At 38.6% G+C, this 64,559-nt stretch overlaps 1 protein-coding gene and 1 long non-coding RNA gene across 2 annotated transcripts; one reads left to right on the forward strand and one right to left on the reverse strand.

The window, feature by feature from the left end:
• The first annotated feature begins 24,160 nt into the window (after positions 1-24,160).
• ARL14EP (ADP ribosylation factor like GTPase 14 effector protein) lies at positions 24,161-41,088 on the forward strand. The gene is made up of 4 exons (XM_058688524.1): positions 24,161-24,310; positions 33,955-34,454; positions 36,071-36,198; positions 37,261-41,088. Exons 2-4 carry the CDS (start codon positions 34,032-34,034, stop codon positions 37,487-37,489), a joined length of 780 nt encoding a protein of 259 aa, XP_058544507.1. The 5' UTR covers positions 24,161-24,310; positions 33,955-34,031; the 3' UTR covers positions 37,490-41,088.
• Positions 41,089-50,500: 9,412 nt separating this feature from the next.
• Positions 50,501-56,190, reverse strand: LOC131487642 (uncharacterized). Its single transcript, XR_009249862.1, has 3 exons — positions 55,279-56,190; positions 52,474-52,728; positions 50,501-51,321 (listed from the first exon to the last, which is right to left on the reverse strand). It is a non-coding gene; the product is annotated as an uncharacterized LOC131487642 (long non-coding RNA).
• Positions 56,191-64,559: the final 8,369 nt, after the last annotated feature.

A 64,559-nucleotide genomic window follows, 5' to 3' on the forward strand; every position in this document is an offset into this window, starting at 1 on the left:
CCCTCTCTGTAACTTCCCCCCCTTCTCTTCCCCCATGGTCTTCTGTTAAGTTTCTCAGTTCCACATATGAGTGAAAACATATAGGGCGCCTGGGTGGCGCAGTCGGTTAAGCGTCCGACTTCAGCCAGGTCACGATCTCGCGGTCCGTGAGTTCGAGCCCCGCGTCAGGCTCTGGGCTGATGGCTCGGAGCCTGGAGCCTGTTTCCGATTCTGTGTCTCCCTCTCTCTCTGCCCCTCCCCCGTTCATGCTCTGTCTCTCTCTGTCCCAAAAATAAATAAAAAATAAATAAATAAATAAATAAAAATAAAAACAAAAAAACAAAAAAAAAAACGTTGAAAACATATAATATTCTGTCTCTGACTTATTTCATTTAGCATAATACCTTCCAGTTCCATCCACGTTGCTGCCAATGGCATGATTTCATTCTTTCTCATTGCCAAGTAGTATCCCATTGTATATATAAACCACATCTTCTTTATCCATTCATCAGTTGATGGGCATTTAGGTTCTTTCCATAATTGGGCTATCATTGAAAGCACTGCTATAAACATTGGGGTACATGCACCCCCTATGACTCACCACTTCTGTATCCTTTGGATAAATTCCTAGGAGTGCTATTGCTGGGTCGTAGGGTAGTTCTATTTTTAATTTTTTGAGGAAATTCCACACTGTTTTCCAGAGCGGCTGCACCAGTTTGCATTCCTACCAGCAATGCAAGAGGGTTCCCGTTTCTCCACATCCTCGTCAGCATCTGTTGTTTCCTGAGTTGTTAATTTTAGCCACACTGACCAGTGTGAGGTGGTAACTCAGTGTGGTTTTGATTTGTATTTCCCTGATGATGAGTGACATTGAGCATCTTTTTTCTTTTTAATTTTATTTTTCTTTAATTTACATCAAAATTAGTTAGCATATAGTGCAACAGTGATTTCAGTAGATTCCTTAGTGCCCCTTACCCATTTAGCCCATCCCCCCTCCCACAACCCCTCCACTAACCCTAAATTTGTTCTCCATATTTATGAGTCTCTTCTGTTTTGTCCCCCTCCCTGTTTTTATATTATTTTTTTCCCTTCCCTTATGTTCATCTGTTTTGTCTCTTAAAGTCCTCATATGAGTGAAGTCATATGTTTTTTGTCTTTCTCTGACTAATTTCACTTAGCATAATACCCTCCAGTTCCATCCACGTAGTTGCAAATGGCAAGATTTCATTCTTTTTGATTGCTAAGTAATATATACATTATATATATATATATATATATATATATATATATATATATACATACATACATACACACACACACACACACCATATGTTCTTTATCCATTCATCCATCGATGGACATTTGGGCTCTTTCCATACTTTGGCTATTGATGACAGTGCTGCTATAAACATGGGGTGCGTGTGTCCCTTCGAAACAGCACACCTGTATCCCTTGGATAAATGCCTAGTAGTGCAATTGCTGGGTCAAAGGATAGTTCTATTTTTAGTTTTTTGAGGAACCTCCATACTGTTTTCCAGAGTGGCTGCACCAGTGGCTTGCATTCCCACCAACAATGCAAAAGAGATTCTCTTTCTCCGCATCTTCGCCAACATCTGTTGTTGCCTGAGTTGTTAATGTTAGCCTTTCTGAAAGGTTTGAGGTGGTATCTCATTGTGGTTTTGACTTGTATTTTCCTGATGATAAGTGATGTTGAGCATTTTTTTATGTGTCGGTTGGCCATCTGGATGTCTTCTTCGGAGAAGTGTCTATTCATGTCTTTTGCCCATTTCTTCACTGGATTATTTGTTTATTGGGTGTTGAGTTGGTTAAGTTCTTTATAGATTTTGAATACTAAGCCTTTATCTGATATGTTATTTGCAAATATCTTCTCCCATTCTGTCAGTTGCCTTTTAGTTTTGCTGATTGTTTCCTTTGCTGTGCAGGAGCTTTTTATTTTGATGAGGTCCCAATAGTTCATTTTTGCTTTTGTTTCCCTTGCCTCCGGAGATGTGTTGAGTAAGAAGTTGCTGTGGCCAAGATCAAAGAGGTTTTCGCCTGCTTTCTCATCGAGGATTTTGATGGCTTCCTGTCTTACTTTTAGGTCTTTGATCCATTTTGAATTTATTTTTGTGTATGGTGTAAGAAAGTGGTCCAGGTGCATTCTTCTGCATGTTGCTGTCCAGTTTTCCCAGCACCACCTTTTTCCAGCACCTACTGAAGAGACTGTCTTTATTCCGTTGGATATTCTTTCCTGCTTTGTCAAAGATTAGTTGGCCATATGTTTGTGGGTCCATTCCTGGGTTCTCTATTCTGTTCCATTGATCTGAGTGTCTGTTCTTGTGCCAATACTATACTGTATTGATAATTACAGCTTTGTAATACATCTTGAAGTCCAGAAATCTGATGCCTCCTGCTTTGGTTTTCTTTTTCAAGATTGCTTTGGCTATTTGGGGTCTTTTCTGGTTCCATACAAATTTTAGGATTATTTGTTCTAGCTCTGTGAAGAATGCTGGTGTTATTTTGATAGGGATTGCGTTGAATATGTAGATTTCTTTGGGTAGTATCAACATTTTAACAATATTTGTTCTTCCTATCCAGGAGCAAGGAATCTTTTTCCATTTTTTTGTGTCTTCTTCAATTTATTTCATAAGCTTTCTATAGTTTTCAGTGTATAGATTTTTCACCTCCTTGGTTAGATTTATTCCTAGGTATTGTATGGTTTTTGGTGCAATGAGCATCTTTTTAGTTGTCTGTTGGCCATCTGGATGTCTTCTTTGGAAAAGTGTCTATTCATGTCTTCTACTCATTTCTTCACTGGATTATTTGTTTTTTTAGGTGTTCAGTTTGGTAAGTTCTTTATAGATTCTGGATACTAACCCTTTATCCAGTATGAAATTTGCAAATATCTTTGAGGACTTTGAAATTAAGAAACAAACTTCTCAAATGCAATGAAATGTTTGTGAATAGCTAACTCAATAATGGAGTCAACATTTAATTATTTATTAATTTGGATTTTCTTTCTTTTTTAATTTTGGATTTTTTATTAATTTGAATTTATAAATTTAGATTTTTCAGTTTTATTTTCCCATTTTTGAATTTGGTAGACACAAGAATAGTATTCACCAATATCTGGCTCTCCTCTCTTCTGGATAAATAGAAAGCTATACTTCTCCTTCCCTACAGTTGAGCAAAACCACGTAATTAGTCCTGCCCAATGGAAGGTGAGTGACGAGGCAGAGAAAAGCCTGTGCTGAGCTCTTCAGGCGCTCTCTTATTCTACCTTGACAATCATGAAGGCTGTGTTTTCTACATAATGCAATTTAAGAGATGGTGGAAGTTCTATCAGCCTCAGTTCTTCAGGGACTTTGGGAAGCCCAGAATGCCCTTTTTCTCTCTCTCTTGTTTTTAATGTTTATTTATTTGAGACAGAGCGAAAGACCTCGAGCAGGGGAGGGGCAGAGAGAAAGGGAGAGAAAGAAAGAATCCCAAAGGCTCTGCACTGCCAGCACCGAGCCTAATACAGGGCTCAAACTCATAAATCTATGAGATCATGACCTGAGCTGAAATCAAGAGTCAGATGCTTACCTGACTGAGTCACCCAGGTGCCCCCAAAATGCCCTTTCTCTTGTCATTAACATGTAACTAACATGTAACATAAACTAGAAATAAGGTCCTCTGCATTAATACACTAAGACCTGGGAAATAATTGTTAACGCAGTGCAATCTAACCAATGCTGACTAGTACAAAGCCCCATTTTGTTTTTTGCAGGTCTTTTACATTTTCAGAGGCCCAGCTTTCAGGCTTTAGACATTATGCCATCACCACCTAGTAAAGGAAACAAGTCTAGTACAGGAAATAAGTCTAGTATTCCTTTTACTAAGTCTAGTAAAGGAAATAGATCAAATGAGAAGTTAAAACTGAATAAATGCAATTCATTCAACAAAGAGTTATTGAGCTCAAACTATATGGAAAGAAGATCAGGTCAACCTCCCCTAAATTTCCTAGGTAGCATGAGAGTATAGTGAATACTGGGGCCGATTCATAGTCTACAATTCAGACTTGGAGAAAGAAGAATGGATGCTCTATAGACAAACAGTGTCTGCTACAGGTCCAAAGCTATAATGGCTTCTTTTACCAATGGCCCCAAATAAAAAAAGGATAAGACATTTCTGATTCTAAGGAAATGATTATTTCTCTAGGAAGATGAACTAAGACACTGCACTATGTTGTTTTAGTCTGCAGGCTATTAACAGAGGCTAAAGAGGATGGTCTCCTATAAGGAAAATGGCCATTCCATTAAAGAGATGAAAGCACGTTCTCTTCAAGTGGGGTTTGAGAGAGAAAGAACCTGGCTACCTAAGAGATGACACTAACCAGGAAAAAGAAAAAGAAAAAGAAAAAGAAAAAGAAAAAGAAAAAGAAAGAGAAAGAGAAAAAGAAAAAGAAAAAGAAAAAGAAAAAGAAAAAGAAAAAGAAAAAGAAAAAGAAAAAGAAAAAGAAAAAGAAAAAGAAAAAGAAAAAGAAAAAGAAAAAGAAAAAGAAAAAGAAAGAAAGAAAGAAAACAAGAGAAAAGTTCTTAAGGCTTCTGGCCTAGGAAGTACTCCAATCTCTTTTTGGCTTGCTAGTGATTCTATAGTTAAAACATCACCTTGCATAATGCTCCCTAGGAAGCCAAAGCAGGGAGGCATAAGCCATGCAAAGAAAGCTAGCCTACAAAACTGGGAGACAAAAAGCAGAATTTGTGAGGCAGAGAACCAGAGAGAAGAGAATAGAACTAAACAGAAAAAAATGCCAGAAATCTGCATTAGGATCTCAAGTCTTGACTGATTCTAAGATGCCATACAGCTGGTCAAAGAGCAACTACAATGAAAAGAGGAAGTATCAGGTTGCTATAAACTGACTTGTCTAGTGGTAACACCGAGTTATGACCAAACACAGTAGAAACTTCATGAACACCTGAGACATTCGATAGAGACACCAGAAAGGCAACACCTTAGTCTATTTTTCTTAGGTTCCCTAAAGAGCCTTCCAACTTTATTATAGCAGGACATGTCTTACTTTTTCCTCCCAGAGAAATAGGCAACTTTCTTCAGCATCAAAATTGTTTCATCTACCCTTAGATAACATGAATAAATTATCTGAATGACAACAAATTCCAAAACCAACAGAGAAAGGAAAAGAAATCTTAAATAGACTGATATCAATTAACAAAATTTCAATTGTAATTAGAAGCCTTCCTAGACAGAAAATGGAAGTCCATTTCTGCTTCACTCAGATGGAGAATTCCATTAAACATTTAAAAAAGATGCAACACCAATCTTACAAAGTCTCCTAGAAAATAGGAAAAGACAGAACACTTCCCAAGTCATCTCATGAGACCAATACAACCTAAAACCAAAACCTGCCAAAGACATTACAAGAGAAGAAAAGTACAGAATAATAACCCTCAAAAACATAGATGCAAAAGTCATTAACAAAATATTAACAAATTGAATACCTCAACATAGGAAAAGTTAAGTTACAGATAAGGTTTACCCCAGGAATGGAAAGTTGGTTTAACATTTTTAAATCAATCAATATAATTCACCATATTAACATAATTAGAATATTTCATATGATCATCTCAATAAATGCATATAATAATTAAATGAACTCAATAATTAGATGAACTGAATAAAAATTAATATCCATTCATAATAAAAACTCCCAGAAGACTAGAAATAGAAAGAAACCCATCCTGATAAAGCATATTTACTCCCCTGCCAAAAAAAAGCCCTACTGCTACATAATTCTTAATAGAGAATAAATAAACATGATGCCACTAAAATCAGGAAAAAATGAGGTCAACATTGTAACAACCAATGTTCTAGCAAGGACAATTAATCAAGAAAACAATTGCAATGAAAGAAATATATAGTTTTTAGTTACAGATGACAATATTATGTAAAGAGAAAATTGCACACTTTTACTTCTTCATTCCCCTAGTGGTGACCACTTCGGTTGCCTCTGAATGACAACAGTGATAAATTTCCTTACATGCACATGTAGAAAAATTTCCGTGTGATATAGGGGCGCCTAGGTGGCTCAGTTGGCTAAGGCTCCAACTCTTGGTTTCAGCTCAAGTCATGATCTCCCAGTTTGTGAGATTGCGCCTCCTGTTGCTTTCTGTGCTGACAGCGTGGATCCTGCTTGGTATTCTCCCTCTCCCTCACTCTCTCTCTGCCCCTCCTCCCTCCCTCTCTCACAATAAATAAACATTAAAAAAAAGAAAAAAGAAAAAAGAAAAAGAAAAATTTCTGTGTGACACATACCCAGAAATGGGATTGCTGATTCTTCTTAGGGTACAACCACACTATTAATTTAATTTCCAGAAATACTAAACCAGTGCCCATTCCAACCAGCAGTGAATCATGTATTTTGAACTTAAACTTATTTAAAATGTATTCTGCCATTTAAAGTGGCAGAATAATCTATTGAAATAATTTTGTTTTGTTGCTGGCTACTCTACAGCTACACTCATTAGGAAGAAAGGAAGGATGTCATCTCCACATCCAGTCAGGGGGTCAGGCCTTGATTTCTCAGGACTGGGCCAGATCTAAAGAAGAATAAACAATCACATTGTGTGTCAGAGCTCTAACGAGGAGTTACCATACAGGAATCCACTACCAAGAAGATAGCCCCTAAAAAGGACTTTATGCTACAAAGGTCTGGGTCCATTCAGAGAATGAAAGAAGCTTTGGAAAGTAGAACAGAATAGAGGTTTTATGGAGTGTTATTTGGCAGGCTGATAGTTGTTGATTCTCTAGGATTGCAAATTTGCCATGGATGGGCATTAGGACTTATCTGCCTAAAATGCCTGTACAGTAAAAGAACAATAGAAGGCTCTGATTAGGTAAGAATTGTTACACTCCTGGGAGTCTAAGTGAGAGTCTCTCTGGTTAAACTTGGTGCCGTGGAAAAGAAGCACCCACTGGAGCATTAACCTTCAGTAGAATGTTATGCTGGCCTTTAAGGACCTTGTGAGTCCCCAGCGTTCTTGCAAAAGTCAAGCAAGGGAAAGAAATCTGTGAAATAAAATGCCTGATAATGAGCTTTCAAGCAATCTTCACAGATGGAACCAGAGTTAGCCTCATTTTGAACCCCATCTCCCAAAAAAGTAAGTCCACCAAGGTATAGTCTAAGAGTCATTTTTCTTATCCCTGTACCTCCTTTCCCTTATTTATCTCTTAGATTTCTACAGCTTTAAATGCCATCTATATGCTGATGACTTCTATTTCTATATCCAATTAGGAAATGCACACACTTACACTGAACATATTCCCTATAACCATATCCCCTACTTTTTCTTCTTTGAACTTCCCATTGTTTGTTTGTTCTAACATGTTTGCTCTCTATCTTCTCAACTAGGTTGTATGCTAAGCAAGGCAGGAACCACATATTTTTTATTTACCAAATACATACCATTTTGTCTCTAGTCCCTCATACAGAATACATGATTAATAAACACAATAAATGGATGTGTTGTTTCCCTAGAGTTATACAGCAATCCATCTTTGTTACATTTAAAAAAAAGAACACTCCTTAAAATCTTCTCCCATTTGTCATACCACATGTACTTTCTTTAATAATTCTGGAGCATAGGGGCCTCTGTGAACTTTACCCCATCACTTTCCACTCTCATCCCTCATGCACAGAGGAGGACTCCCTCCCATAAAAATGAACGTTAATGCTCTATGACTAACTTATTATTCAAAAAAAATTTTTGTTTGCTTTATAGGTGGTCCATTTAAGGAAATAAAAGTTCACCACTGATATTCAAATATGGAGTCTGAAATAGGTTTCCTGGGGAAGCAAAATACACCAGAGCCCAGCAGATAATAAAGGAGAAGGGAGAGAACAGACATAATAAAAGGACAGAGGTCAAGACACTGAAAAAGAAGATATTTCTTCGTGCTTATCTGACGATTATTCTGTTTAGACTGAAAGGTAACCCAATGGCAACAGGAAAGAAATGTTTTACATCATTCTCTGAACTATGAATATGTTTGCAATAACCATTTGTAAGATTAGATTCCTTTTTGTAATATCTAGACTCATCCATTTCCAATACAGAGTTACAGTCTAAAAGAAGCCCTCTGGTTCTCAATGAATTAGAATCATTCCTCAACTATCACATTGCTAATATCTGAGTTAGGAACTATAGACCATAAATTAATTTCCCATCATTCTATTTCAGAGTAGAATAAAACATCACAAAGAATAGGATTAATAAGAGTACTGTAGAAGGAGGCTAGGGAATAAGAAGACAAGTGATGAGTAGTTTGGAATCTGCACTTCAGCAAGGATCTGGGGAGAAGAGTTTTCAGGTTCTGTTTTTCAGGGTCATGGAACTTTTCTCCAAGCCAGCAAGTAAAACAAAAGTTAATCCCCAGCATCCTCTGCTTGGCTCTCCATGGTACTCCCAGTTTAAAATAGCTACAATAGATAATAAATGCCATGGCATTGCTAATTTATTTAGATAAAAAGAGTCCTCATCCGTGACTTTCCCATCTATGTCCAGCCAACTAAACTTTGCCTGAAGCAGAGAACATGCTGGTGGTTACTAAACTATTACTAATCTTTGTAGGTTTAGCTCATTAAAAATGATTTTGGAGCCTCTCAGTACAATAAGTATGACCTGTTGTCACTAATTCTATTTTTATTTCTTTGGGATATCACCTAGAAAGGCTGAATTAAATAACAGCAAGTGACTGTAGCAAAGTGTGAGGAAATGTGAAGAACAGAGTCTTCCTAGGTTTTTGCTACATTCTCAAGAATAGGTGGGAAATGACACTGGGGACTTTAAAGTCAGACCTGGATTTGCCAAGGGGAAGTTATTTAACCATTCTAAGCCCTGGTTCTCATATCAGTAAAGGTATAACAATAATATATATGTTGCAGAATTGTTGTTAATAATTAGAAGAAACAGGGGCGCCTGGGTTGCTCAGTTGGTTAAGCATCTGACTTAAGCTCAGGTCATGATCTCACCATTCATGATTTCAAGCCCCACATCAGACCCTATGCTGTCAGCACAGAGCCCATTTCTGACCCTGTCTGCCTCTCTTTCTGCCCCTCCCCTCTCGCACACTCTATCTCTCAAAACTAAATAAACATTAAAAAAATAAGTAGAAGAAACATGTATCTAACACACAAGGCATTTGATAGGGGGTTGATAAATGGCACTTGTGATAGCTCTCACAAGCTTGCCAAAAAAATTAAATCCTCATTAAATCATATGAGTTTTTCCAATACATCCCCAAATTTTCATTAGCAGCTTAAAGATACAAGCACAGTAGCAGTCATTTTGATACCATAGAAAGAGACATAACTATATGGAAAAATTGTAATAATAAAGTAACTCTCCTGTCAATATCAGTAAAGCTTATACCAGAATCAGTCATGACTGCAAGCAAAGTGAGAGGGATTCTATTTCCAGCTATAGTAGCGCAGCTTGTAGCAAAGCAATGTATTCCCACATCAAGAAAAACTAAGAAAAAATAAATCTCTGTTTGAAAGCACTGAGGACTGCTGAGGCAACCGGGAGTTAAAAGGCCAAGATCCTAAAGAAAGGTGAAGCAGAGAGAGGTTAATGGGTAAGTTTCTCTTGGGGAATTTCCTAATTCTTAGTGCTGGATGCAAGGCTAAGAATATGGTCAGGGAGCGGTTGCTAAGAGGCAGAGTAGCTGAAGAAATTTTTGGTAGTGTCACAGGACAGAAAAGACAAAAAAATAGGGCCAGAGTCACCGACATAGCAAAAATAGGGGGAAGCACACAGCAAGCATGACCCACAGTCAATTTTTTAAAGATAAACACAGCAAAAGGTCTAGAACCTAAGTAGAATGCCACTTAAAAGTATGGTATTTTCAATAGTCTGACAGTGCCATGGAGACAAAAGACCACATGACTCAGCAAAAAGAAGGAGTCCTATTGAACACCCCAACCTCTCAGTTAAAATCCTTCGAGGGCTATATCCCTAAGAGGGGTAACAAGCCAAGTGTATATTAGTCTTAATAAAAATTGCAATATAGACGATTTATAGCAACTCAGTTGTTGATCAAATTAAGATGACCTGACCCCCACCCTAGCTTCCTAACAGACAAGAGAGTGAAACCTTTCTAAGAGAAGATAAAAACATCTGGAACATCTGCAATTTTTCATATACAATGGAAACCATTTAATGGAAGATGATAAGACATACCAAGAAATAAACAGAAAACCCAGATGATATAAACAGACCTTTGGATTATCTAGATCAGTGCTATCCAACACAGCTTTCTGCAATGATGGACACATATAACTACTGGGTGCCTTACCTGAAGAACTGAAATTTTAAAATTTTATTTTCCCTATTTATATTCATATTCATTCTTTTTTTTTTTAAAGAGAGAGAGTGTGAGCAGGGGGGAGAGGGGCAGAGGGAGTGAAAGAGAGAATCGCAAGCAGGCTCCATGCTCAGCATGGAGCCAAATATGGGGCTTGATCCCATGACCCTGGGATCACGTCCTGAGCCGAAATCAAGAGTCAGATGCTCAACCGACTGAGCCACCCAGGCTCCCCTACATTCCCATTCAAATTTAAACAGATATATGTATCTAATGATTACTCTATTGGGCAGCACAACTCTAACCACTAATATAATCAATAATCCTAATGTTGATAAAGAGAAAGGATAATAAAAATATTTGATTAATCCAACAAAGGAGGAAAAAAATCAACATAGAACAAATGAGACAGAGAGTATAGCAGTCAGCATATACTCAAATATATCAATAACTATTACAAAAAGTGTCTGTACATTAATAGAAAAATAAAGACTGTCACACAGAAAAAAAGATTACTATATGCTTTTACAACCATCACATTCAATTATGGGAAGTTCTTTAAATGCCACCTCTCTCCACTCCTTCTTTTCCTCTAGAACTCTCATTTTGTTAAACATATGCTCACCCCATCAGTTTATCCTCTATGTCTTAATCCTCTATCCTCTGTGTCTTTTCCCTAGTTTTCATTTTATTTATCTTTGCTGCATTTTGGTTTTCTCAACTCTTTCTTCCAGGTCAGTAATTCTCATTTTTACTATGACCTATCGTTTAACCCTTCCATAAAATTCTTAATTTAAATGATTTCATGTCTAAGAGTTCTTTTCAATTATTTTTCCGATTCACACATTCTCATATCACAATATCCTATTCTTTCCTTTTGATTTTTACTCCTCCTTTTGTCAACTTAATAGTGTTAAGCATAGTTACTGTACAGGATCTTTCAGATTTTTGTATTTTTTCTCAAGTTCTTAAAGATCTAATCTTCTTCACCATGTCTAACTATTCTCACATGTGAATTGTTTTCTTCTATGATTTATAAGTTTTAGTCACTAACTCTTCTTGAGAGTCTCTTATTGCCCTGGACTGTTGGAAGTATTGCTACAGAGAGCTTTACTGCTGCTGGGCATCCTAGGGTTTAGTGGTGTGAAAGATGAGTGTTCACATTAAAATCCTAGGAAGAATGTCAAATGAGACTTCACATCTGTATATGGAAAAATCTTGGAGCTTTGATTTATCAGGGGAACTTTTGTTAGTTTTTAGTTTTAGTGTTTAGTTGTTCTAATTTCCTTTTCACTGAGAAAGAGTGGTCGAAGGTCCTTTCATGAAGGGACCTCAGTTCTAAATTTCTGCCTCAGACAAGCCAAAGCTTTGTTTTCTGTGCCCAGGAAATCTTTGATACTATAGCCTTTAGCTCCTGCGTGTTATATTCAGTCAACAGCCTCCCTCCCCTAAGACACCATAGCATCATTTGGTTAGTTTATTGCTCTAGCTTTAACTTTCCTTTTCTTGAACCCAGTGACATCAGATTACAAAAAGTTTGGTTTTTTGTTTTTTTTTTTTTTTTTTAATCCACAATTTCTTCTTGGTTAATGGAAGTAAGTAACTCTGCTTTGACTCAGCCCAGAACTACCTGCGTGATTTCTACACTATGCTTTCTCTTCTCTCTGCTTCTACTCCTAAATTTGTTCAGGTTAGCTTGTTCCTGTGCCCCCTCAGATCTAGAAGCTTCATTAGCTTACACAAAATTTCTATTCATACCAATCATATCTACATTTTTATAAATTGCCTAAGGAAGAAAGAGAACCTCATTATAGTATGCACTCCTATCTAGTTTTTTGTTTTTGGTTTTGTTTGTTTTGGTTCCCAGTAATTCTTTCCTAGTGTATAGAAATGCAATTAATTTTCTATATTGACCCTGAGCCTTTGTTCAACTTACTAATTCTTGTAGTGATTTTACAGTATCTATAGGATTTTCTACATATACAAACATATGGCCTGAAAATAAAGTTTAACTTCTTCCTTTCCAATCTGTATGTCTTTTTATTTTTTTCCATTATTGCAGTGGTTAAAACCTCCAATACAGTGATGAATAGAAGAGGTAAGTATTCTGCCACCAAAGTAGCTTATCAGCTTGACTCATGCCTTCTTATGCCTTCTAGATTTTCAAAGAAGAAGTCAAGCATTAGTTCACTATTTACTCTGTTAAGCTCTCTAAATAATCTTTTGAGAGCACACTCACCCACATAGGTTTCCAGTGCAGAGCAAAGAATCACCTACCTCTCCACCTTGTAAATATAAGAGAGCAGAGAAGCAGCTTTCTCCAAAAAAATTCCTTCACTAATTCTCACAAGTTTATTTTGATCCTCTTATATCTGTAAGTGAGGGTTTCTTCTTTTCTTATTAATAGCCATGAAACTAATTTTTGGTTTTTCTTTTGAGAATCTGAATATGGTTATCAGACAGCTATATCTGATAGCTATATCTAATAGCTATATCTTTACACTTTAATCCAAACTTGTGAAGTAATATCCTTTAAAGTGTTGTTACATCAGCATTCTTCTTTCTTTTGTACAACTGTCCCTGAACTGCAATTGACCCAGTAAAATTTAAACTGGATCAATGTGATGGTCTGTCTTCATTCCTTAGTCAACTAGAAAGTTGAACACTGAGAAGAATACCTCAAAACCATACTAATTGTTACCCTGATCAAATGTGATCTCTCACCTTGGCTGAACTCTCATTTAGAGTTTCAGTCCTTTACTCATTCTCAGTCACTCCACAATCCCATATCCAATAATGACTACTCTACACTTTCTTCTAAAGTTCCTACTCAAAGCTTCCTGTTAAATCAAGAGAATCAAGCTCATCAAGCATGATGTCTCTCAATATTCTGCTTCCATACACACATTCACATACATCTCTTACTTTCTTTTAAGCTCAGAATTTCAGTGTCCCAACTCCTGAAGGTGAACTCCTCAATCTGTAAGCTTCATCTTATTCCCTCCCTCCTTTGTGAGTTCTTTTCTCTAATATCCTCTCCTGGATACCTTCAATCTTTCCACTGTCTTCTTTCCCATAGCTGGTAAACATATTCAATTATCTTTCTCTTCCTAAAAATAAAAAAAATCTCTTTTCTGCCAGAATCTTCATCTAACTAATGTTGGACCTCTTTCTTCTCCTCACTGAAAACATCTGAAGGTATCATTTATTCTTCTTGGTTGTACTTTCCAATTCAATTGTACTTTCATTTTTCAACCACCTGCAGTCTGGCTTCTACCCAACCATTTTACTAATACTTTTTTCATTTAGATTAAGAAAAAAAAAACAGACAGTTTTCAGGATATATTTTAAGGAATTCTCTGCTGCAAATCACATTGTAGATCATTCCTTCCTTACTATTTCCTTCTTCTTAAATACCCTATTTCCTTTTTCTCCCATGGCACTGTACTCTCTACTTCTCCTATGTAATATTTCCCAAGGTGCTGGCACCCAGCCAGTACTCATCTCAAACAGCACACTTTCCTTGTTAGACCTCAGTTACTACCTTTATTTAATTGAAACTTAATGACCCATGAATCCAATTATTCAACAATAGTTTTAAAACTCATATTAAGTTGCAGCCAGACATTGTCCTGTGGTCATCCCACAGGCCTCATTCTCTATATATCCCAAATCAAATTCATCATCTCCACTGGAAGAAGTACCCTGCTCTGTATTCTCTGCTTCAGTTGGAGGCACCATCATTCACCTATGATAGAAAGCTGGGAATCATTCTTGACTCCCCCCTCTCCTCCACCATGTACAGTATAACTTGGTGATTTAGGAACTAGCACCAAACAGGTCTCTGCACATAATGCCTTACCTATATTGCAAGTTTTTAGATGGCAATGTTATATGGTTCAATCTAGTCCTCAGTCTCTTTAAGCTTTTTTTCCCTCCATCTGTAAAATGGGGGAAGTATCATACATATTACACAGAGAATTGTTGTGAAGATTAAAGAAGGTAATGCATGCAAAACATTCATTCTGCTTAATATGTAAGTGCTCAATATATATAGTTTTATCAAACTCATTAAGCCCTATTTCCAAAATATATCATGAATTTATTCCCTCTATCTCATCACTATTTATTTACTCACTCATTTATTGATATAGCAAATTTTTATTGTATAACCATGTGTTCCAGGTACGAAGGCATGGGAATTACCTCATTTAACTACCTTGGAAATTCACGATGAACAAAGTAGACATGGCCCTGCTCTAGTGGCACTTTCAGAATGAAGGGAAAGATAGGCTGTTAGTAATCAAATGAAGTCATAAAAAGTCAAGACCCTAGGATTTGTTTTGGTTAGGGACAGAACACATTTTCCATATCCCATTCCCTTACCCCAGGGTCCTAAGTGATGGAACAACATATTATAAACCCAGAGATGCAAGAAATGTTGAAGAAACTCCTGCCAGAGTAAGCCATCTAAACCACAAATCTATGTCAGTGTGCAAACTCTTCTATGGCTCTTCATTGCCTTCAGAGTAAAGTTAAACTCCATAGAATGATAAATTTCTCACCTCATTTGTTAGCACTCTTTCTCTCTCTTATTTTATGTTTTAACAAAATTAAACTATTTCTATTTCTCCTACAGGCCATGCTTTTTAATGTTTCTAAGTCTTTGCTCCTGTAGTCCCCAAAATGCCCTTCACCCTCTCTCTCTGCCTCAGTAACTCTTTATACCAGCTGGGATTCTTGTGGCTGCAAAGGAAAGAAAGCCTACTCATACCAGTTTGAGAAAAAAAGAGACTTATAAGGATACTGGGCTGTCTCATGAAACCAAAGAACAGGGAAGTGGCTGCACATATATTATGGGCGACAAAAGAACCAGAGGCTTGAATGCTGGGAGGATGCATTCTCCACAGTTTGTGCTTCAATTTGTGTGTGTCAATGTAACTCAGGTTATTACTAGTGTTTTCCTCTGACAAAAGGCAGAAAACAAAGCAGTTAACAGTTCTCCAGTTTCACTGGGTCCCATACTGAAAAATCCTAGGAAGGAACACTGATTAATCCAGCATGTTTCTTTTTTCATATTATTTAAAAATGTTTATTTATTTGGGGGGGGGGGGGTAGGGGTAGAGAGAGAGGGAGACAGAATCCCAAGAAGGCTCCATGCTGTCAACACACAGCCCCATGCTGGGCTTGAACTCACGAGCCCCGTGAGATCATGACCTGAGCCAAAACCAAGAGTCAGACACTTAACCAACTGAGCCACACAGGTGCCCTACCCAGCATATTTCAGATGTCCACTTGTGGATCAAAAATTTATAGCTTAGGAATGCAGTATAATAGTGTACTGAATGGCCACTCTCAACATAACCATGTGAATAGGGGAGGGAAGATTAAAGAATACATTGAATAGAATACATTCCTACTCCTTTATGACTTAGTTCTGATGGCCCTCCTCCAGAAATCACTCCAGATCCCCTTATTGGGTTGAATGCTTGTGTTCCATGCACTCTTACTGCCCCAACCCATATGCCTAATTGTCTAATACTGCCATTAGATTTTTCAGCGATCTGTTTCTGTGTCAATCTCTCATGAACTCTTTGAGGATAAGTGTGTATCACATTATACCCCAAACTCTGAAGATACAAAAACAAAGCAATAATGAATGTGTAAATACCAAAGATTTCTGGAAAAATGAGATGATTACTTCAACTGATATGTGGATTTTATTTCTAAAACTCTTTGTATCAAAAGTCATCATTTTAAACTTTCTCTGGATTCAGTATATATTCATCCTCTTACGTAGCAAAATCAAGTGACTAATGAGATAATTCCAAATCTTACTACATTGTTAGTTTCTCTTTGAAGTAGTTATTAAAAGATAATATATATATTTGATTACATATATTTAAAATCACTTAAGTTGCCCAATATTATGGGGAAAAGCATGTGAAAGCCACACAAATTCCTAATATGCTTAAAGACTTTCCAAACCCAGTTCATTTGACAGTCTATTGACCAATAAGTTAAGTAGAATTCCAATTCATTGGTAGAAGCATTCTCTATCCTGCCCCAAAAAAGCAGGAAAAGGTAATATTTTTCTCACCACTGTCAAGGAATAGATCAAATATGTGTAAAAAAAATTAATAAGAGGTAAAACAGTAAGGAGAAACTTGGTGAAAATTGGCAAAACAATGTTCTGCTCTCCCTCTGCTGGCTCCTAGGCAGTATTGCTGTACAAAGATCCACCCGAAGGCCTAAGGAGGGTTCTCTCATGCAATCCCTGAAAATATTTAGAACTGTTCATATTGTTCACCTAAATAAGCCCTATGGCACACCAAAACATCCCCATCAAAACCAACAGTACCTACTCCCATCACTAATAATGATTAATATAGAAAAGCCAAAACATGTAGACTCTAATAACTTGGCTCCTAATTTTCCAAGAGAGTAATTCAAAGGAGAGTTATATGTAATATTATATTTTCTGGTTTTCTAAGAATATGATCCTTACTCATAGATTGTGTTGTAGGCCGGTAAAGTACGAAAAACAGTGAATTTTGAGTTAGATGATATGGGTATGAGTCTTTTTTCCCCCTATTACTTACTGGTTGTGTAACCTTTACTAATTGTCACTTATATATTGGTTGTATAATATTACTATTTCTGGAGCTGAGTTTTATCAATCTCTAAATGAAGAAGCTGTGCAACAGAATTGTTGGATCCTTTTCCAGTTGTAATATTTTATGATTCTAAGTGCTGTTGAATTACAAAATTTTAATGATTTATTTCTGCTTTTTCTTTATACCAGTTGGGTCATTTTCAGACATAAGCAAAATGGTCTAAACCAATTCTGTGATCATCAGCTTCCCTCCTTGATGTAGTGCCAAATACTGTGGACATGCAAACGAATCTTAATTGATACAATAATGATTATGATGGCAATGAAGAGCCCAGGGATTTTAATTTGAGCCAAATTCTCTACTGGTTATATGGCTAGTATTCTGAGTAGCAGCTGTGAACAGATCTGCATTTCCTTCCCCACGCCACCCCCACAACAGTCTGAAATCTTTGCTTCAAATGAGAAAAATCAGAAGACGCTAAAAATGCAACTTCAATCTGTCCTACTGGACAGTAATTAAATTCCCTATATCACATTTCTTTACATCAATCAGCTCTTAAATATTGTTGTAAGGAAGGAGGGTACAAATTGGTGAGAGGGAAGTCAAGAGATACAGGTTCAAATACTTCTCAGGTTAATATCCATCTTTCAAGATTAGAACATAGCATGCCATGAATGACAGAACATATGTGAGCTGATCATTCCAGTGTTTCCAGATACATTTGGAGGTTCATAAATAGTAACAAGAATAATTATAGCTACCAGTTATTGAGAGCTTACTGTGTGCTAGGCACTTTCTATATATATATGAATGAGATATTACATATGTATGTGAAGGGTATTGTGATATTGTAATCCATAACAAGAAATTTATATTTGGTCTTGGTCTCCTTTCCTGGCAGGAATTTAAAACTCTTGTAATTTCCTAAGTGGTAAGTGTGATTAAAGTGTCTTTTGTGATTCATAACAAGCCCCTTATAACCACACCATAGTTTATGTTAACAAAGAGACTACTGAAAAGCCACAAAGGTTGGGGAGGGGGGGGGTGGTTACTCTCCCTACCTCTGGGAGGGAAATGGAACTGGAGATTAAGTTTAATCATCACTGGCCAATGATTTAATCAATCATGCCTACTTAATGATGCCTCCATAAAAACCCGAAAGCATGAGGTTCAGAAAATCTCCCGGGCTGGTAAACACTTGTAAGGTTCCAGGAAAGTGGTGTGCCCCAGAGAGGGCATAGAAGTTCTCTGTGTCTCTTCCCACCTTTGTCCTATGCATCTCTTAGACTAGTGGTTCCTGTTACACCATTTTCTTTAAAAAAAATTTTTTTTAATACTTATTTTTGAGAGAGAGAGAGAGAGAGAGACTGAGCATGAGCAGAGGAAGGGCAGAGGGACAGGGAGACACAGAATCTGAAGGAGGCTCCAGGCTCTAAACTGTCAGCACAGAGCCCAACACAGGGCTCAAACTCATGAACCGCTAGATCATGACCTTAGCCAAAGTTGGACACCTAACCAACTGAGCCCCCCAGGCACCCCTACACCATTTTCTAATAAACTGATAAACCGATAATCTATTAAGTAAAATGTTTTCCTGAGTTGTGAGCTATTCTAGCAAATTAATTGACCTAAGAAGAGAATGATGGGAACCTCTGATTTATAGCCAGTGGGTTAGAAGCACAGCTAACAAGCTGGATTTATAATTAGCATCTGAAGTAGGCAAGGGGCAGTCTTTTAGGACTGAACCCTTAACCTGTGGGACCCCACACAATCTCCCAGCTGGTGTCACAGAATTTGTGTATCTGTTAGTACTGCTGCAGCATTAATTGTGTCTCCATTACCTAAAACTTAGTCACCAAAGAAATCACAGATTTTTTGTATCAAATTAAAGTTGTTACAGATATCTCAAAATATCATTTATATTCATCACTACTTTGAAATTATGGTAGTTATTAGATTTGGTCCTAGACTATGCCATCTTTTGCATTTTTTTAAACATGTCTGCAACTTTTTTTTATATTCCTCCCATCAAGAGGTGTAAGCCATGCTCCCACCTCTTGAATCTGGACCAAGTTCAATGACTTGCACATAACCAACAGAATGAGGTAGAAGTGACAATATGTGACCCCAGGGGATAAGTCATAAAAGGCAAAGCAATTTTCACCTTGCTTGCTGGAACACAAGCACCAGGAGCTCTGAACCACCATGTAATAAATCCAGCCACCCTATGGCTACTATGCTGTGAAGAAAACCAAACCAGCCTAAGCAGAGACCACATGGAGAGACCTGAAAGACAGAGAAAGTGAGCAAGCTGGCCAGGCTCCACCTGGTCTTATTTCAATTGGTAGAAACAACTGGTATTACAATTGGTGTTACAAGGTTTCTGTACTATGGTTGATGGAACACAAACTATTCCCAGCCCCGTGTAAACATTAGAAATTGTTGGGCCTGTGGCTTTTGGTGGTCCTTTCCCAAGTCTCATGAAGTTTCAGTCTTCCATTGTGCAGATCAATACTCAGCCAAAGAACAAGGGGAAATCACACCTGACCAGACAGACCTCCGAGACTCTCTCTGTGTGTCTCTCACTCTTCTATCTTCCCATTGGCTTCCTTCAATTTCCATCTCTGTCTCTTTCACTCATGAAACCACTGGTTTCTATTTAGGTTCCTCCCTGCTCTGTGTCCTGAACACTGCCTCCAGGCAGCAAGCTGGAGTCATTGTAGGACTTCCCTTATTTCTCTTCTCTCAGGGATCACAATTCTGTATTGCCTGTTGTCCAATGTCTGACAACAGTGACTTCATATATTATGCCCAATTTTCTAATTGTTTTGCAGGGAGGACAATTCTGCAAATGCAGAAATTCAAATATAACTGTTAAAATTTACATAAAAAGCTGAATTATGCTGTCTGATCTTAAATTCATACTCAAAAGTACAAAGCCCCTCATACTATATTATTAATTGCAAAAATTTTTGAAAATGTTCTCAGTGGTAGCTGTTATCTCTAACTTTCCACTGTTTATCTAGGCATATTTTGGCTTCTTCACTGAAAGAGCTCTCATTACATGATCTATGACCACCCTTGTTACTATAGCTAAAGCTTATACTTTAGTTCTTTTCTTACTTGACCTTCTACAGCTGTGAGATACAATATGGTAGCCACTAGCTACATGTAGCTCCTGAGTACTGGAATTGTGGCTAGTTCAAATTAAAGGTGCTGGAGGTATAAAATGAATACCAGATTTCTAGGACTTTGCATGAAAAAAAAAAGGATGCAACATGGCTCATTAATTTTATATTAATTACATGTTAAAATGTTTTAGATATAATGGATTAAGCAAAATATACTTCTAAAATTAATTTCACCTATTTCTTTTTACCTGTTCACTACTGCAACAAAAAAATTTATTATCTACATGACTTGCATTATACTTCTAATGGCCAGTACTGCTTTATAGCAACCTCTTGTACTAATAACACCCCTGCTTGCAATTCTCTCCTTCCATGGTTTTTGGGACTCTGCTCTTCCCTACTTTTCCTGAGACCAAAAACTATCATTCTCAAATTCTGGCATGCTGCAAGATCACCTAATTGCTTGCCAGAAATGCAGATTCTTAGAGTTTACCTGCAGACTCTAATTTAATCTGGTACAAACATTTCTTACTAAGATAAGAAAATTCTGGGGCACCCAGATGGCTCAGTTGGTTAAGTGTCTGACTTTGGCTCAGGTCATGATCTCATGAGTTTGAGCCCTGTATCAGGCTCCCTGCTGTCAGCACAGTACCCACTTCAGATCCTCTGTTCCCCTCGCTCTCTGCACCTCCCCACTCATTCATTTTCTCTCTCTCTCTCTCTCTCTCTCTCTCTCCCTCTCTCTCTGTCAAAAATAAACATTTAAAAAATTAGGAAATTCTTATCTTCCAGCTCAAATTCTTCTCATCTCCTCTCCTTTTTCCACCTGCTTACTGTACATTTTGGGGATGTCTCAAACTTAACATATCCAATGTTTAATTCTTTATCTCCATTTTCCCTAACCTATTTTTCCCTTTGTCCTCCTCAGTAACCCAAGCTCAGTTACTCCTAGTTACCAAGTTACTCATTCTCTTTCTTCCTCACATCTATAATCAGTTATAAAATCCAACTAAATTGAATTGCTTAACCTCTATCCTCTCTATGCTTCCTTAAATCCCTTACTTGAGGGGGATCCCTTACTTCTCAGTCTTGGGACTACTGATATTTTAAGCCAGAGAGTTCTCTGTTGTGAACGACGCTTGGTTTGGGGCACCCAAGCGACAGTGGCCTTCATCTGAAGTCGAAGAGCTGCACCCAAAGTACTGAAGTATAAATCGATGTGACTGACGGAGACGGTGTCTGAGATTTGCTGCGAAGTGGAAAGAGTGCGGTGCGCCTGAGGACATTTTCCAAAGGCAGCCGCAGCCCCTGCTCTGCCTCCCGTTCTCCCGTGTGACCTTGATGCCCCTCCCACCTGGGCGGGGCCTGTAGCCTCTCCTTAAATCTCTGCCAGCTTGACATTTTCTTGTAACCAATAGAAGGTGTAGAAAAGTGGTTTGTGAGGCTGGGCCGGGAAAGGCGATGCCGTCCCGCCTTGCTCTCGGGAACGCAGACCGTCTTCTGCATTGTAGGATGCACAGATTGTCTTGTGCATTGTAGGATGTTTAGAAGTTTCCCTGTCCTGGGGCACCCGGGTGGCTCAGTTGGTTAGGCTTCCAACTTCAGCTCAGGTCATGATCTCCTGGTGCATGAGTTTGAGCCCCGCATTGGGCTCTGTGCTGACAGCTCAAAGACTGGATCCTGCTTCGGATTCTGTGTCTCCCTCTCTCTGCCCCTCCCCTGCTTGTGCTCTCGCTTGCTCTAAGAATAAATATTTTTTAAAATTAAAAAAAAAAAAAAAGAAGTTTCCCTGTCCTCACCCCAGTATTTATCAGTAGAAACCCCTAGTTTGAACAATGAAAAATGTGTCCAAATATTACCAAATGTATTTGGGGGCAGGGGGATCACCTCTAACTCCATAGAACCACTGCCTTGGTTGATTGAGGCCCTCATTATTGATCAGCTGCATTAGGGCAAGAGATTCCACCTGGCCCTCCTGCCCAGGCCTGTACCTCTTCCCTATTTTCCACTCTCCTTATAGTTTTACACTTTTCTTCAGTATAAAATGTAGTATCTTTAATATGTCATAAAAAGGGCACTATCTGTCCTCTACTTACCTCTCCAGCTTCTCACTCCAACTATACTGAATTCCTTGCAGTTTCCTTAAGGATGGAAGAAAGTCATAAGAAGTGTTAGTCACAAGAAGTGCTAAGTACACTAGTAGCTTATGAGACAAATGCAAACCTCCTAGGATGTTTTATATATAGAATATGAGTAACTATGTACTTTCTGAAACACAGGCAGAATTGTGTTAAATATACATAGTAAGTTAGTAAACTATAAGGCATGCCAAAGCTAAATAAAAAATATGATGGAAGAGGGTCATTTATAGTCAAACAGGGATGGAAAAACTAAGGTATGAATAACTCTGCCATCTCTGGGACGAAAGCTTCGTCAGCCCTAAATTAGCTACCCACAAGTGACACCTAGTATAGTCTCATATGTGCTCTATCCAAGAAACGCAAATAAAATCAGCGCCTGTTCATCAAGCTAATTAGTAGGCTCTGGCTGTGGCCAGGCCTGTTTCCTTATATCGATCCAACAGAGTAGATGTGTGTCATTGGCCCAAAGCACTTTCTGCCTGTAGGCCTTCTTGCTATAACCCCATCTCTAGTCCTCATAAACATATTATCAGTGGAAAAGGCGGATGTGGCAGATAGAACATACGAACATCGCATAACTCATGATTCAGGTGATGTCGTCCTTCTACATGTTTACACCCCATCCTAAGTGTGTCAACTCCAACTCTTTCCCCTGCCTGGGTATTTAAGTTGATTTAATAAACCATGTTTTTCAAGTATCTTAATGTGGTCTGTGAGCCTTCTGTTTCATTACCATTAGGATGGCTTAATTAGTAGTGTACTTGGATGTCACGAGTGTATCAAGTTAGTTTTCTACACAACAGCTCAATTCAAGCATTAATCTCCGTACTGAATACCCCTGCTTTCATATATCTCATTATATCCTGTTCATATCCTTGTGTTTCTATCATGGTATTTATCACACCACACTGTGATTAACTGTTTACTCCTCTGTCACTAGGCTGTGAGTTCTTTCAAAGTAGAGATAAATTTTATTCTTTTTGTCTCATTATTCCTTAGCAAAGCACCAAACACAAAGTAACAAAAGAACTATCGAATGCGACCTCTTGCAGACACAGCTGAGGGGATTATCTCTTGCTTTTTGCCTTTCTCCCATTCCCTAGTTCTAAGATTGACCCAGCCTGGTTGCAGAGCAGGAAAAAAAAAAAAAAAAAAAAAGTGGTAGTAAGGGCCATAGGCTCACTGCAGAAAACAATTTACAGTAGGTGTGTTTTGTATCACAAACAAGCTGGGGCCTTGGTGGACCTTATCTTTTTTCCCCGGTCTCACATTTTTCACTTGGGTGGTCAAAAAAACAATAGTTTGGGTGCTTTCCTCCCTCCTATCCCCACCTGAAAAAGGTTGAAGGCTGAGTCTTCAGTCTAAGGGATCACAATCTCTCAAAGATTCTAGATGAATAATACCCACTCCAAAAACTGAGCGCCTAAACTGTGGCAGACAATAGGGATACAAGAAATAAACTGTTTTCTTCCCTCAGAAAATTTACAAGCATCTTCCTGGAGCCTACATTTTACTCCAAGTAATAAACATAGCTATTTCTATTGTTTGTAATTTAAAAAGATGCATTTTGCAATATATTTCGTTTTAACAAAAATCACACAAAACGTGAGACTATAAATAAAGGGTCTGTTCGTGACGTTCTTGTAACTCATTCACTTCTCCAGGGATTAGGAGGAATGGGGTGCAAAAATTTGGCCTCACGCACAGGCATAGGAATTTGCGAATACAATCCAAGTCAGCCGAACCTGTATCTCCCAAGAAATAGCCCCAGGGAGCTCCCAATTCCCTAACCTCACAAAACAAACGCAAAACCGAGAGGACTCCTGAAGCAACCATTGCCTCACCTTGCATATTCCGCCAATTAACACCGCCCAGCCCATTCCGCGCAGGAGGCGGGCCAGGCTCGGATCCGCTCTAGGCTTCTATCGGGCGTCGCTTTATGATAGCGCTGAGCCTCTCTAGCCCTTGCCAGCCGTCCTCTCAGTGGTAGGACGGGGAAGAGAGGAAGAGCTGGCCGCCAAGTCGGCTCTACGTGAAAGCGGGTGCAGCCCAACCTCGGCCGGGGAGAGCTCGAGCTAAGGTGGAAGGGGCCCGGGGGAGGCTCTGGGAAGGGCGGGAGTGAGGAGACGGGTCCTTGGGTGGGAGGGGGGCCCGGGCCGGTTCACGGAAGTCCCTAAGGAGAGGTGGGAGAGGAGGCCCCGACACATGAAAGGGATTTCAGCTTCCGGCTTGGGCCTCCTGCAGCCGGCTATGCTGCTGTGGCTCCGACTCCCCCAGTTCTTCTGCGGCCCCTTGTGTCAGGGCCCAGCATAGTTTCCGGCGCTTCTGTCTCCTCCGCGGGTTGTCGCCCCTTTTCGGGAGACCTGGAGCCCTCAAAGCTATGATTTAGGCTTATACTATGTACATGAGGGATATTATGGCCCTGAATCTCGTCCACATCCTGTATCGCTGCCTGTTCGTTTTCATTTTTTAATGAGCATCCTCCCAGCCCTAGCTGATTGAGGCTGGAGGCCGATCAGTATTCATTTTTCCATCCCAGTAGCATGAACATAGGAAGTGTTCATTGGATGTATTTGGTAGCTTGACACATGATATGGCTGTCACCTAGAGGCGTTATGCATGTGACCATCATGCTGTTGGAGTGGGAATAATTGCAGCATCCTGGGGACCTAGTCACCCTGATTTGGAGAGATCCATCCTTCTTGATGTGACATGTGACAGTTTCTGAACATGGAACATGTATTCAAAAGACGTTAAGTGATTACTTAGTGCCAGTATTATGCTAAAGAAGCTACAACTGTAAACAGGAACTGGTTCATTCCTTGTCCTCACAGAGCTTAATATATTATTGAAAAACTAACAACAACATCAAAAAAAAAAAAAAAAAAAACCCTGTGATGAGCGCTATGAAAAGGGAAGTCCCTGATGTTCCTCTTTTGCCCTTGGGTGATGCAGAAAATAAAACCATAATGCTCCTGCCTTCCAACAGCTGAGAATAGAGAAAAAGTTTTCTTGCACCATGAGATTGCTCTGCAGACACAGAGGAAGAAGGACCTATAATAATAGTACTTGGGTAAGGCACACCAGATAGGTTTAGACACTGGTACTGCCCTGAAGGATAAGTTAGCATTGCCTGGCACAGAAAGGGCCATTGGCTTTCCAAGCAAGAGTCATAAAGTGTAAAAGAACTTTGCAGGCAGTGTCGTTTGGCCTGGAGTATGTGGCATTTGAACAAGTAATGCCATGCTAGAGAGTCCAGACTCTTATCTTCTAGGAAGAGATGAAAGTATTTTCAACAGAATGATTCAGAGTTCAGTTTCACAATCACCTACTCAACAACTGGAGTGTTAAGTATTTTTTGACAATTTGGGCCACATCCAGAATCAGGTAGAACCAAGAGCTTTATTTACTCTTCTTGGTCTAGAAGCAGTCTCTCCATTGCTGAAATCCCACTTCAGTTTTCTTTGGCCTTTAAGGGCTAGAAGACTAGAGACAAATTGCGAATGGGGTTTAGAAGCCTGAAGGTTTGCTAAATTGTTCCAAAAATGATCTGAAACTATACTAGACAAAGCAATAAGAAAATCTGAGGGGAATATGTTAGATAAACCTAGAATAAATCATTAGGACCTAATTAAGAGAGATTCTTCATATAAAAGTAAAATTAATTTTTGTGGGGGTTTTTTGGTTTTATTCATTCAGCAAGAACTTGAATGTTATAACAGGCTCTGTGCTAGGCTTGGTAACTGGAGCTCTAAGCCTCAGTTTCTTCACCTGTAAATGGGGATGATAGTATTTATCTCACTGTTGTAAAGATTAACAAGATGATGTTTGTGCTTGGTGCTATACCTCACACTTAGTAACTACAGGCACCAAATATTTTAAGTGATACTTTGACTCTATTTTGGTTTTAACTTCTCTTTATCTTTTTTTTTATTGGGCCTGAGTCTTAAGACTCAGGAACGCTTGCTGGAGTCATTTCCTTGTATGAGCTCACTCAGCTGTGTTTAACCTGCCTATTGTAGAGTTTTGTAATGGATAGCAAGTGATAATGCTTGAAAGCTTATTCCATAGAATCTAAATATATATATATATATATATATATATATATATATATATATATATATATATATGTATGTATAAATTTTAAATAAATCTTTTTTAAAAATCAACTCATAGATAAACAGAATAGATTGGTGGTTGCCAGAGGTAGGGGGTCAGCAAAATGGGAGAAGGGGGTCAAAAGGTACAAACTTCCAGGTATAAAATAAATAAATAAGTAATGGGGATGTGATGTACGGCATGGTGACTATAGTTAACAACACTGTATTGCATATTGGAAAGTTGCTTAGGAAGTAAATCTTAAAAGTTCTTACAAGAAAAAAAGTGTAACTGTGTGGTGATGTTAACTAGACTTACTGTGGTGATCTTTCACAATATGTGCAAAATATCAGATCTTTACCTTGTACACCTGAAACCAATAATGTTATATGTAAATTATACCTCAATTTAAGAAAAAAAAACTTGTTTCTTGAGCTTGCAGTGTTCAAATCATATGATAATACAAGGAGAAAATAATTTTGTTTACTACCTAAGGTAGTAGAAGGGGTCTAATCTGTTCTACACTTATTTCATTGTTTCTTGACTCTTCTAGTATTGCTGTAAGAATATTAAATGTTAATTTTAGAATCACAAAACATACTATATTTAGGCACTCAATAAAGTGTTGGCAACCCTAAAGCAACAGAAAGTCCAAAATGCAAAAAGGTTTTGGGGATTTTTCAAATAAAAAAAAATCCAGAGTTAGTAAGGAGAGACTTTATTTGAAAGGTATGACAATAGGGGAAAAGGAACTATTGCAGTAGAGAGAATTCTTCGACCAAAAAGATCTACCAGCATCTCCAGGGAGGAGTAAACTGATGCTACAACAGATCTCATTGATCCAAAGTTCAGGGACCTGGGGGAAGAAGAGAAACTTAAAATATGACTAACAGACATTTTTGTTCTGAATGGTCAGTTTTAACATGCAGTTAAGATTCACAAATTTGTAAATGAGGCAAAGATTGGGAGTTTGGACGACCTTTGTCCTAGTCTCAGGTAGACAAGGGGGTATCCTCAGAGTCTTATAGAAGCCATAAAGAGAGTAGTGGGAGGATTTCCTTAACCATGACTCTTGAAGAACCAGAAACACAGGCCTCAGGTAAAATTCAACTTCTCAAAAGGCTATTTGAAATGGAAAATGAGTGTACAAATAAAATTCATCCAAACCTCTACAGGAAGGCCTTAGGAGACCCATTGATCCTTCAGGAATTAACTGTTAGTATTTGTAAATCCTACATCACAAAGTACATTTTAAAAGTATTTGAAGACCTGTATCTCATTTGTATCAGAGTGAAATCTTACCAAAAGGTAGGGGAAAAGAACTGAATTAATCAGGCCTAAATGAACACATTTAAGGTTTTTTGTTTGTTTTTGGTTTTCATCTTATCCGATTAAAAACAGGACTTTATGGGGCACCTAGGTGGCTCAGTCAGTTAAGCATCGGACTCTTGATTTCGGCTCAGGTCATGATTTCACCGTTCATGGGTTTGAGCCCCGCACTGGGCTCTGCGCTAATGGTGAGGAGCCTACTTGGAATTCTGTCTCTCCCTCTCTCTGCCCCTCCCCCAGTTGTGTTCTCTCTCTCTCAAAATAAAGAAAGTTTAAAAAAATTAAAGTGAAAAATAAAAGCAAGACTTTTTTTTTTTCCTTTCAAGAGGCATAGTAGATATACTGTTTAAAATGATTGACTGGAGGTAATTAATCTCTCACTATGTTTAAAAGAATTTTCCACCAAAAAAGGGGGTGGAAGTAAAATCATGACTGTTACACAGATATAAAATTATAAACACATGATTTTTGTTTACCTTATTAATGAGGGAACTATATTGTAACCAATTCAAATGACAAAAGAACAGACATATTTATTCATCAGGACTATTGAAATGAGCAAATGGAGGCAAACGGTCTTCCACAGTGGGCCAAGCAGTCCATTGAGCCACCATTAGACAGAATTTACAAGACTATAGACAAGAATTGGATTTACATTGCTATCCATTATCCATTATCTACAGTTGTCAGTTGAAAAATAGCTGAAAGGCAGTGGAAGACACAGAATGTGAAAACCCTGATCTCTGTGCTTTCAATAATGCACATATTTCTCATATATATATCAGTTTTATCAAATTTATGACTCCACTCCCCTCATAGTCTTCCCTAAATGTTAGACTTCCTGAAAGATAAGTTCATGTTTGGGTGTGTATCTTCCTTTTTTTTTTTTTTAATATGCTTTATAAATATGGAAGATGCTTGGTTAATATTCTCTTAATTGAATTACCTGAAGCAGTGAATCTGGATCTCAAAGTAGTATGCTTACATGTCACCTGGGGGTCTTTTGTTGTTTTGTTTGTTTGTTTGTTTGTTTGTTTGTTTTAGTATAGATTCTGATTCAGTAGGTCTAGGGTCCTTACTGAGATTCCTCTTTTCTAATACGTTCCCAGCTGATGCCAGTACCGGTTCGTAGACAGTAAATAGTAGTGCATTCCTGACTATGTTAATTAAGGAAGGTGTTCGGTTAATCGTTACTGGAGAACATTACATCATGCTGTAGGTAAAGGGAGCAACATGGAGCTACTGGACTGTCACTGGAAGAAAAGAATAAATATGATTTGTGGGCCACATTGCCAGAACATAGACCAAAACGAGCAAAAGAAACAGTTGCTGGGAAATAGATGCAAAGAGCTGTACAGCAGAACTTTAGCTTAGGGAGGAAAGACAGAAATAAAGACATCAGATACTACAACAGGGGAGGAGCAGCTAGAGGCTGTAATTTTTAGAAGACAGGCAATAACCACTTAAGGTCACAGCCGAAATTTTGTGCTCCTTGAGTTAGCCTGACTTTTCTTTAGCAATACATGAAAAAACTGCCTAATTGTAGATCAGGAAGGTAACTTATGTAAGACTTAAAGCAGTAAAACTTTACTGACACAGGTGTATACACTTTTACCTTGACAGTTTTAATTTTTTTTTTAATGTTTATTTTTTTGAGAGAGAGAGAGACAGCATGAGCAGGGGAGGGGCAGAGAGAGAGGGAGACACAGAATCCAAAGCAGCCTCCAGACTCTGAGCTGTCAGCACAGAGCCCAACGTGGGGCTCAAACTCATGAACCATGAGATCATGACCTGAGCCAAAGTTGGACACCTAACCAACTGAGTCACCCAGGTGCCCCTACCATGACAGTTTTAAATGAGTGTACAGTTGTGCCATTGAGTTTTAATCAGTGTGTAAAATTTATTTTTTTACCGTGACTTGCAGTTTATCTTCTATCTGATAGGATGTTTTAATTTTAAACTGAGCATGTCCTATAATTTGTTCATGGGAAGTTCAGCTTTCTTTTAGCAACAAGTGAGAAGTGGTGCATAATGTGAAGCGGGTACCAAAGAAACATTTCTACTTTCAGGAAGATACAAAAAATGAGGTTGCCAAATTTAACAAATAAAAATACAGCATGCCCAGTTAAATTTGAATTTCAGACAAACAACAAATTACTTTTTAGCAATATTTGGGATATACTTAAAATATATGTACATTATCTAGAATTCATGTTTAATTGGCCAGTCTAATAGTAAATCTACCCTAACAGTGACACCAGAGGGATAGCTGCTTAGAAAATGGTATTGCACAGCAGTGTAATTCCTGCAAGTGTTCCTCCAAAAATTATAGTACTCAAAAGTGTGCCAAAAGCTCAAAATAGTTGGAAGCACCTGTTTACCAGTAGAGGATGTTTTCAAGGACTGAGAGGGTCATGGCTACATTGAATTAAAAACACATTTAAGTCTATGCTTTCCAACTAAGAGTTCAGGTTCATATTAGTTTAAGATTAATAAAAGAATTTATGGTATTGTGGAATTTCCAAGCAAATACTTAGAAAAAGGTGGGGCTGCCTGGGTCACTCTGTGGGTTAAGCATCCTACTTTGTTTGGCTCAGGTCATGGTCTCATGGTTGGTGAGTTTGAGCCCCATGTCAGGCTCTGCGCTGGCAGCATGGAGCCTGCTTCAGATTTCCTCTCTCTCTCTCTCTCTCTCTCTCTCTCTCTCTCTCTCTCTCCCTCTCCCTCTCCTCCTGCCCTGCTTGTGCATGCTCTCTCTCTCTCTCTCAAAATGAATAATAAACATTAAAAAGTGGTTTAATATGAGTTAATCATATTTCCAAGTTTCCAAGAGAGATCATTTAGAAATAAGTACGCTGGCACAACTGGCAGTCTTGCTAATAAACTCTAGTGAACCATGTCGTAATTCAGACAAGATAAAAGGAAAGTAAAGGAACAGATGCCCCAGTAACCAAGGAAAAGAATTCCCTAGTGGGTAAAAATGTATTACTTCTGTAGACAGAATTTCCAAAATGAATTTTCTAAGTCACAGGATGCTTTTCCTGTCAAATACGGTTAGGGTGATGCGAGTGTTTGAATGCTAAGAAATAATTTTATGTTCGAAAAATCACAGATTAGTGGCTACAGATTGGGTCTAGTACCTACAAATATAAAGAATCGAGCATTAATAAAACATTAAACAATAGCAGTTTCCATAATGTACGGGTCAAGTTTTTTTCTTTGTGTTGACTGTTAAGAAAGTTCAGAGCTAGATTTGTGTCCCATATCTCTTAAAGTACAGTACAGCATAGTTTGTAGTTTTATAATCATATCTCTGGCTTCCTCTTTTCCACTCCTTAATTTATTTTAATCCACATTTCTGTTAAAAGAAATCTGCTTGTATAATACAAGCCATTTTGTCTGATATAATAGGTACAATTACTTGGAAGTTAAATTTTAAAAGTTGGTTAAAATAGAATAAAAAATATATAAACATGGTCCACCTTAACTAGCTTTTAAAAACATCATAAATTAAAATGTTCAGTGACATTTTGAACTTTAAATTGTATTCTATTTTTTAACTTTTTAAATTTAGTATTTTAACTGAAAACAGATGCATAGTCACCATTTTTTGCTAACATGAGACCAGAGTCATCTTTGTATATGGTGTTTTCTTTGCATATGGTTTCTTTGTATATGGTTTTTCTCTACAGAAAACATGGCAAACAAAGTAAGCTTTCTAACGATTTTTTTTTTTTTTGAGCAAAATTTATAAAAGCACTTGCAAAACTGCAGGATCCTAGATTTTTCAGCACTCTGCCACCATCCAGATTTCAGTGATTCACATATATATTTTTTAATGTTTTTACTTTTTTAAATATTATTTATTTTTGAGAGAGAAAAAGAGTGCACAAGCTGGAGAGGGGCAGAGAGAGAGAGGGAGAGAGAGGATCCGAAGCAGTCTCCACCGTCAGCACAGACCCCAGTGCAGGACTCCAACTCACCAACTTTGAGATCATGACCCAGGCTGAAGTCAGATGCCCCATTGACTAAGCCACCCAGGCGCCCCTCACATATATTTTTCCTAGTGACTTGTATTTGTTGAATTTTTTCTTAAGAATTCAACTAAGGTTTTGTATTTGCTTTGAAAAATATTTATGAAATTTTCAAATAGTACAGAAAATGAAGCATGTGTGTACATGCCACCAAGTTTTATATTCCATAAATATCTTTAAAAAGGTTCCTTCCTCCTTAGAAGTATGTATACCACAAATTTGTATTTCTTTTTTTTTTTTTTTTTTTTTTTATTCTTTATACTTAGAGAAAGCCCGCACATTTGGACGTGTGCCCAGGGGAAGGGCAGAGAGAGAGAGAGAGAGGAGGAGGGAGAATCCCAAGCAGGCTCTGCCCTATCAGCACAGAGCCCAATGTGGGGCTCCATCTCATGAACTTTGGATCAAGACCTGAGCTGAAATCAAGAGTCGCAGGTTGTTTAACCCACTGAGCCACCTAAGTGCCCCAAATTTGGCATTTCTTAATCTGATACATATATTTTATCATGATTCATATTTTTATCCATAAACCATGTACACTCTTTTGTGTGTGTTTAAAATTTTAAATAAATGGTATGTGTCCTTTTACAACTTTTTCACCTCAGATTGTCCTTGAGATTTATCTATGTTGATTCATAGAATTCCTGTAGGTTAGTCATCTTACCTGACCTGTAGGAGTCCCTGTTGAGTAACTCACGGTGTCTCATTCTTAAAATTAGGTTCTTTCCAACTTTTTACTGTCAAAGACAATAAATGCTCAAAGTCCTTGTATATGTAATGTACAAAGTCCTTGTGCTCATGTGGGACATAGATTTTTCTGGCATTGACATCTAGAGCTGAAAGTGCAAGGTCCTGGGATGTGGACTTCTTTAATTTTGCCAGAAATTGCCAAAAATGCTCTAAAGCCATTGCAATTTACATTTCTACCAGTGTATAAGGAGCAGGTAAGAGTTGGCCACAATTTAACCAGCACCAGGTTATCAGATTTTAAAATTTTGCCATGCAAATGTTTGAGAAATGGTATTTAATTTGCTTCTTTTTTTTTTTTTTTTTTTTTTTTTTTTTGACAGCAGTGAAGGGTGTACATCTTTGCATGCATTTCTTGGCTATTTTGTTCTCTTCCTCTGTGAATTGCCTATCTGTATTTTTTTAGTTTTCTAATGGGTTCCTTGTCATTTTCTAATTGATTTATAGAAGTCAGGATATGTTGTTGTTTTTTTGTATATTTGGGATAATAATCTTAACCTTGAAAGCATACCTTTCAAGTGTGGCTGTTTTTCCTCCTTTAGAGTTATAAGGAAATGTTTAATTTTGATGTATAATCAGATATATCCATCTTTTCCTTTGGTATGTGCTTTCTTGTTTGAGAAATTCTTCTCCCAATGTCACAAAGTCTTCTATGCTTGCTTGCTTGCTTTAAATGTTTACTTATTTATTTTTGAGAGAGACAGGGAACGTGAGGGGGGGGGGGGAGGGGAAAGACAGAGGGAGAGGGAGAATCCCAAGATTGTGAAAGCGTTACCTGAGCCAAAACCAAGAGCTGGACACTTAACCCACTGAGCCATCCGGGCACCCCGTCTATGTTTTCTTTTAAACATTTGTATAGTTTTTCTTTTCTTGTTTGATTATTTCACCCATCAGGAATTGATTTTTGATTGTGAGAAAGAGATCTTAGTCTATTTCCATGTGGTTATCTGGTTATCCCTAATCTTTTAATATTTTCCCCATTAAGGTGTAATACCCTATAACACTGATTATATAAAATCATGTGTCATATGTCACACCAAACCCTTATCTTTTCATGGATCTATTTGTCTATACTATACTGCTACCACAGATTTAATTATAATAGCTTTATAGCAAATAAATATGTTACTTTCTTTTCCTTCAAGACTATCTTGACTGTCTTGGATTTTTACTCTTCCAAATAAACCAAATGCTAAATTCCAAGGTGGAATGAGTGGAATACCTATTGGAATAGTATTGAATTTATAGATAAATTCCTGGAGAATTTGTATACTTTGGTCAGAGTTCCCATGATTAATTTCTACATTCATTTAGGATAACTTTTTTGTCTGTTTCATAATTTTCTCCTTATAAGTCCTGCATATCTGATGTTTATTGTAGGCTTTTGGTAAATGCCATTCTTTCCTCACTTATGAAGAGTTTCTTTCTTTTAAATAGGTGTTAATTTCAGCAAATGCTTTTTCAGTTTCCCAGATAAAAAGTTTGCAGCACAAATCTGACTCTTCATTTTTTTCTCTAGGGCAATCAGCACATGACCTACTTGAGAGAGATCTGTAGACAAAATCTAACAAGGGAAATTTGCTAGAATCAAGAGTGATGGATCCATGTTCAGTTGGAGTCCAACTCCGTACCACGAATGAGTGCCATAAAACCTACTATACTCGTCACACGGGTTTCAAGACTTTGCAAGAACTGTCATCAAATGATATGCTTTTACTTCAACTTAGAACTGGAATGACACTTTCTGGGAACAATACCATTTGCTTCCATCATGCGAAAATTTACATTGACAGATTTGAGGATTTGCAGAAGTCATGTTGTGACCCATTTAACATACACAAAAAACTAGCCAAAAAAAATTTGCATGTAATTGACTTAGATGATGCCACTTTTCTGAGTGCAAAATTTGGAAGACAGCTTGTACCTGGGTGGAAGCTTTGTCCAAAATGTACACAGATAATCAATGGAAGTGTGGATGTTGATTCTGAAGATCGGCAGAGAAGAAAACCTGATTCAGATGTATGTATGGCAGCCATTTTTGTCTCCTGTGTTACTTCTACAATGTGGGGTTTTGTTGAACTATAAAGAAATCATTTATATTATTATGATACTAATTGTAAATTAAAGTTGGGGAGGTGAAAGTAAATGATTTTCTAAATATTCCCATGTACCTAGACTGGATGATAAACCGGGCTTGAGAAAGAAATAACATACTATGCCCAAGACTCAAGCTGTAACTCCTAGGGCTAAGATGTCAGGAGTGGCTTTTAGAACATTCTGGTAAAGCCAGGATCTAGTTATTATCTTAGCTTCTTTTCTAATACCAAAGTAACTCAATGGGACATGCCAGCCAGTGAGGATCTGTATAGCACAATGAATTCCCCTTGAAAATTACTGCTTTAAAACGAACACCAGAAAAATCACTTCCAATAATTGTTTCTTCAACCTTTCTTTCTTCTTTGGCGTTAATACTATTCTTTGGATTTCTTTTGCTTTTAGCTCTGAATTCTAACTTGATATGATCAGGCTAATTTTAGTGCTCCCTATGGTGAAAAAGCATACATTTTTACATTGTAAATACTAAATATTTATAACTCTCCCTTATTCACATACCTACATTCAGATTATTTAACTACATCAGAAAAAAAAAACCCGAGATTTCATAAAGCTATCTTTGGGTGTAGAGCAAAGACAAGTATATCAAAGGAGCACTTCTCAAAATTTCTATTAATAACCAATTTATAATTCTTGCTGCTGGGATGTTTTTCTCAATTTCCCCCTTTTCATTATATTAATAAACCAAATTAAAAGATAATTAAAATTTTAAATTATATGTAGTACTTCCCTTTTGTTCTCCCCTCAAAGGCATATCTCCAGGACCCAGTGTTACCTTGCAGTTCATACTAGGTACTTGCACCTGTCACTATAGATGTCTTCTCCATTCCATTTATTTGTTGCTCTGTGTGATATATCACATAAACTGCTTTTTCCCCAGATAACAAACTTAAATCCTTAACCATCAAAATTTTGTTTTACCAATGCTTTTTAAAAAGATGATAATACTGTTTCAGGACTTGAAACCATTATTATCTCTACTTTTAACTATGTATACAATAATAGAATCTTTTCTTAAGGACTCAAGATCATATTAGGAGCCTCAGTTTTTGTTTTTCTTTTTTGTTACGTTTTTAAAGTAATCTCTACACCCAGTGTGGGCTTGAACCCACAACCCGAAATCAATAGTTGCTCGCTCCACCAACCAAGCCAGCCAGGTGCCCAGGAAACTCAGTTTTATCCCATTGGGTTGTACAGCAGGGGTTTTTTTTGCCTTTTCTCCCATATTGACAGAAGCCATAGCAGTTTTCAGTAGGCCTATCGCCCCTTCTAATAGGCCAGAGACTAAAATTAGGTAATGGAAATATTACAAATAAGTTAACCAAAGTTAAACTTTGAATATTGTCTAGGGCTGTGTAAATTTCATTGCACTTGGGTTCTAAAACCTTTTTCTTCTTTTTTGTGAATTCCAGACTGTCTTTCAGGTTAAGGAATAATCAGGATTAACATTAAGTTAAATATTAATGTATTCATGGTCTGTTGTCAAGATTTGAGTTGGTAATTTGTTTACCTTTATTCAGGGAAGAACTGCTAAAGCTTTGAGGTCATTGCAATTTGCAAACCCAGGAAAACAAACTGAATTTGCTCCAGAAACTGGTAAAAGAGAAAAAAGAAGGCTCACAAAAAATGCAACCGCTGGTTCTGACAGGTAGGCTGTGTGTTCCCTGAAGACCTTTGTTAGCTTGCTGCAGCTGTCTGTTATTGTTTCACATCTTTCTCTGGAGTTTTGAATTTTTTGGGTAGGTATTTTAAACTGGATAATCTGCAATTAGTAGGAATCTCCAAGGGCTGCATATAAAATGAAGGCGTCCCTTTCAGCTCTAAAAATTTATTTCTAAGGAAGTGTCAGTGAAGTGAACAGGTTAACATTTTTGGCATGAGAACTAAAATTCAAACATATTTAAAACAGTTTTTTGAAAAGTATTGGTATTATGTAATTGGTATATCACCCTTCTATGGGTGGCAGCTAAAAAGTAAATCTTATGAAAATTCAAGGTTGCTTTTTATTTTTTACATGTCTAAAATAGAAACAGTTATGGTATAGTCAACAGAACAAATGAGAAAAGTAAATTGTTTAGAATATGACTTTTTAAACTGAACATTTCTAAAACACAGGTTGACAAAGAAATGTTAGTGTAATCATTCAGAATTATTTTCTACATATGCCATTTATTCCATCTGTTAAGATTTTCCAATGAGTCATTTAAGTGTTTTTAGGCCAGATTTGCTCGAGTCCGTTAAAGAACAAGAAACAGATTAATTGCAGTATAAAAACCAATAGGGTAATAGAGATTGGTAACCAACAAAATGTACCATTATTAAGCAGCCATTCTTTGTTGTTGTTGTTGTTGTTGTTGTTGTTGTTGTTAAGGGAAGGGGAAAATATTTTTCACAGAAATAATATTTTTTTGGAAATAGTTCTGGTCCATTCCTTTACTGAGTTGACTTTTAAATGGACTTCTAGAGGCATTTTCAGGCTCTTTGGATTTGTCTCAACACTTTAGAATGAGGTCTCTTCTCACACACAGTTCATTACTAGTAATTATAGAGTAGGCTTGAGTCTGGTAAGTTATGTACCAGTTTTGCAGGACCTCATCCCTAATTCAAAATATTTTACTTGCTTCCATTTTTTTTTTTTTTTACCTTTTTTTCATTTATTCAAAAATAATGTCTTTGTGAAGTGTCATTCATCTTGTGTTTTCTTTTACAGACAAGTGATACCAGCAAAGAGTAAGGTCTATGATAGCCAGGGCCTGCTGATTTTCAGTGGAATGGACCTCTGTGACTGCCTCGATGAAGACTGTTTAGGATGTTTCTATGCTTGTCCTGCCTGTGGTTCCACCAAATGCGGAGCTGAATGCCGCTGTGACCGCAAGTGGCTATATGAGCAAATCGAAATCGAAGGAGGGGAAATCATTCATAACAAACATGCTGGATAATTTGTGGTATCAAATTATGGGAAAAGATCCCGTCTCTATTTCTAAAACTCTGTCACTCTCAGATGCATTCTAAAGTTGACTGCCAAATGATGACAATTTGAAAACCACCTCAGCATGCACTCATTATGCATTAGTTTTGCAGTTAGGGTGCTTTAAGATTTATTATTTGATGTCAGTTTATATGGGCTTTTACTCAGCAGTCAGCTTTAAGCCTGCCCAGGCCAATGTCAACAAGTAGGTAAAGGCAGTCCTCCATTAGCACAGTTCACATTTCAGTTCCATGGTATATACCATGGGTAGTCACGTGAAGTACAAACTTCCCTGCTGGCTCTTTGTCCCTAAGTCATTATGTAACAGATGTGCCTCCTCATCAGTGACCAGTCCATCCGTGACCTTCACTCAGACCCCTCTAGTGGCTGGTTACTGCACATCTGTCATTCAGTCCACTCCTAGACAGCAAAGCATGTGGTTGTGCTGTCTCCTTGTCACCCATGTGACATTTTCCAAAAGTGGATCATCAAAATAACTGGCCACCAAAGATAAAAGAGCAGTGAAGAAATGAAAAATGATCATGCTAGATGTGAGATATGCACTGAACGTAGATGGAGTTGTAGAAGAAATCACTTATGGGAAGGTTGATGCTGCTGTTTCTCTGGAGCCTCAGTATGCAGCTAGAGGAAGCTCGTGGGGGGTTGCTGGGGGGAGCAATGTAAATAGGGAAATAGGCTGTGATGAAAAGCTTGAATATATCCCAGAGGAAGTGATAGTAAAAAACTTCACGTTAAAGGAAATTACAGTGATTTTACAACATTGAAAGCACAAATGAGAAAATGGTAGAAGCAGATCCAAACTTAAGTATCTGCAACGGTATAGCCTACTTTGTATCTTAAGTTAGCAAAAAAGCAGGCACTGTTCAAACCGCTCTTGATTAGTTTTTTGCAACGGAATAATGCTTTAATTCTCAGTGTTTCCAATGTTTTTCAATTACAGTGTACTAAAATACTTTTTTTTTATAGTGTTTTTATTTTCCTTTACATTTCTAACAAGAGTTTTTAATATTTTGATGGGTTTTTGGAGGTCACAGAACATTTTCCCCATTGATTATTAAGGTTGCTACGAATGGTCATTTTTATGGTCCAGCACTACTGTGCAAGCCAAGGACTGTAGCTGAGAACAGTGCCTACTTCAGGAAAAATTAATTTCAATAAAACTAGGTGGTTGAGTGTTAAAACTATTTTGGAAATAATCTACATATCTAAGTGCTAAAATTCTTCTCACTACTTACCCTTAAAAAAAAGTTTTAGCATTGTAAACCTTTCATTGTTTAGCCATACATTCTTGGTGAAAATTTGTTCCTGGTGGCAAAGATCTTATTGTGTATAAAGCATGGATATTCATACAATACAGAAACAGGGATACATGGTGTCTATGTTATTAAAGTTTTATAAGGTGGTGATTAGGATCAAAAGGGCTAAAAAAAAAAAGGCTTTAAGGCAGTAGTAATGAAAAGGAAAAAAAGTGGACAAACAGTGGTAGAGACAATATAAATTAAATTGGAAATTGCTTGAATCTTGATGTACTGGTTCTGTGTGGAATTCGTATGGGTGCTCTTTGGAGAATGAGAGTGGGTGATAACTTCTCTGCTCCTTTTTCAAGCAGCTCCCTGTCTGTCTAAAATATTTTATCAGCTAGGGCATTGCCACTAAACTAGGTTTTTGCTTTGTTTTCCCTAAGTTGTAGTACTTTAGTTTAACCAGATAAGCTTTTAGTAGTTTCAGATACATTTTAAGTCATTTAAGTGAAATTTATGCAGCCAATTTGATTGGATTGACCAGTGGAGGTTTATTTTTATTTCTGTATACTTTGGTATCTGTTTAACAGGTTTTACTTTGATGGAATGCCATTTTGAACCATGGTATTGTCATTAAGTTATAATTGTCCACTGACCTAGTTATCAGAAGTATAATCAGTAGCAAGTCTTTAATTTAGATTTCAACAGAGCACTGGCAAAAAGAATATTTTGGCTTTATATACTTAAATTAGATGCTAGTTTTTTGGGTGTTTTTCTGAATTAAGGAAATATTTTGTTATAGAGGATACAGAGACTTCTAATTTTATCTGAACTTCTGGGTTCATTAGACCTTAGTTGCATTGCTACCAATGTTTTGTTTTTTTGTTTGTTGGGTTTATTTTGTTTTGTTTTGGTTTGGTTTTTTTTGGTTCTAAGTAAGTATGATTTACTATATTGCTTAAGCTTTTCAGGGGTGCCTGGGTGGCTCAGTCAGTTAAGCATCAGACTTCAGCTCAGGTCATTTGTGGGTTCCAGCCCCACCTGGAGCCTGCTTCAGATTCTGTCTCCTTTTCCCTCTGCTCCTCCCCTACTTGTGCTCTGTCTGTCTCTCAAAAAATAAACAAACATTAATAAATAAATAAATCTTAGATTTTTTTTTTTGTTTAAAACAGGAATATATTTTCAACAGAATAAATGACTTTAAAATTCAAACTGTTTATATTTCAACAGTCCTTAGACTATTTCTGTGTTATTTTTCAAAGATGGTAATATTTAACTTGCTTCAGGGATAAGTTTCTATAATAATTTTGCTTATATTTGTTCATTATGCCTATGTAGAAGACCAGACTTTTAGTGAGCATGCAAAATGTTTACAGAGAGAGGTATATCTAATTTAGTCTGCTACAATAAAAGCTGTGTTTTGGGAAAATTACGTCATGAGTTCACTTACTATTTTTTACTGTAGAATTACAGAAATACAGAATACAATGAAATAATCTGAATTCTTTTTATATTTTCCATAAGTATAGTTCACGGTGGCTAAAATTATTTTAGAATACTATTAGTCTAAAAGGCAAAAATAAAAGTGATAAGAACACTTCTGCTATATATGGGTCCTGCTTAAGAAGTTGATGTAAGGCCATAAACATTGGTCTTACACAGTGTTGGTCACAAATGTTAAAAAGTGCATTCATATATTTGAAATAAATGGCATCCCATGAAATCTTTTTTCTATTTCTTTTATAAGCATAAGAAAATAGTTACCTTTGAAATACTATTCATGAGATTCTTGTATTTTTTTAATATTATATCTATGTCTGTATAACAAGCTGTTCTACCATCTGACAGAATTCTCCAGAGAAATGCATTTGTGTCCTCTCAAGTACTCCCACGTTCAGAACCCCTGAATCTGTATCAGAGAACCTAGGTAATATGAGTGTTCCGTAAACCAAAACATGTTTTCTTTTTTTTTTTTTTTTTTTTAAATGGGGATGGCTGTCTGAAGCATGGTTTAGTTTGCCGTACAGTGTTATAGGTGGGTTTTGTTGGACAAAATCTGAGCAGTCAGTTCTTTGAAAGAGCTGTTGCTGCCCTGAAAAGGCAGATTCCGCTGCGGCCTCTCAACCCCACCCCTCCTGGGTCACGTAACACTGTATGAAACCAAGGGGTCTTAAATGGACTGCACTTTGGTAATTAGAGATTTTCTGTCGACATTAGGAATACCCTTGTACAAAGCCATATGGCACTGCCTTAGTTTTTGCTGACATCTGCTGGTATCTTGATGTAAATAAACTCTGCTGCTACTAAATGCTTAATCTCTTCACTTTTAAATTAAACTGTGAACACTGGTAGTTACACTAAAGTGGAATATTTTAAAGAACCCTGGGAGTAGAATGGTTTCTCTTTGTAGCATTCTTAGGTCTCACCCAATAGTAGTCAACCAGATTTCTTTTTTCAGGAATATGAGTCAGGATATGAAAATATGCATAGGCACTTCTGGGTTTCATTTATTTATCTATTTAAGGTTTATTTAAGTAATCTCTACACCCAGTATGGGGCTCAAACTCACTACCCTGAGATCAAGAGTTACAATGCTCTTCTGACTGAGCCAGCCAGGCACCCCTCACTTATTTTTATAAAGTGGAGAGACTTGGGAAAATAATGGTTTTTATTTACTGAAAACCATCAAATGCTTCACTGAACACTTAGTTTGAAAAGCATGATAAACTCCTGTAGAATATATACCCCAATTTATAGATTATTTGCAATGGCACAGTTGTGAGGATTGACTAATTTTACCAAGATAATCTAGCTTCTAGGAGATAAAGGAGATTTACCTGGTAAAACATTATTAACTGAGTTGGATTAGTAATACTGCATCTTTAAGTGCAATTTAAAAGTAATTACAGTCCTATCAGTGGCACAACTAGCCATATTAAATTTTTTCCCCTTGAAACCATGAGGGATAAATGTCTTTGTGAAACACTTAATGATTTAAAAACTTCAATTTTCTCATTTCGTATTAATCTACAAGCAAACAAATGTTTTATTAAGGAGTTGCCATAATCTTCATCTGTGTTTTGTTTTGTTTTTTTTTAATGTTTATTTTTGAGAGAGAGAGATGGAGATAGAGCGTGAACAGCAGAGGGGCAGAGAGAGAGGGAGACACAGAATCCAAAGCAGGCTCCAGGCTCTGAGCTGTCAGCACAGAGCCAGATGCGGGGCTCGAACTCACAAACCATGAGATCATGACCTGAGCTGAAGTCGGTCACTTAACCGACTGAGCCACCCTGGCTCCCCCATCTGTGATTTTGAAATAAATGGACATACTAAAAGTATAATGCTTACAAACATTGCTAGGATGTCCAAAACCTTCCAATAGTCCCAACTTCAACAGATAATGCATGAAAACACAAAAGTTTGGCTCATGATTTTCATTGTAAACTTGGATGATACTTTTCAAAGACACATTTTAAGGTGAGGGCACATTTTTCTTAAATAGTGTAAAAACTAGACACAGGTCAAATTGCAGAATCTTTGTCCTTTTGAGAGAACTTCATGAAGAGTATGGCCTGTAAAAGGAGACCTGAAACAATCAAAACAGGAATACTATCTGTTAAGTATCCCTTTGTTACCAATAATCAGTTACCAATCAGTTTGATCAACCCAAATTAAACTTTAGTTTTAATTATATTCTGGTAGCCCAAGTTTATGATCTGGACTTCAAAGTAGTATTTACTTCCAGTTACTTTTAAAATTGAATTTGTGGGGCACCTGGTGGCTCAGTCGGTTAAGCATCGGACTTTGGCTCAGGTCATGATCTCATGGTTCATTGAGTTTGATCCCTGCGTCGGGCTCTGTGCTAACAGCTCAGAGCCTGGAGCCTGCTTCAGATTCTGTGTCTCCCTCCCTCTCTGCTCCTCCCCTGCTCGTGTTCTGTCATGCTCTCTTAAAAAATAAACATTACAATTTTTTAGTTCAATTTGTTATTTGGTGGCATAAGCTAAAGTAATAGTGGCAATCCTGGTACCATGTAAATGGGTTCTACAAAGATCTGGGTGAAGTACAAATTTAATTTTGGCATTAAGAGGTAAAATGATTCAGAGACGTTCAGTGAACTGTGGCATCATTAAGGTTTGTAAATAACAAACTCATTGTCTACCCCAAAGGGGAAGCCTTTCGTTTTGGATTGGACTTTCCTGTATTTCGGTTCAGCTTAGTATAGTGAAATCAGATCAGTTATTAGAAGAGAACCTGGAGGGCCAATCTGATGATCTAGAGAAAACTATCACTTGAGCTTTTTTTTTTTTTTTTTTTTTCCTTTTTGGTAAATAAGGTTTTAGAAAATACCAATAAACTTTAGTCATTTATGCCTTAGTGAAGGAGACTGCAAAGAGCATTTCTGCATAAAATATAGGCCCTACAAACTGGTGCGTGCAAATAAGATTATTTTCCAAAATACTATGGCTCATGGCATTTCTAAATTTGGTCACAAAAAGACTTCCCTATAGCAAATATTGAAAGGAAAACATTCCCAAAGTTTGTCAGTAAAAGTTTCCAACTCATCTCCAAAAAGTTATAGTTGAATGCTTAATTTGTCCTTGATACCTTTTTTTTTCAAAGAACTACACATAGATTTAAGAGAGAACAGCTAAACATCCCTGACAGACCAAGCTTTCCACTGTGTGACATAACCCACAAACTCATGTTAGGAGGATCCTCAGACCTTTTAAGGGAAATGGCCCTAGGAGATTCTTACTCTGCATTTTGCTTTCCCCTGTTCCCAACTGGTTGGGCTTCGTAAGAGACCTGACCCAAGGAAAGCCAATTAGGCTAGCAAAGCTTACGCGTTGGGCAAATATTAAAGGAAACATCACCAAGTGATGAAAGAGATTAACTGAACCTATCAGATTATTTCAGAAATAAAATTTGTTTTAATGTTTATTTACTTTTGAGAGAAAGAGTGTGAGCAGGGGAGAAGCAAAGGGAGAGGGAGAAACAATCTGAAATAGGCTCCAGGCTCTAAACTGTCAGCACAGATCCTGACGCGGGGCTCAAACCCACAAACCACAAGATCACAACCTGAGCCAAAACGGACGCTTAACTGAGCCACCCCAGCGCTCCTATTTCAGAAATTTAGACAAGATACAGGAGAAAGAATTCAGAGGTTTGTAGAAAGAGAGATGAAATGGCAGAATAGCTAAGGCACGTTAGGGTTCTAGACCTACACACTTGGGAGGCAAGAGCTCTTGAAGCTGTCATTGAGTCTCCAGAGCTGCTGTCAGATTAGTACATCTGTTGTATCTTGAAATTACCCACTATCAGTGAAACCTGGCCACACAGTTGATTCCTTTATATTCATACAGATCCTTGCAACAAATACTCTATTACTTAAGCAAACCTTAATGAGCCTTAATGAGTTCTTTCACCCAAAGAGGCTTACTAACAGACCTGCCCTGCTAACTAAGAAAAAAGAGAGTGAAGGTATAGTGTTAGTGTCCTGTGCTTGTCAGCATTGTGTTGTGGAACTCTAGACCAGCGCAAATTTGAGCATGCATCAGGATCACCTGGAGGGCTTGTTAAACCACAGTCTGCAGGCGCAGGGTGGAACCAACAGTTTATGATTTAGTAGGTCTAGAGTAGGGACAACAAATTCGCATTTTTATCAATTTGCAGATGAGGTTGAAATGGCTAGTCTGGAAGCCATGCTTGGAGAATCACTGCTCTACAGGGCATGGTCCTGAACCTTGGTTGCACATGGAAACAACCTGTGGAACATCAGAAAAAAATACCTTACCTGGCCTCAGCCCCAAATATTTGATTTAATTGGTCTGGGGTTTGGCCTGAGCCATTGGGAGGCCAACTGCCTTCTGGCTCAATATGGAGATCATTCAGAATTCAAGTGGGTGACTGGGATGTTTGATTTTCTGTGTCAACTTGGTCAGGCAAGGGTATCCAGTTTTCGGTGAAACATTACTCTAGATACTGAGAAGGTGTTTTTTAGATGTGATTAACATATACATCAGTAGACTTTTAATTAAGCAGATGACCTTCCATAATGTGAGTGGGCATCATCCAATCAATTGAAGGCCTTAAAAAGATTGATGAACCCCAAAGAAGAACAAATTCTGCCTCTGGACTGCCTTCAGAGTTGAGCTGCATCATCATGTCTTCTCTCGGTGCCCAGATCACCTATAGATTTTGGGTTTACCAGCCCAGCAATCATGTGAGCCAATTCCTTAAAAAATCTGTGTGTGTGTGTGTGTGTGTGTGTGTGTGTGTGTGTGTGTGTGTGTGTCTGTCTGTCTCTATACACACACCCTCTTTTATTTCTCTGGAGAACCCTGGCTAATACAATAACCTAGTAAGTCTCTATTCCAAATTGTTTCCCAGAAAGGCCCTGACTCTAAATCAGAATATAATCCCTTCATTAGATTTTTTTCTTTTCCTGTATCCTACCTTAGGTAAGTCCATGAATATATGGCACATTTTTTACCCCTTTCTTCTGTTCATATTGTCAAAACCATTTGGTTCCTCCTTGGAACATTCTTGAATCTGCTTTGATTTTTTTTTTTTTTTCCTATTCATTTTTATTTTGTCTTCACCACCCTGGTTAAAGCTCAACAGTGTTTTACATGCTTAGTATCAATTCCCCCTTTTGGTGTTAGTACTGAAATTTGTCTTTGAATAACCGCCTTTATACTCTCAGCCCATGTTGTTTAGGTGGCATTGACCTCACTTGGTGGTTCCAGGGGTGGGCACATCACCAAGTCCTGGCCTTTGAGAGTGCAGCATCTCCCCAAATTTAGTGACTGTTTCAGTTAGTGACTAACTGAGCCAATCAAAGCCAATAAACATCAGCTTTGCTGGGACTAGAGAACAAGAGATACTCATTTTTCAATGACAGTTTCTAATCTTACAGATTTAGGACTGGACCTATTGGTGGTTAATCTGGACACCACTCAAGAAGAATCTGACTTAGAATGAAAGCAGCATAGGTAAAAGCAGAAGCCACAGACCAAGACAGACAGACAGGATTTGGGTACCTGGATCCAGTTACATCTGAAGTCAATCCTGTACTTTTCAGTTAACATGAGCCCGTCATTTGCACTTTTTCCCCACGATTGGCTATTAAGTGAATACAAGGAATTGACCAGATGAAGAATTAACTCTATTCATCCGAGGGTAAAAACCACCAGAGTTCAAACGTAAAATGGCCTGTTTAAAAATCATGCCCTTGAAACATAGATATATTTTTTAACATTTTTTTTTAATGTTTATTTTAGAGAGACAGAGCATGAGCAGGGGAGGGGCAGAAAGAGAGGGAGACACAGAATACAAACGAGGCTCCAGGCTCTGACCTGTCAGCACAGAGCCCAATATGCGGGGCTTGAACCCAATGAACCATGAGATTATGACCTCAGCCAAAGTGGGACACTTCACCAACAGCCACCCGGGCGCCCCTGAACACATATACATTTTAAAGAAGGAGCACAAGCAGCTGTGACCTATAGTCACATATTTCTTCCTCCTCCAAATTCTTGCAGAAGCTTCTCTACAGTTCTCATGGACCTTAACTCAACCTACTTTAAAGGATGAATGTAGCACAGACTGTGGTACTTTGCCACCAGGGTTTGAAATTCTATAATACAGAGAATAGACTTACAATTAAAATATCAGTGTTTGGTGTTTTGGTTGGTATTACTTGCTTTTAAAGCCCTTAGAATGTTTAAAAATTTTTTGTTTGAATACCTAATGCATTTTCTCTGTAACCCTATACCTAATAGTTAGAACTCATTCCTAGGTTAAATGATCTGAAATTTTTAATAGCTGAATCTGAATTAATTAACTTGTCAGGCAATTAAAGGTGTATCATTGCCTTAAATTAGTGATTTATAATACATTGCTAGCAAAGTGAATTTTAAGCATTAACAGCTCTGGTTCTTCCTCCCTTCTGCCCTTAACAGGACATTTAATTCTGTATGGTTGAAGTAGAAAATGTGAGACAAGTTTCCTACCAGAAAAGGAGAACCAGGCACACACAGTTCAACATTTTCTGTATGTCACTTCCGATGCCAATAGTGCCCAAAAACTAGAAGTACAGTGACTCTGATACTTGATGGTACTTTAGAAAGCTGGATATTATTTTTTTTATTTTTTTTTAACATTTATTCATTTTTCAGAGACAGAGAGAGACAGGGTGTGAGTGGGGGAGGGGCAGATAGAGAACAAAACACAGAATCTGAAGCAGGCTCCAGGCTCTGAGCTGTCAGCACAGAGCCCGACGTGAGGATCAAACCCATGAACTCCAAGATCATGACCTGAGCTGATGTTGGACTCTGAATCAACTGGACCACCCAGGTGCCCTGAAAGCTGGATATTCTAAATCACTTATGATAGGGATATTTAGATACATTCATCTTTTTTGATATTCCACTATATTGATGCATTTTCAAACCTTTGTTTCAGTTTTGAAATTAGATGAAACAAAGTATAGATTATCTTTGCCGTGAATTTCACAGATTGTCAGATTTCTGAGGTTCTTGTTCCAAACCATCTTTGTAGAGATATCATTGATTTCCTTGGAAAAGTACGTAGCTCTAAAACTTGTATAATTTAGAGAAATATTTGGTTTGTTCAACCTTTGATATTAGCCAACACATTGATAAAAATAAACACACTTCAGCGATGACTGTGGCTCAATCAGTAAAGCGTCTAACTCTTGATTTCAGCTCAGGTCATGATCTTGCACGTGGGTCTTAGCCCCCAATCAGGCTGTGTGCTGACCGCATGGAGCCTGCGTGGGATTCTCTCACCTTCTCTCTCTCTGCCCCTCCCCTACTCTGAAAATAAATAAACATTAAAAAAAATAAACACACTTCAGGAAAAAAAAAAAACATGCTGTTTTTATAATTCTACATTGTTGGCTTTTGTGGTTCAAAATTTAATATAACCAGGGCGCCTGGGTGGCTCAGTCGATTAAGCGTCCAACTCTTGGTTTTGGCTCAGGTCATGATCTCACAATTCGTGAGTTCAAGCCCCACATCGGGCTCCATGCTGACTGTGGGGCCTATTTGGGATTCTCTCTCCCTCTTTCTCTGGCCCTCCCCTGCTTGTACTCTCTCTCTCTCTCTCTCTCAAAATAAATAAATAAACTTTAAAAAATTTTATAAAAGCAATACCTGATTCTATACAGTTAATAATTGGGACAGACCTAATAATAAAGTACCATTTCACACATATTGAGTCTAACTCTTAACAATGTTACTGCCTCTGTTAGGTTTTATCCCATTTCCTCTTCCCACCTGTCTTACTTTTCCTTTTTCAATGACACACTACAATATTAGCAATTACTGTCACCATGTTTTACATTAGATTCTCAGACCTTATTCATCTTCTAGCTGAAAGTTTCTACCCTCTTACCAACTTCTCCATATTTCCCCTGTACACTGCTCCCCCACTGCCAGGCCCTAGAAACCACTTTTCCACACTCTGTTCCTAAGAGTTTGACTTCTTGTTTATTTGTTTGATTCTACCTGTGAGTGTTACATGCAATATTTGTCTTTGTCTGGCTTATATCACTTAAGAAGCTACTTTTATAATTCCGTTTTAACAAATGAAGAAACTGAGGCTCAAATAATTTAATAACTTGCATAAGGTCACAGCTTATAAATGAAAGAGAGAGGGATCAAGTGAGGTAATTTGACTCTAAAGTGCAAAGGCTGACCTATATTCACTATATGTATCCTTTCTCCATCCAGGTTATGAGTGTGAACTTCTTCCTATTCAGGATTCATTGGAGCTATTTGATTCTGATGTTCCTGGTAGTATTATGGCTTGTTATTATAGTTATTAATATAGTTAGGTAATATTATAGGTTTCTTAAGGTGTGTCCTATAGTTGAAGATTTTACCTACTTCTATCCCCAGGAGACACCTCCATAAAAATAGATGGAAAATTATTGCTTGGCTGGTTCCAAAATGTCTTTCTGCTTCCATTCCATTTCTTACTTTTAAGAGTAAGATATACACCTGATAAATGATAACAACAGCTTTCCATTGTATCATTGGGCACATAATTGTACTTTTGTTCTGCCGTTTAAATCCTTTGTATTCATCTCCATTGTGCGATGCCCATATGTCCAGAAGAGGGCGATGTTTTACTATAAACGTCCAGTGAAGTTTTCTCCAACCTGCTTTGGACAAAGTATATACATTTAGAAACAAAATTTCTTAAGGTTAAGTGGGAGTGCCATTTGCTTGAGTACCATTTGCTTAAACGCTTTGGTGGGGGAATGTTTCTTACAAACATGGGCTTTAGAAAACCCTGAATATTTGAATATTTGAATATTGTTGCTATTCATTTCTGGCTTTATGACTTCACACAAGTTACTTGGTGTCTAGAGGCCTGGGATTTCCTTACATGTAAAATGTGAACAGTGGGACCTACAGGATAGCAATATTATGAGGATTAAATGGGCCAACTTAAGAACCTAATACAGATGCTCAGTAAATGGCAATGTTCTACATTTCCAGAAAAGCAGCTAATCAGAGCAAACTTATGTGAAATTTTCTTTTGAGATGAGCCTTGGTCATTTCTATCCTCTGTTGCTTTAAACACAATTCTTGGCATATATTACATGTTCAACAAATTTTGTTGACTAAATATTTTAAAATATAAAAACATTACACCTTAGGGAAAGCAGGAAGCCAGAGATAAACTGGTAATGTAGTCTACTAGGTGTATTTCTACCTCCTTCCCTTTCCGTTCTTCTCCCTGCCCCGGGTAAAAGAAGTTAGTCCCCTCCTTTCTTTGAGTCAGGAATGGGAGTTTGACCAAGTAAGAATAAGGTTTTGGAAATAAAGGGGAAAATAAACAAAAGGAAGTGTTTTGCTTGCTGTCCTCTGTTTTATCTTTGGTAGGTAAGAATCTGATGCAGAGAAGGCAAAGGCTTGGGGGCTGCAGGAAGTGCAGTGTCTCGAGTCTGGGCCCCAGGAGGAAACAGCTGTAGGTACCAAAGGTGGGCGTCAAGGTGAGCGGGCTCTGCGGCAGGCAGTGGTGAGCTCTGAGAGGTATATGCAGGTCCACAGTCACATACGGGCTCTCATTGGTTGCTCTCTCCACTCCGCTCATCCCTCCTTCTTCTGGGAGATCCTCACCCAGCTGAGCCCAGAACAGCAAGCGGTGAGTAGCTGCAGGTGCTGTCACTTTGCCTGTTGTTGGCCTTTGGTCTGGGTACTCACAGCCCAGGCCCAGCTGTGTCTGTTCCCAGCAGGTGCAATGTATCAGCTCCATCCAGGCACGAAGGTCATCATGACTAAACAACCAGAGGGTGTAAATGATGAGACTTCTTGTAGGGGGGAAATTGCCTCTAAATGACAAACATTGTTGCCACTGGGGCTTAAAAATAGAGATTTTGTACAATGATGCTCATCACCCTTATAATAGCAAAATTTGCAAACTAATTTTCCAACAAGAGGAAAACTGTTGAATAACTAATGGTATATAATATTTATGTATCAACATAATGCAAACAAATAAGTTTTTTGGAAAAATTTCAATGACATGAGGCAATACTCATAATGTTAATTATTTTTTTTATGACAGAGTACAAAACGAGGGAAGCAGGACAACTCCAAATTTGTTTAAAAACAAAATAAAGCAGAAAAACAGAAAGAGACCCCAAAATGTTAAGGGAATTTATCTTTGGTCTGATGTCCTTTTATATTTTTTCTATCATATGTTGTACAATTTTCAAATTTCCTGTACTGAACACTATTACTGTAATAATCACAAAAATACAGCATTACCAAAAGGTGATGAAAGTTGTTGATGCTAATGGTTTGTATCCCCTCCTCATATAGCAGATGAGGCATGGCTCTTGTGGTCAAATATTTAAGAACGTTGGGCAAGTCTCTTGACAATTCTGCCCCTCAGTTTTTGCATCCTTAAAATGGGAATAACTTAATGGGGTGGGGTAGTGGGGAGGGAATCCATTCAGTTGTGATCATTAAATGAGATGATATATGTAAAACTTTGCTCAGCTCATTGCTTGGTACAGAGGAAGCATTCAGTCAACTGTAATAATTATTATTAAAGAGCAGAACAGAGGAGTCATTACAAAATTCAACCCTGGTTTCTTCAAGTTTGCCTGCCTTCCTTCTTTCCTTCCTCTCAGTTAAAAATAGTTTATATTGGCAATTTCGTAAGATATTTACTTTGCCTCTTGTTTCAGCCCATCTCAAAAACTGGGGGACAAGGAGATGGATGCTAAGGCTTTCTGGGAAATGGATTCCTAGTGATAAAAAGATGAAAGAAGAAAAGTGTGGTTCTCTGGGAACGGGAGGGAAGAGCAGGTGCTGGGCCATCAGAGATGGAGTGGTCCTGGGCTTGTGTCTGTGTACCTGGGAGAGATGGGTTGGCTCACAGGCTTAGGGTCCTGGTGCATCACAGGCCCACGGGAGAGCACAGGTATCCAAACCCCGGCAGAAGTGAGCATCTCTTGGCTGGGCCATCCAACTCAACCCCCAACCACTGAGACCTGGAGGGCAAGAGGAAACGAAATGAATGTAAGCCACAACATCAGGTATTTAGGTTAAACACTTCATTTGAAACCTTTTAATAGTGTTCTGGGCAGACAGAAACTCCAGAGGTTAAAAAGTATCTGCAGAATCCCTTCTGTCGGGAGTATCTATGCCAAGGCCACCTTGCAAATTCTGACCTTGGCTGGATTTGCTGAATGTACCTCACCCTCCTGCTGTCCCACCTCCTACCATGGTTCCCACCCATGTGGCCTGAAGCACCAGAAACTTAACTTAATATCAGGCCCCATCAAGGGAAACCCCTGAAAAATTTTCTGAAAAACGGGGCTTGGAGAGACTCAAAATATAAACAAATGAACAATCCTGAGATGTTTTTAAAATCTGAAATCCAAGTAAAAGATTATTTTGTTATTTTGTGTACTGATAAGTATGAGCTAGCTCCCTGCCATGTTGTAATCCTCACACAGCCATATAAGATAGGTGCTTCAATTATTTCCATTTTGCAAATGAAAACTTGATGATATGGTTTCTGTTTTGTTCTCTTCTTTGTCTCAGTACCTACCACGCTGGCTGCCCTCTAATAAGTCCTCAGTAAATATTTGTCGAATCAATTAATGGTATTTAGCAATACGCGTAAGCCATACTGCTGCTATGGGGTGAAGCTGGAGTCATACCCGGGCTGGCCTAACTCCGTAGACAGAGGTCTTAACTACTGCCTCTGTTTACCTTTTTCCCACTGACCGCTTAAGTCTGAGAAAGAAGACAAGGGCCTGCTGGTGGAGGTACTTCCCTGCATGATACTTAGGGTTGTTGTGTCCTTGGATATAACTGGATGTTGTGATTTCTCCAGGGTCATTGTTTAGACATTATTCACAGGATCCAGGGTTCCTCTGCTTTGGGAATATATTTACATATCAGCTGTAAAAGCTGAACCCTTCTATATAATATAATTCTCCAGGTTTTCTGTAATGCAGAATGATAAATTGTAGGCTACTTACCAAAAAATGTCTAGATACAGGCAAACATATTTTTATTATCATTTAGCAACTGTGTGAGGTGTTTGAAAAGTCTCTGGAATACAGGCAGATGAAGAAGTCCCCCCGTAGAAATGATCAAGATTAGGGCTTGGAAGTTAAATGCACTTCCCATACCTTTTAGGCTCTATCTCCTTCGAAGGTGAATAGATTGAGTTTGCATTTCTCTGTGTGATTAACATCAAGCACCCTGTGTTGGTTGAAAAGGTTCATTATCTGGAGAAGAACTTAAAAGGCAGGATGGACAACTTCAATTTAGATAATTGTTGGCTGTGATGGAGTGCTCTTCAAATGGGTCTCTACAGGGCGGGGGCGAGGAGTGCCATCCACTAAGCGCTGGAAAGGTTCTCAGAACCCACAGGCAGCAAATACCTACGTAGAGGAAGCATGATGTATGGGATCAGAAACCCTGAATTTCAGCTCCAGCTCCATCACTTACTAGCTTGGCGGCCTTAGGCAAACTCAATCTGTGTCTTTGAGGTCAGTCTTGCCATCTGTAAATGTGGCAATGACCAGGCCTAACTTCCAGGTTGTTTTAAGGATCCAGTGAGATGCTGGCTGAGAATGCCTTGTAAATGCTCTATGTAAAGCTTGGAATCATCATCATCACCCTTCTGATGATCATTGTCACTAATCAAGGTTTAGGAGGATTCAAAGATGGGCAAGACGGTTTTATACAACCTGAAGTTAACACAATCTTGAGGGCCTCTCTAAGGAAAGAATACAAAATTACAGGTAAAAATTAAGTACACTGTCTTGGAAAGAACTTTGTGGGCTTCACTGTAAACACACCTCTGCCTGCATGAGAAGTGGTATAATGGTCAGAAGCACAGGTGCAGGGAGGAGCACTACCTGGGTTCAAATCCTGACTTAGCTATGTGACCCTGGGCAAGTTACTAAACTTCTCCGTGCCTCAGTTTTTCCTCTGTAAAATTTTTTCATCTGTATTGAAGATTAAATAACTTAAAATGAGTAGTGGTGTCAGCACATAGTAGGAAATGTACCTATTTGCCACCACCATTTTTTTTTTAACTTTCTTTCCAGGATCTTTTCACTGAAAGGATGAAATATAACAAGTACAAATATTACCTGAGACAGAGTGTGGTGAGTGCCATAAGGAAGTACAAACCATCAGTTCCAGGAGTCAGAGAAGACATGTCTACTTGGGGGAGTCAGGAAAGGCTTCATAAAGGACAAACAGGGAAGATGTCAAAAGGCAGCACATTCCAGGCAGAGGAAGAGCTCACTTGAAGAATTGGAGGTGAGCCCCAGTTGGACATATTGGAGAATAAGGTCTATATGTATGGACTAGAGAGAAAGTGAGAAATGGACCTGGAAAGGTAGATTTTAGCCATAGTGCGGGGGGCTTTGGGTGCCCAGATGAGGGAATGCAGGCAGTGGGGAGAGGATTAGAGCCTGTGGGCTTGAGGAAAATTAACCTGATCGCATTCAGTAGGAGAGATGGAGTGGGTTCAGTGCCACTTAATAATCCTGGCAGAGGGTAACGAAGGTGACTGGAGTCCTCCCACCTTAACAGCTCAATTTGGAATATGCCTCCAGCAACATTGGGAAGAGCAATCATTTCTTTAATGTGTGAAAAGAGAGAACTCCTACTTTGTAGTTTTCCCATTCATATTAGAGGCTGAATGGAGTTTCTCCTTCCATTCCATCAGTATGAAAGGTGTAGGGGTTCTCCCTACAACAGAAGGGAATTATCGCCTATCTCCATCCAGGGCCTTGCACTGGTGGGCTCTGACAGAGGATTGAGAAGGCTTCTCTGGCATGGGCACATCCTTCCTCCCAGGGGAAACTTTTCCCATCCCCTCTCATTAAGATAAACATTTTACATGGTTTCTTTTGCTATCACCTTTTGGGGTACATTCCCTTGAGAAATGAAGTGTTTTCATGCAGCTGCCTGGCATTTAGTTTTCTCCCGGGGCAGATGGGGCTGTTGTGTACAGGGCACTGTGCAGCCTAGATGACTGTATGTAGCAGCACAGCCACGTGGTGAGGGCCTTATTGAGGAGGACATTTGGAGGGTCATTCCCAGTCATTTTCGCCCCTCTGGGAAAGGCAGTTGCTAGGTGTTCCCCTGGGGATTCTGCCTTCCTGGCCACAGTTGGTTCACTGGTGGGCACCTCTACCAAGCCAACCCAAATCCTTCCCTAGAAAACTTAGAGCTTCAACTCAGGAGAGGATTCACCTCCTCTGGGTGGTGGGAGCAACAGAATTTGAATGGTGGGAGCACCCATCAGCCAGGTTCCCAATACGTGGAAGAAGACAGTCTACGTACTAGAGAAGGGGCCTCTCCCAGGTTGAATTTGACTCCTTTTCCAGTTTTCCATGAGGAACAACTCCACCCTTGTTCTTCTCTAGGTTAAGTGTAATGCTCTTTTAGAAAGTTTCTTCTTTTTCCCAAACTATTTTGAGTTGGACTTCTTTCACTTTTAAAGTTTATTTTGAGATGGAGGCACCTGAGTGTCCGACTTTGGCTCAGGTCATGATCTCGTGGTTCATGGGTTCGAGCCCTGCATCAGGCTCTGTGCTGACAGCTCAGCCTGGAGCCCACTTTGGATTCTGTGTCTCCCTTTATCTCTGTCCCTCCCCCACTCTTGCTCTGTCTCTCTCTCTCTCTCTCAAAAATAAATAAACATTAAAAAAAAAAACTTAAGTTTATTTTGAGAGAAAGAGAGAGAGTGTGGGAGGGCAGAGAGAGAGGGAGAGGGAGAGAGAGAGAATCCCAAGCAGCAAGGATCCTGATGCGCGTCTCCAGCTCATGAGCCATGAAATCATGACCTGAGCAGAAGTCCAACACTTAAGCAACTGAGCCATCCAGGTGCCCTGGATTTCTTTCACTTTTGATCTAAGGGTCCTGATTCATGCACCCATGCCCTCACCCTGTGCTCATCAATTAAAACTTACTCAGCCTTGTCACCTTCTTTTCAGTGTCTTAAGGATTGCACAGATGACCTCATCACTGCTAACATAAAGAACAATGTGTTAGCCCTTAAGGATCACAGCACTCACACAGGACTTTTTAAATTCCAAAATAATTCTTCAATCATTATTTCACCTAATCCATAAAACATGCCGAAAGACAGGGCAGATATTCTCTTCCTCATTTTGTAGAGGAGAAAAGTCAGGCCCAGATTAATTAATTAACTTCCTACTCACAATTTTTGCCTACATTTCCCCAGTTATATTCTGCCAGAACCTGAATTTCAACCCATATCGTTTGCTTGCAAATTTAGTATACTTTCCCAAATACCTTCTAACTTGAGGAAGTGACCTAAAGCTTAGACTTAAGGATATTGATGAAAGCCATTGAGAAAGATGGTGTGGTCAAGGGGACCTTCATAGGATCTTCAGAACCCTCTGGTTAAGCAACTTTCTACTCTGCTTATAAGAAAAAGGGTAGTGCTATTGCTTGTGTTTGGGGGGACCAAAGGAAATAATACTTGGGCCAAGACTAGGATGTAGCAAGTGAGCAGGTGAGGCAGTAGGAGACACCTATATTCATGGTTATGCAAGGGCTTATCCTGGCCCTGTGATATCATGAAGGTCTTAGCTGCAAAATTCAGACTTCAGGGGTATGTGAATAAGAACACCACTTCCACACCTAAGGAAGTGTTTGGAGGTATGTTGAGTGGAAGAATCAGATGATCAGAAACAGTCACCAGTGGTCAACTCTGTCATACCTGGCATTTCGACATCATTGCTCTAATACCTTTGCTCAGGATTTGCATGTATGATTGATTCACTTAGCTAACCATGCTCTCAAGAAATGTATTTTTTTCACTCGTTCTGACACACATATATCCTAGGTGCAGGAAAATTACATCACATTCCTTTGGGAACCTAGTAAACCCAAACAAATACTAAAAATCAATATTTTAAAATCTAGAGTAGATCCTAGAGATAATCTATTTCAGGTTGGATTTCTGTGACTTTTGACCAGAGTGACCAATTACTTTTGACCAATTACTATACCCATGCTGTTAGGCTGCTGTTATTGATCAAAACTTACTTGTCCTATTTCCCTTTTTCTCAGTGTCAGGAAATTGAAAGTGATAGAGCCTAAGTCCTTCTTTAAGGTCATGCAGCCATGCAGTGGAAAAGCCTAGATTCGAATCCAGGTCTACTGAGACATAGTGCTCATCCTACCATACCGTGGTCCTACATTGGAGGGATATTGTCCAAAGTACAAGAAATTTGTGTGTGTGTGTGTGTGTGTGTGTGTGTGTGTGTGTGTGTGTATTTATTTATTTTTGAGAGAAAGAACAGGAGTTGGGAGCAGAGAGAAAGAGAGAATCCCAAACAGGCTTTGTGCTGCCAGGGCAGAGCCTGACGCAAGGCTTGAACTCACAAACCATGAGATCGTGACCTGAGCCAAATCTGAGTCGGACACTTAACTGACTGAGCCACCCAAGTGCCGAAAAAGTACTAGAAATTTTTAATACCAATCATTTTATGTATGTACAGTACTTAGAAATTTTCTAAGTGCTTTTGCATTTGGTATTTCATTTTCAACTCAAAAATTTTGTGAGTAAATTATTCTATGATAAAGATAAGAAAATTGAGGCACAGTAAGTTTATGTGACTTATTTGAGGAAACCTACTGAAGTAGTAGCATAGCTGTTGTTTTCCTCCACCACCGTTCATTTTTTTCCCTATCAAATCCCATGGCAAACCAAACATCTACAATTACTTGTTTAGTAACCATTTTCTCCTGCCCTATATATTAGTTATCTATTGCCATATAACAAATTACCTTGAAACTTAGCAGCTTAAAATAATGAACACATACTACCTCACAGTTCCTATCAGTCAAGAATCCAGGTGCCACTCAACTGGGTTCCTGTGACTTAACAGTCTCTCCGGAGGTTGCAGTCAGGTGTCGGCCGGGGCTGCAGGCTCATCTGAAAGTTCAACTGAGCAATGATTCACTTCCATCCCGTTGGCAGGACTGGGTTCCTCATGAGCTCTTGGATGAGGGCCTCCATTCCCTTCTGGCTGTCAGCCAGAGACCTCTCTCAGTTACTACATGGCCTCTCCATAGGGCAGGTCACAACATGGCAGTTGGCTTCCCTCAGAGTGAGCACATGGGAGGGCAAAACAGAGAAGCCCAAGGCAGAAGCCACAGCACTTTGTGTAACCTAATCTTGGAAGTGACATCCCATTACTTTTGCCATGTTCTATTCATTAGAAGCAAGTCAAAAGGTCCAGCTCACTCTCAAAGGGAAGAGATTTCAGGAGGCTGAAATCGCTGGAGCCTATCACATATCACATGCTCCAAATTAAAATTACACCCTCAAGAAGCTTAAGGTGAAATAACTCTAGAGTTAAGTGTATTATCCTTCGGTTTTTTTAAGCAAAAACATTTTTTTTAATAGTAAAGCAGAAAGGCTTATTCATCCAAAAATTATAGCTGGCAGCTTGTCTGATATTTTGGAGCCATTGTGCAAAGTGGACACGTATGGATGGATCTGTGATTCCGCCATCCATCTCTCCCTCTCCTCAGAGCATGCTAATTTCATAGCTTGATTTTTTTTTTCCATCTGAACCGAAAGTCTTGCCTTCCAGACAGCACGAGTGAATGACACTGCCTGCACGTCAGAAATTGCAACTGACATTTCAATTTTGCTTAATTTTTTTCTTTCTTTGATAGTATTATGGAGAGAATTTACATTTGAATAAAAAGCAAATAGTGCATGTCAGAGTAAGCATCAGGGAATGTCAAATTGTTTTTTTCCAATTACAACTCTATTTCAAATAGGGTAATGCAATTAAAGGATAATTACCAGAAGCACAAAGCCAAGGTTACGATCAGAAATGGTTACCCTTTCACTTGAAGTCCTGTCTTGCTAAATAAAATATTCCTGAGGGGCAAGTTACTGTTTGAAAATAGAATACACTCATCCAGGAACAACCAAACACTTGGCAGTGTTGACCAAAACATGTATTTGTGCATAAATACCAGTGTTTGAGACAGATGAAAAGACAGTAAAGGTGAGCTGCATTTTCCCTGGTTTTATCACTCTGATTAATAATGTGATAAATTAGCTGTAGGATGCAATATTAATTAACAGTATATTAGTTGCATTTTATTGCCAATAACATAACAAGCTCTGAAATAGTAGTCAGAATAAACTGCTGACGTGGGCTTTTCTGCAAACTGAGCTGTAGTTTGATTTCTCATTTGTCCAAGTGAAGCATCAGCAACTGAGTAAAACCAATTACCTCAAAACCCACCAAGCCCTCGGCAGCAACTTAGTGCATCTGAGCTTTGCCCAAATGTTATTACTTTCAAATTAGAGCCTGGTCTGAGATGGGGCACCGAAGAATTTCTTCTGCTGAAAATAATTCAATATGGCAGTCTAGTTTTGTTATACTTTGCAGAGCCAGATAGAAAGCAAAGACTCCTTCCAGGCCCAAGACATCTTGAATCCGTAGCTGTCCCCTTCCAGAGGCAAGCTGGAGGTACAGAAGTCAGATGTAAAAGGAGAGGCATTTTCCTGACTCCCTCGAGCAAATTATATTGTTGAAAAATTCCCAGATTGTAGTGTTCATTTTTGAGGTTCATTTTGAGTCCTGGGTTTGGGTGGGGGACACTTTAGGAAGAAGGATGCAAGGCATACAGAGGTTTGGATAATGGGAGTTACGTCACCTCACTACATAGTGACAAACTCTGTAGCACGAAAATCCTTAGGTAAAAAGAGAAGTTATTGAGTTAGCACATGGTCAGGGGAATTGAAACAAGCTGGGGGAGGTGCATGATGGGTACTTGAAGAATTTCTGTACAGTTATTTATTCACTTGTCTCCCCGACAGCCCCTTGCTCTCTGCCTCCCCCACCCTGCTCTCTTCTCTCACAGACACAGTTACTTCCTATTCCTTTATCTTGTTTAATTTCTTTCACAGCACTTATCACTATCCTAAATCACATTTCACATAGTTTAGTCATTCATTCCTCATTTACTTATTGCCTATGTCCTCACCAAACTGTAAACTCCATGAGGTCAGGGGATGTGTCTGCCTGTACCCTGCAGAACCGTGGCTGGCACATAGCAGGCATAAAAATAGCTGAAGCAAAGAATGAACCCATTCACTGAACTCCATTTACCAAATGCCCAATGTCTAAGCTCAAAAGATTCCAAGATGATGAACTCCTAACTGTCCTTCTCTGGAGTTTACTATGTGCCCTCAATGAGCTAAAAAGCTTTGAGTGTAATGAGTAAAAGCTTTACAGTATCTTAACTTAATCCCCAAACAACTCTGCAAAGCCTATGTTTCTTGTACCCTTTTTATTTTCTTTTAGGTAAAGACATAGCAGCCCAAAGCGCCTGGCTCACTCAATGCCCCACAGCTAGAAAGAGGTTAAAGTCATGAATTAAATGCAGTTTGCCACTCTGACTCTGGGCATTGTATTCAAAGATGAATAAGACACAAACATCCTTTTTTGAAAACCTCACAGTCTCATGGTTTGGATTTGAAACATTATGTCTGAGAAGGTCATCTTTGCCCTGCTGGGCCAGGGGAAGAATCTAGAGAACAGGAGATGGAACATTTGCCATCCTGGGAATTTCAGGAATGTCCTCCTTCCTGGCAGGATCTGGTATTCCATGGTGTTTTGCCTTTGGGTGAGATCAGATTCTATTAGGGGTTCGTGAGAGCAATATATATTCTCACATCGCTGGTTCCAGGTCTGTGTGTGAGCTCAGCGTCTGTCAGGGATCCTATTTACTTTTAATAAATCCAACAATGAGTGATGAATGAGTGATGAGTCTTCCACCTCAGAGAATCCAGCACGGGTAGGACCCAGCCAGGTGCATGGGGAGCCAAACTCTTTTCCAGCATTCATTACTGAATTCTAAACAGCCGACACCAAACTCCACAGTCAGTTCAGACCACAGACTTTCTGTACAAACTATCCCTCTCTCTGGTCCTGTGGAATAAAAGAAAGTTCTTCAGACTATTCATTCCATGAATTAAAAGAAAGAAAGAAAGATTAAAAAAGGTCTCCCTCAGTTACAATGCTATTCATGTCCTTTGACCAGAAAGAGTTAGAGAAAAACTTCAGGATTGATCTGAGGGATGCAGAGACCAGGTTCCATTAAAGTGTATTAATGCCAAGGTCTGTGCAATTAGTGAAAAGTCAATCCCCATTACTAGTTAACACTATTGAATATCTGCTTTCTTTAATAAAAAGCCATGTCCAGTACAAAGAGAATAAATCAATAGGTTCGCTGCATTTAGATCCATTTTGCTTTCTTCTAAAATGCACAGAGAAACTCCCTGTCAGAGCTCCACTGTCTGTCTGCCAAGCTCAGTCTGTGAGCTGGCAGCTGGCCCTGACGTTTTTGCCTGGAATCTTTCATTAGCACTCTCTTGCCTCAGCTCTCATTTCTCTAATCAAAAAATTCGAGTTTACCCCGTGCCTAAAAATCCTCTATTTGAGCTTGGTCTTGATCTGTCTCTGATTTGGACGTGTTTAGAAAACAAGCCATGAAGCAGCTATGGACCTACTTCTAAGCCCCAGGTTGGCTAGCTTCAGCCCTCCCTCAGGCGAGGAGAGACTGAGGTGGACAGAATCTCTTACAAGAGGCCAAAGCATCCCTAGGGCATGAAAGAGTTTGCCCCTTTAGATATACCTTTTCCATTCTTTTACAGCTGGTTAACCTTTTTTTGCTGCCAATTTTGGAGGCAGCCTGGAATGTTCCAGATCCTCAACTGTGAAGAGCAAAAAAAGGATACACCTGTCCCTTGATGTTTACAAGCCCTCTTGGTTCCCAGCATTTTCCCAGAGGAAGGACACATTCACCCCCCTGCTTAGGAGGCTGCTTCTCTGTAGCTAAGCCAGGCTAATCATCTTCTTTGGTGTAGACCACAAGAAGGGGAAAGCCGTTTAGATACTACTCTCATTACAATGCTTGGCTTATTACAGATTAAAAGGACATTTTGAACCCCACTGTCTCTCATGTACTTGATTATATGTAAGTTACTCTTAAATTGGAATATTGTATTTCTACTAAAGTAAATTACATTTCCCCAAATCATTTCATTTTATTTACCAGAATGCTTAGTCTTTGATTGAAAAAGGAGGATTGATATCATTTTGCTTCAGTTGGGTTTACTGCACAGAATGATTTGATATTCCTTTTATATTCTTTGGTCCTTATTTTTACTAGTAGGTCCTCATTTATTCACTGATTCAACCCTCCTGCCCCCTCTCTCCCTTCCCAGAGTGTGTGTTCGCCAGTGTGGGTAGGTTTAGTGATGATAATGATTTGGGTCATTATTAGTAGGAAATATTGGGTCATTATTAGTAGAAAATAGTAGAAAACAGTAGAAAATATTTCAATTACATTTTTCCCCAGGATTCAGCAAATAAGAATAGATTATTTTTTTGCTCTATACTAATAGCAGAGATTGTCTAATTGCATAATATTATACAGATAGTATAGGTAGTTTTTAGTTGGTTCAAGTCTCTCTGCAACCAAGAAGGTGGCTCTATCTAATGAAGCGAGAGCTAGCTAAACCCATGTCTGCATATTCCTGTCACAGAGATCCTTTTACACCACTTGCCACAGCGCTCTCCCTGGTCCTGAGGTCTGCGTCTGCCATTGCAGATGATCACAAACTAGACCCTACCCTATGAAACCAAAGAATGATCCACTACTGTTGTGGATGCTTCCTGAAGCCACTGACATCACCTGTTTTCCTGTCCCACTTCACAGAACAGCACTGAAACAAAGAGTACCAGTTTATACCTTCCTAACACAAGGGTGGGAAATGTTCTGTTGTGAGGAGGCATTTATGGCCACACAAACAGCCAGGTTTTCTTCACATTCAAGGTTAAAGATTTTGATAAGGCAGGTTTATTAGTGACAAGAAAAGACTTAAAAGTCATCAGACAGGCTGGTAGCACCCAATAACTCAGGTGCCTCAGCTAAAGGGACGCTGACTAAGGAACAGATGACTGGATCAAGGGACCATAGATCTTTGTCATCCCAAGTAGATGAAGGCTGCCCTCTGGGCCGGAGGAAGTGATTCAATTCCCATTTTGGGATGGTGCTCACAAAGTGATCAGTCAGCATTGTCAAGAAATTAATCTAAGATGAAGTATGGTAATGAATGTTGGGAAATGAATAAATGCAGTCCCAAGCAATCTGCCTATGTAACATTTATAGAGGAAAACTGCCTTTTAAGGGGTTCACAGTTGTCTTTGGTCCTTTAGTAAACCCTGCTGTGACAATCTTGAAATGAATAGCAAAAGGGAGAATTGAACTAAACTATTTCACTTTTCAAAATATAAAGAGATGTTTTAAAAGTTCAAAATTCACAGAATTGCCTCCAATGCTGCAAACCTTAGGCAACACCAAGGAATCAATCCCTCTTGCCTTCAAAGTGGTGGGGGGTGGTCAGAGATGTTCCCTACTCTGTAGGCACTCCTGAGAACTGTCTTTTGCAAGAGAGTCAAGGTGCCAACCTGGAGCTGGCAAGAAAGTTACTCCATAAAATAAGAATGGAATGGAATGCACTCTCACCTTTGAATTCAAGTGCTTGTTAAAATTTTTATCTGAAATGAATTCTGATTAATATCAACTTGGACTATGGAAAAAAAGACATTCAAACATGTGTTTATACTTGTGGACACGGGTAAAGGATACACCTTAAATCTGAGTCATAATAGAGAAAAGCATATCACTAATACAGTTACCAAGAAAGTCGACATTCCAAATCTGCCAAGAGACGGAAATTTGTTTCAATGATTGCCCCCCCTCTACAGCCATAAGAACAAGCTACAATGGAGTGCCCTCAACCCTCCCCACACGACTTTGTTCTTTTTAGTTATTGTCTCAGTTTCTCACTCCAATACTTTATTTTCTAATCATTTCAAGAAGAAAGAGAAATAAACATACCCTCCATGGATGCTTTAGAAGACTTGTTGCTGGTACAGAGAGAAGAGAGAGGGTTGAGTTTCATATTCTTAGGAGAGAATTGTGTCCATGGCAATGGAAGTCACACATACAAACACACACACACACACACACACACACACACACACACACACACACGAGAATAAAACAAGCTCATCTCCTTGGATGATGATGATGCCAGATGCCTGCAATCAGCTATCCTCATTAAACTTGAACTGTTACCTTCAGTCAAATTAGGTCTTTCAGTGGAGATAAGATGGAATTTCCAAACTGGGAAGATCTGGAGGGTGGCTGGATAAGCCCTGTCAACAAGCAGCAGCAGATTTTTCCACTTTTCCACTGTTAGCATATGGTCTACATCCCTTGGACACTCTTCCATTGCCTATTTCTTCTTCCATGATTTTGTATCAGAAATTATTTTAAAGGATATGAAACAATTGTATCTAATGGCTTCCCATCTCACTCAAAGTCCCTCATCGACAAGCCACCAACCAAACACTCACGCACTATCTTCATTCCTTCTACAGCCTCCTCCAGGACACTAACCTGTGTGCTAGTCCTTACACACTCAGCATGTTCCTGATTCAGGGCCTTTGCGCTTGCTGTTGCCTCTGACTGGGTTGCTGTTACTACAGTGCATGCATGGTGAAATTGGGTCTTAACTCGAATGTTGCTTTCTCGAGAGTGCTTTCCTGAGGTATCGCACCTAAAGCTTTAACCTCCTCCATCTCCCAAACATACTATACAATTCACTTTTTCTATCTTATTTAGTCTGTCTCCTGACTTGCATGTGGAAAGGACAGTTTTTTTATTCACTGTGGTGTCCTTAGTGCCTAGAACAATACCTGGTATGTAGTAAGGGCTCAATAAATACTTTGAGTGAATAAATGAGTATCAATGATTTACCAAGGGAGATACTTACATCTCTACTTTATTGACATAAAAAGGCCAGATCTTTTTATGGGATACTAGAAGTATTAACATGGTGATCTTCATTATAAATGGCTATGAGTTCTTACCATGTGCCAAGCATTATGCGAAATGCCTTACATGTGTTGTCAACCCTTGGGCTGAGTGTGATCGTTTCTAGTTTACAATGAATAAATGAGGAGCCAAGGAGATCAAGTAACCTGCTCACATTGGCATATTAGTATGAGGTTGAGCTCAAATAGAAGTTGAAGTTTGTCTAACACATAGGTTTCAATCAAGGGTGATTTTTGCACACCGCCTCCCCAGGACATTTAGCAATGTCTGGAGATCTTTG

The sequence above is a fragment of the Neofelis nebulosa genome, chromosome 10 (assembly GCF_028018385.1).
Source record: "Neofelis nebulosa isolate mNeoNeb1 chromosome 10, mNeoNeb1.pri, whole genome shotgun sequence".
NCBI lineage: Eukaryota > Metazoa > Chordata > Mammalia > Carnivora > Felidae > Neofelis > Neofelis nebulosa.

What these genes read in the sequence shown, in the direction of transcription:
- ARL14EP (XM_058688524.1), top strand. Translation starts at nt 34,032, where the DNA reads ATGGATCCATGTTCAGTTGGAGTCCAACTCCGTACCACGAATGAGTGC. An exon ending in GAAGAAAACCTGATTCAGAT is followed by an intron (nt 34,455 to 36,070) that starts GTATGTATGGCA and finishes ACCTTTATTCAG; the next exon opens with GGAAGAACTGCTAAAGCTTT. An exon ending in GCAACCGCTGGTTCTGACAG is followed by an intron (nt 36,199 to 37,260) that starts GTAGGCTGTGTG and finishes TTTCTTTTACAG; the next exon opens with ACAAGTGATACCAGCAAAGA.